Source organism: Poecilia mexicana, unplaced genomic scaffold, assembly GCF_051168715.1.
Source record: "Poecilia mexicana isolate PSO_F unplaced genomic scaffold, ASM5116871v1 scaffold_23, whole genome shotgun sequence".
Taxonomy (NCBI): Eukaryota; Metazoa; Chordata; class Actinopteri; order Cyprinodontiformes; family Poeciliidae; genus Poecilia; species Poecilia mexicana.
The window spans coordinates 16,207,854-16,279,942 of record NW_028263392.1 but is presented as its reverse complement, the minus strand read 5'-3'; the positions used below and the strand labels follow the sequence as shown (position 1 = coordinate 16,279,942).

The window sequence follows — 72,089 nt, the reverse complement described above, 5'->3', positions numbered from 1 at the left end:
ATTTCGGAGAAACAGTTTCCCTGTTTCTCCACTAATTGCATATTTATCAGCGCATACACAAGGATGATGGACAGCGCTAAGCCCCGCCTCCTGATTGGTTGTTTTTGGTTCATTTCTCAGCAGCTCAGAGAGAAACTGGAGGAGGAGGTTGAGTTTTTCACAGATTTTCTGTCTCAAACTTTAAGAACTTTTTAATAAATATTTAAGATATTCTTAATAAAAGTTGAATATTTCAGCTTTAAAGGATTTCTTGATCCAGGAATGGAGGGATGTGTTTCAGTTTTGGATCTGAGCGCCAGGTCCGGCTGCAGACAGAACCAACATCTCTGTTGTTTTCTGGCCTCAGAAATGAGTCAAACAAAATGGCTGCCGAGACGCAGTGAAGATAACGGAGATTAGTTAGGCAGCTTCAAGGGATCCCTGTCCGAACCGCCCGGGTTCTACTGCAGGTTCTGGTGACATCATCGTTTCAGCTGGCGTTTTGACCTGCATTCGGCCCGATAGTCACATTATGTCACCAGTTAGAAAGAATCAGAGAGATTCTGATCCACTTAGAGAGGTAACCCTGCTCATTATGAGGATGTCAGCGCCGGCCGGACCCGACCGGTTCTGTCCCTAGCAACACGTCTGAACACGGCAACCAAGGTCAGAGCGCCTGGAGACGGCCCGACCCGCTCCGCTCTCATCAGAACCGCTTCTGATGGAACAGAAACGCCTTTGTTCCCAGATCACAGATCCAACTCCGAGCCCGACAGAACCAGAACTACAAAGGAGAACCAGAGGAAAAACGCAGATAACGGAGTTTAAACCTGTAACAGTAAAATAACTGAGAAAAAAACTTTTCAAAATCAGAAAAATGTTGAAAATGTAAGATATTGGTGCTTAAACTCATAAAAATGATTTACTCCCTTACAGATTTCTTCTTCGTTTGTCAGTGAAATGTTTCAGTTCACAAAGTGTTCAAATAAATTTATAAAAAATAAAACACAAGCTCTCCAAACCTGCAGCTGAAACTGATCTGGAATATTTCTGTTTTTATCACCAATTTAAATCCTCCTGGCTCTTTAAAGGTGTACTTATTTATTTCAGTACTCATTAAAGGGACAATGCCTCATTATTTTCATTGTTTTTCACCCTGCCGTTAATCTGAGCTTTAAGTTTAAAAGCTGCTAATGAAACGAACCGTTTATTTCTCTGTGCAGCCCGTGGAGACGCGCTGCGTTCTTACTCTAAATTAAATATATTTCCGTCTCCAGATAAAAGCTCCTTTTGATTAAAAACGCGCTCAGCTGCGTCTTCCTTCAGAGACAGAAAGACGAGTTTGTCCCCGGAGGAAAACTGTTTTGGGATCAGATTTACACACACGCAGGCCGAAAGGCAAAACTTACAGTAACAAAATAAATCCACGCTGAGCTTCTTCTGCAGAAAAACTAACCGAGAAATTAAAGGAAAACTTTCACATGATTCCCTCTGGATCGCTGCTCATCTGTTTCTCCATAAGTTCAGACATGTTGATGGAAAACGGAATAAAATTTGGACAGCTGGTGAATTTTGGAGTCAAATTTTGACTCAAAAAAAAGTCAAAAAAGTTAGACTTCTGCAATTAAAGTCAAAATAATGTTTTTATTTTAGTGAATGTAATCCTCTACCATATATACCTTCTTATTTCAACAGTTCATTCACAGTCTTCCTGCTCTTGGCGGTTCAGTCAATCAGTGACAAGGAAAACGAATGGAGCTCCTGGATTGGCTGGTTTGCAGCCAGTAGAGCGTCAGCTAGCATTTCTCTGAAGGATTTTAGCTTCCAAAGCTGCATTTCCCCAAATATCTCAGATAAACTAAAAAACTACCTGGAACAGGAAACTTTTCCACAAATAAAGTTGTGTGTTTATAAAGAAACAAAAATGCAGCTAAACAGTTTTGCACGAACTAAAAATTTGTTTAAATTTGCACAAATGATCAGAAAAAACCCAGCGACTTCAATTTCTAATCTGACACTTAAAGTATCGATTAAATGCAGAATATTTCTAGCTGATCTTTAATAAATCCAGTTTTGCAGTGAAACGGGGCTAAATGACGGTGAACCTGGTGAATTCTGGCCGCAGCGTTTCGCCCTGCGCTCCTCGTTCGATCAGAGTCGCAGTTCTAATTTGTTTGTTTGTCCTCAGAGGAAGTGACTAATGAAGCGGCAGGCACCGGGTCGAGCTCAGAGTCTGGAAACATCAGCTGCTGAGGCTCCAAGGAGACGCATAATTGACCCCCATCATGATCATCATCAGAGTGTTGAGCTGCTTGCTAATCTGGTAACCTGGGGAAGCGTCTTCGCCACGCCTTGCCGTTCGGATCCGTCAGCAGTCGTTATGATTCTCCATGTGAAATGGGTTTGAAATGTTCACTTATTCACAGTCGGTGAAGAGGTTGGATCTGCATCCTGAGTGTTGTGGCTCTTCATGATTATGCTGTTCCCAGGTTCCAGCTGCATAATGGAACAGGAACACAAACCCACAATGATGGACAACATGTTTCTGCTTTTATCACAGAGAAAAAGCTTCTGAATAACAATCATTTTCCTTCGGTAAAACCGAGGCCACTTTTCCTTTGTACTGTGACCTCGCACATTTCTACACGGCTGATGGAAACGTATTACACCAGCCAGCAAAGGGAAATATAGAAAACACCCACCATAAGCTACAAAGTAACTATTTTAGAGCTTAATTCTGATATTTACATATTGAGGTCCTCTATGTTAGCATTGGCAAGGACAGTAATGTTAGCGTAGCATTATAGACGGCGCTAGAACGTTAGCTTACACCAACAAATTGTCTGCATATTTTACAATCTAGGTTCCCAGTGCAAAAAGGTCCAACTGAAGCATTTTAATGCATTTTTTAAATAATTAAACAGCCTAAAGAATGAATGTGCTTTGGTATTTCCGGAATAAGCTGAAAAAAATTAACGCGAGCTAGCGTTAGCATGCTATCCATCTATCCATCCATTTTCTTACACCCTTGTCCCTCGTGGGGCCAGGAGGTGCTGGTGCCTCTCCAGAGAATGTTTCAGCCGAGAGGCGGGGTCACCTGGTCAGGTCGCCTGGTCAGGTCACCTGGTCAGATCGCCTGGTCAGGTCACCTGGTCAGGTCACCTGGTCAGGTCGCCTGGTCAGGTCGCCTGGTCAGGTCGCCTGGTCAGGTCGCCTGGTCAGATCGCCTGGTCAGGTCACCTGGTCAGGTCACCTGGTCAGGTCACCTGGTCAGGTCACCTGGTCAGATCGCCTGGTCAGGTCGCCTGGTCAGGTCGCCTGGTCAGGTCGCCTGGTCAGATCGCCTGGTCAGGTCGCCTGGTCAGGTCGCCTGGTCAGATCGCCTGGTCAGGTCGCCTGGTCAGGTCGCCTGGTCAGGTCGCCTGGTCAGGTCGCCTGGTCAGGTCGCCTGGTCAGGTCGCATGGTCAGGTCGCCTGGTCAGGTCGCATGGTCAGGTCGCCTGGTCAGGTCGCCTGGTCAGATCGCCTGGTCAGGTCACCTGGTCAGGTCACCTGGTCAGGTCACCTGGTCAGGTCGCCAGTCCATTACAGGCCAGTGTAAACCTTCTTCACTATACTTTAACTGAACCAGACGCTACTATTTAACACAGTAGGAAGTATTTTGCTTGGGGAACTTCAGTGATTAGCTAGCTACCATGCTAACATTAGAACTAGCACGGATGCTAATCTAATGGACACCAACTTTAACATGCTACATGCATCTACGTGCAATAAGCTAGGCGAGACGTAGCTTCTGTTCAACTGTTAATCCAAAATGTCATTGAACGCAGCACTGAACATGAAACAGAGATTAATAACTACGAAAAGATGAACTCTTCAATAAAAAGGAATAAAACAGAAAATGTGTTCCAAATTTAGACAGTTCAGGAGGCCAGACAGCGAACCAGAGGCACAGAGGCGACTTCGTATTGTTTCCATACATGAGGATTAGTTTTATCTGCCAATAAAGGAAATCCAGCGAGGGAGAAATGCAGAGATGGATGGGCGTTACCATGGCAACAGATGTTGGGTCATAAAGTCAGCGAGAGGCCGGTGAACACTCACTCAGTTCCATTCAATGTGTGTGTGTGTGTGTGTGTGTGTGTGTGTGTGTGTGTGTGTGTGAGTACTGTATTTATATGCACAGGCAGAGAGGGGGGCACGCTGCAGAAAACGGCGGAGAGAGAGAGAGAAGTGTGTGATGACCTTGGTGTTGATGCCAGGGAGCATTTGAGTCAACAAACTGGCAACCAGCCACTTAACAAGGCAGCCAACGCACTGCACACACTGAAACACACCTGAGTGCACGCCCACACACACACACACACACACATCGCCTACAGATCTGGATGTCTCCGACTGAACTGTGAACCTCCATAGTTGTGATTCAGATGCCAGTTTAGCCACATGAACACCTCAACTCGCTCACCAACAACAAGCTCCGCCCACTTTCTGAAATCAATATGTCACACCGGTGGGTCGGGTCAGCGAATGATGTTCACAAAGCAGGAGGAGTAAAGATCAGCAGGTAAAAATAGTCCATTAAAATCCCATCCAGCAGCAGTGGAGCAGCGGCTAAGAGATTAAAGCAACGTTTAAAAGGTTTAATGGAAGTTAGCCATTTTATCCGTTTTCCTGCAATGTGGGATTTAAATCAGGAGTTTTTGTATGAGCTTCCAGTCTCCGGAGTTCGGCTACTAGCCAGAAAGCTAATCTTAAGAGACCAATACTTTTGAAATCAAAAATGAAGGCACATAAAGAAGTTTACAGTCACTTGCTAGCACCAAGCTAGGCCGTGTTTCTCCTGTAGAGGAAACGTGTCAGAGACATTCCTATGGTTGGTATCAGCTACGTTTTCATTTAAAATGATGCAAAAAAGTGAATGTTTTGAGTGGTTTTGAGCGAATCGACGAGGCTACTCATGGGCTAACTTCATCACATGGTGATGCTACGTAAACAGGAAGTAAAAGTTCCAGCCCAGCATGTGGACTTTGCTATTGTCTCAAGTTTCATGTCTATGATAACACACACCAGGATGTAAACGCTGAGTTTACACTCACTTATTTGAATAAGACCTAAAACAACTCAAAGTAGGCAGAACTCTCATTATCGCCGAATTATTTTGTGTGAACAAGTAGTGAACATGTTTCGTATGGGACATACGTACTCTAACCTGTTCAAGGAAACAGAATAAGTCAGAACTTTTCTGATCTGTTGGATCAGATCCAGCCCCGCTGCTGATCCTTCATGTTTTCTTGTGAAAAATAGAGATTATAGGTGATAAAGAGTCAGTTTCTCTGTTAAAGCATCTTAACACCTGATACATTCTGAATGTTTCCACTGAAACCAGTGAAAACGCTCCGTTTGGTCTCTGATGGTTCACTGGTTACTCCGCCTCCCTGCTGAGGAGGTGCTATTGAAAAGGTTCAAGGCTTTGGTTTTTAAACCCCATGAAGCCTCATTACTGCAGAGAGAGAAGGATCCACCCAGACCACTGATCAATACTCCGATCGATTGGCGTTTCCTCAGGTGGACTGCTGCCTGTATTATTCACAGTGTATCTTCTGGAAATCCATCCGAACTGCTTAGCGTCTCTCATCCTTCTGCCGTGTTCTGGAAAATCCATCCCCTTCATTTGTTTAGCCGCTTGTGTTTGGTTCTGACAGCGGGCCGAACCCGATCAGCGCCGTGTGAGGCTGTTACATAACGAGCAACTGACTCTGAGATTGCCGCTTCGCCTTTAAAAGCAGTAATTAGATCCATTTAATCACTGGATGTCCTGATGAGTCCGACTCGGTTTCGCTCTTCACTGCAGGAAAAAGCAGCAGAAACGTCCAGCCAGGATCTTCACAGAGCTCAGATCTTACATAAACGATGGTCAGGAAGTTTTCATCACTCTGGTTTAAACGTTACTTAAATCAGCAGGTAAGCTGCTGTCTAACTGGGATAGTTTTAGATTTTCAATGTCCAAAAAACAAAAAGTGCGTCTTCACCAAACTATGAGTTGAAGCATAAATGATATTAATAATAATAATGGGTATAATACGGTTTGGACCAGAACATAAACATCCATCAGTGACATTTCTGTGGCTCTCTTTCTGGACTGCAGTCACAATACAACTTTTATTTATTAAAAATATATATTTTTATTGGTTTTATCTCATATTTCAACCAAAATAAACACTTTAAATGCATCAAACTAGCTGCGATTCCATTACAAATGTGACAAAACCTTGTCAATATTCCACCAGTGTTGAATGTCTCTTAAAGAGAAATAAAGTTAAAGTCACACGTGAATAAGTTTGTTCATGCGATAAGACATTAAAAAACATGCCGAGTCATCATCCTCTAACTACTTCCTGTAGTCGTCTTTGTCGTTTCCAGCAGTAGAAACATCCTGTTGTTGATGATTCTTCTCATGTTTAAACGAATTTAGTTTTGTAATTCCAATTTGCACAATTTCAAGGTTAATGGAAATGTAGTTTGTAATTAGTTTCACTTTTCAGACCTGAAATAAAGGTTTTCATTATGTTCTATCTTAAGTCATATTTGGTTTGTTACAAAGCAGTTTGTCTTTTCATTTCTTCTGCTTTCTGTGGCTTTAAAACTGGTTTATTCAGAGAGAAATAAAAGCTTCTCTTTAAATTCACACTTTCTTTGCCATTAAAGAGAATTTCCAGGAGTAAAATGATCATTTCATTAACTGATTAAAAGATAACGGAGCAGAAATATCTCATTATGGAGCCGGTAATTAATTTCCTGTCAGATCAGGCAGATTTCAGAACATCCTCTGTGCTGCTCTTTGTTCAGCCGCACAAAACAGGAGCGAATAAAGATGTTATCGACGTTTCTTTCCCTCCAAAGTCTTTAAACAATCTCTCTCCACGACCTCGCCACCGAGAGGTAATTTAGCGTCTGCCGCGCGGTTGGGAGGACAGGATGGATGAGCACCGGGTCTGCTCGGGACGGCGTGTGGAAGCGGTTTGGGAAGCAGCCAGGAGCCGGGGATTTATCTCCAGCGGTGACCGGGCCAACCCGGACCTCTGAGGAAGAGTTTAACGGGATTATTCCCACCGCGAGATTCCGAGTCTCAGATCCCGCGCAGATACGGAGGTGAATCGATTTCACGGCGCCGAGGAGAAAACGTCAAGTTGGGGTTAACAAGCTCATTGCTGCAGTTCAGGCGGAGTAGAGAGGGTGGAGGCGATGCTGAGGGGGGTGGAGGCGATGCTGAGGGGATGGAGGCGATGCTGAGGGGTGGGTGGAGGCGATGCTGAGGGGTGGGTGGAGGCGATGCTGAGGGGGTGGAGGCGATGCTGAGGGGGTGGAGGCGATGCTGAGGGGGGTGGAGGCGATGCTGAGGGGATGGAGGCGATGCTGAGGGGTGGGTGGAGGCGATGCTGAGGGGTGGGTGGAGGCGATGCTGAGGGGATGGAGGCGATGCTGAGGGGTGGGTGGAGGCGATGCTGAGGGGTGGGTGGAGGCGATGCTGAGGGGGTGGAGGTGATGCTGAGGGGTGGGTGGAGGCGATGCTGAGGGGTGGGTGGAGGCGATGCTGAGGGGTGGGTGGAGGCGATGCTGAGGGGTGGGTGGAGGCGATGCTGAGGGGTGGGTGGAGGCGATGCTGAGGGGTGGGTGGAGGCGATGCTGAGGGGGTGGAGGTGATGCTGAGGGGGTGGAGGCGATGCTGAGGGGGTGGAGGCGATGCTGAGAGGTGGGTGGAGGCGATGCTGAGGGGTGGGTGGAGGCGATGCTGAGGGGTGGGTGGAGGCGATGCTGAGGGGGTGGAGGTGATGCTGAGGGGGGTGGAGGCGATGCTGAGGGGGTGGAGGCGATGCTGAGGGGATGGAGGCGATGCTGAGGGGTGGGTGGAGGCGATGCTGAGGGGTGGGTGGAGGCGATGCTGAGGGGGTGGAGGTGATGCTGAGGGGGTGGAGGCGATGCTGAGGGGTGGGTGGAGGCGATGCTGAGGGGTGGGTGGAGGCGATGCTGAGGGGGTGGAGGCGATGCTGAGGGGATGGAGGCGATGCTGAGAGGTGGGTGGAGGCGATGCTGAGGGGTGGGTGGAGGCGATGCTGAGGGGTGGGTGGAGGCGATGCTGAGGGGGTGGAGGTGATGCTGAGGGGGTGGAGGCGATGCTGAGGGGTGGGTGGAGGCGATGCTGAGGGGTGGGTGGAGGCGATGCTGAGGGGTGGGTGGAGGCGATGCTGAGGGGTGGGTGGAGGCGATGCTGAGGGGGTGGAGGTGATGCTGAGGGGGTGGAGGCGATGCTGAGGGGATGGAGGCGATGCTGAGAGGTGGGTGGAGGCGATGCTGAGGGGTGGGTGGAGGCGATGCTGAGGGGTGGGTGGAGGCGATGCTGAGGGGGTGGAGGTGATGCTGAGGGGGGTGGAGGCGATGCTGAGGGGGTGGAGGCGATGCTGAGGGGGTGGAGGCGATGCTGAGGGGGTGGAGGCGATGCTGAGGGGATGGAGGCGATGCTGAGTGGGTGGAGGCGATGCTGAGGGGGTGGAGGCGATGCTGAGTGGGTGGAGGCGATGCTGAGTGGGTGGAGGCGATGCTGAGTGGGTGGAGGCGATGCTGAGTGGGTGGAGGCGATGCTGAGGGGGTGGAGGTGATGCTGAGGGGTGGGTGGAGGCGATGCTGAGGGGTGGGTGGAGGCGATGCTGAGGGGGTGGAGGTGATGCTGAGGGGGTGGAGGCGATGCTGAGGGGTGGGTGGAGGCGATGCTGAGGGGTGGGTGGAGGCGATGCTGAGGGGGTGGAGGCGATGCTGAGGGGATGGAGGCGATGCTGAGAGGTGGGTGGAGGCGATGCTGAGGGGTGGGTGGAGGCGATGCTGAGGGGTGGGTGGAGGCGATGCTGAGGGGGTGGAGGTGATGCTGAGGGGGTGGAGGCGATGCTGAGGGGTGGGTGGAGGCGATGCTGAGGGGTGGGTGGAGGCGATGCTGAGGGGTGGGTGGAGGCGATGCTGAGGGGTGGGTGGAGGCGATGCTGAGGGGGTGGAGGTGATGCTGAGGGGGTGGAGGCGATGCTGAGGGGATGGAGGCGATGCTGAGAGGTGGGTGGAGGCGATGCTGAGGGGTGGGTGGAGGCGATGCTGAGGGGTGGGTGGAGGCGATGCTGAGGGGGTGGAGGTGATGCTGAGGGGGGTGGAGGCGATGCTGAGGGGGTGGAGGCGATGCTGAGGGGGTGGAGGCGATGCTGAGGGGATGGAGGCGATGCTGAGTGGGTGGAGGCGATGCTGAGGGGGTGGAGGCGATGCTGAGTGGGTGGAGGCGATGCTGAGTGGGTGGAGGCGATGCTGAGTGGGTGGAGGCGATGCTGAGTGGGTGGAGGCGATGCTGAGGGGGTGGAGGTGATGCTGAGGGGTGGGTGGAGGCGATGCTGAGTGGGTGGAGGCGATGCTGAGGGGTGGAGGCGATGCTGAGGGGTGGAGGCGATGCTGAGGGGTGGGTGGAGGCGATGCTGAGGGGTGGGTGGAGGCGATGCTGAGGGGTGGGTGGAGGCGATGCTGAGGGGTGGGTGGAGGCGATGCTGAGGGGGTGGAGGTGATGCTGAGGGGGTGGAGGCGATGCTGAGGGGGTGGAGGCGATGCTGAGAGGTGGGTGGAGGCGATGCTGAGGGGTGGGTGGAGGCGATGCTGAGGGGTGGGTGGAGGCGATGCTGAGGGGGTGGAGGTGATGCTGAGGGGGGTGGAGGCGATGCTGAGGGGGTGGAGGCGATGCTGAGGGGATGGAGGCGATGCTGAGGGGTGGGTGGAGGCGATGCTGAGGGGTGGGTGGAGGCGATGCTGAGGGGGTGGAGGTGATGCTGAGGGGGTGGAGGCGATGCTGAGGGGTGGGTGGAGGCGATGCTGAGGGGTGGGTGGAGGCGATGCTGAGGGGGTGGAGGCGATGCTGAGGGGATGGAGGCGATGCTGAGAGGTGGGTGGAGGCGATGCTGAGGGGTGGGTGGAGGCGATGCTGAGGGGTGGGTGGAGGCGATGCTGAGGGGGTGGAGGTGATGCTGAGGGGGTGGAGGCGATGCTGAGGGGTGGGTGGAGGCGATGCTGAGGGGTGGGTGGAGGCGATGCTGAGGGGTGGGTGGAGGCGATGCTGAGGGGTGGGTGGAGGCGATGCTGAGGGGGTGGAGGTGATGCTGAGGGGGTGGAGGCGATGCTGAGGGGATGGAGGCGATGCTGAGAGGTGGGTGGAGGCGATGCTGAGGGGTGGGTGGAGGCGATGCTGAGGGGTGGGTGGAGGCGATGCTGAGGGGGTGGAGGTGATGCTGAGGGGGGTGGAGGCGATGCTGAGGGGGTGGAGGCGATGCTGAGGGGGTGGAGGCGATGCTGAGGGGATGGAGGCGATGCTGAGTGGGTGGAGGCGATGCTGAGGGGGTGGAGGCGATGCTGAGTGGGTGGAGGCGATGCTGAGTGGGTGGAGGCGATGCTGAGTGGGTGGAGGCGATGCTGAGTGGGTGGAGGCGATGCTGAGGGGGTGGAGGTGATGCTGAGGGGTGGGTGGAGGCGATGCTGAGTGGGTGGAGGCGATGCTGAGGGGTGGAGGCGATGCTGAGGGGTGGAGGCGATGCTGAGGGGTGGGTGGAGGCGATGCTGAGGGGTGGGTGGAGGCGATGCTGAGGGGTGGGTGGAGGCGATGCTGAGGGGTGGGTGGAGGCGATGCTGAGGGGGTGGAGGTGATGCTGAGGGGGTGGAGGCGATGCTGAGGGGGTGGAGGCGATGCTGAGAGGTGGGTGGAGGCGATGCTGAGGGGTGGGTGGAGGCGATGCTGAGGGGTGGGTGGAGGCGATGCTGAGGGGGTGGAGGTGATGCTGAGGGGGGTGGAGGCGATGCTGAGGGGGTGGAGGCGATGCTGAGGGGATGGAGGCGATGCTGAGGGGTGGGTGGAGGCGATGCTGAGGGGTGGGTGGAGGCGATGCTGAGGGGGTGGAGGTGATGCTGAGGGGGTGGAGGCGATGCTGAGGGGTGGGTGGAGGCGATGCTGAGGGGTGGGTGGAGGCGATGCTGAGGGGGTGGAGGCGATGCTGAGGGGATGGAGGCGATGCTGAGAGGTGGGTGGAGGCGATGCTGAGGGGTGGGTGGAGGCGATGCTGAGGGGTGGGTGGAGGCGATGCTGAGGGGGTGGAGGTGATGCTGAGGGGGTGGAGGCGATGCTGAGGGGTGGGTGGAGGCGATGCTGAGGGGTGGGTGGAGGCGATGCTGAGGGGTGGGTGGAGGCGATGCTGAGGGGGTGGAGGTGATGCTGAGGGGGTGGAGGCGATGCTGAGGGGATGGAGGCGATGCTGAGAGGTGGGTGGAGGCGATGCTGAGGGGTGGGTGGAGGCGATGCTGAGGGGTGGGTGGAGGCGATGCTGAGGGGGTGGAGGTGATGCTGAGGGGGGTGGAGGCGATGCTGAGGGGGTGGAGGCGATGCTGAGGGGGTGGAGGCGATGCTGAGGGGATGGAGGCGATGCTGAGTGGGTGGAGGCGATGCTGAGGGGGTGGAGGCGATGCTGAGTGGGTGGAGGCGATGCTGAGTGGGTGGAGGCGATGCTGAGTGGGTGGAGGCGATGCTGAGTGGGTGGAGGCGATGCTGAGGGGGTGGAGGTGATGCTGAGGGGTGGGTGGAGGCGATGCTGAGTGGGTGGAGGCGATGCTGAGGGGTGGAGGCGATGCTGAGGGGTGGAGGCGATGCTGAGGGGTGGGTGGAGGCGATGCTGAGTGGGTGGAGGCGATGCTGAGGGGGTGGAGGTGATGCTGAGGGGTGGGTGGAGGCGATGCTGAGTGGGTGGAGGCGATGCTGAGGGGTGGAGGCGATGCTGAGGGGTGGAGGCGATGCTGAGGGGTGGAGGCGATGCTGAGGGGTGGGTGGAGGCGATGCTGAGTGGGTGGAGGCGATGCTGAGGGGGTGGAGGTGATGCTGAGGGGTGGGTGGAGGCGATGCTGAGTGGGTGGAGGCGATGCTGAGGGGTGGAGGCGATGCTGAGGGGTGGAGGCGATGCTGAGGGGGTTTTATTATTTTATTGTTAGAGGAAAAATCCCACTGTACAATTCAAGGTTAGTTTTCAAACTTTTCCAGCACCAAACCTGAGTTAAGATCTACATAAAACATGAGCTATTAACTATAATAAATCCTTTATTACTGTTAATATCTTGTAATAGTGGTGTAAGTAAGCTAAAATAACATTTTACGTTCAGAAACGTTTCCGACACCAGAGAATCGTCCTTGAAGTGTTTTGCTCTGAGAACAAAACACTAAATTAATCAGATTATAGCTAAACTTACCTGATTGTTAATTTAAAGAATATTTCAGTTTTCCTGTGATATTACATTGTAGGTACAGTAAAATTTAATATTTTAGAGAAACTAAATATTTTTTGTTTTGACCCTGACTGGTCTGAGAATAAAACACTAACCATAAACAAATCCCTCGATTTCAATAACTTTGTTTAAAGAAGATATTTTATACAAAAATTACTTTTTGCACATTTTTTATATTTTCATTTGGGTCTTAAATGCTTCCAAGATCTGACTGAATAATAACTACTTTTCCTAATCTCACCACCTAAATGAAGGATTAGTTTAGTTTTAATTACTTTTATGATAATTGTGTTGTAGTTTCCTTGTTTTATAAGTAATATTAGCAAAATCTGTGTAGTGAGTCATTATGACCTTGTTTTTAGAAAGTCAGATGAAAAATTCTGGTGCATTTACAGAAATGTTTATTAACGAGCCAATCAAACAAATCTAAATTAAAAACGACAAAGGGCTTAAACTATCCAGCTGTTATTGGCTTCATGCTTGCCAGCTGAGCTCCAGCACATTTGATCAGCTACTCTGTTGTTGGCTGTGCAGGAGGCTCCACTTCTGCTTTTAAAAGGCGTTTGTATAATTGTGCATCTGTTTGCAGCCATTTTCACAAATGAGTTTAAACGTTAATCTGGTCGTTCAGTTAGAGGCTGGAGTAGGGGATAATGACAGATGGTTTGAACTTCATCCTTTCATTTCCTCTGGGATTTGAGGTTATAGTATTATTTGGGCTTCTGGTTGTAAGAAACATACTTGTTGCCATGGTTACTCATCTTAATTGTTCGAAAGTATAAGAGCTTAGCTGCTGCACAGCATCAGAGTGTAACAGAACAGTTTGGTGTTTAAATTTTGTTATTTTCGTTTAAAGTGGAATATTTCTCAGCTTTGGTCAGGAATCGTTTCCTACATTTCTCAGGAGATCCGACTGATAAATTCACCATGTTTTCTGGATCTCGGGTGGGATTTTAGGACGGTTTTTTAAAAGCATTTTGATGTTTAACAGCATAAAAACCTCAGGAGTTATTCCTGCCTCTGCTGCTCCGAGCAGCAGCAAACTTTTTCAAGTTTCTTTGTTCTGGGAAAGACAGCCGTCATTGTTTTATGGAATATTTATGGCCGGAGCGTCTCCGGATCACCTCGGATGGCGGCGGCAGCCGGCCGACAGCTGAGTGGCCTGCAGCTCCGTGAGCATCCGTTTTTCATGAGCCGGCGCTTCGCTTTGGTCCATCTGCTGCCACGCTCGCCCCGGAGCCTCGGCTGGAGAGAGAGAGCAACGGCCAGGGCGGGAAAAAAAAGATGCAAGGAAGAGATGAAAAGACGCAGGAGTCAGGGAGAGGGAGAGTGTCTGTTTGAGAGAGCGCTGCGCCGCGGGCGCTGCTGCCCGCGCGTCTCTGTGGAGCCCAGATGGAGCCAGAACTCCACAGAACACATTAAGTCCACTTGGAGGGTTCCCACACACACAGAGGAATTCACCTGAGCCTGCCGCCGCAAGATTTCCACTCAGCTGGACGAGCCCAACGAGTTCCTACGGAGGCCCGGAGAGGCCAGTTAGTGCTCCGAACGAAGCGAGAAGCAAGTCCCCGGTCAGGACCGAGACAGAACTGGACTCTGTCCAAGTTCTGGTTCAGAGGCGGAGAGAAAGTGGAGCAGCAGAACTCTGAGACCCAAAAGGATTTCTGCTACACTCAACAGACTTGGGTTCTGTGTTTGGACTTTTGGCTTCACATCTGATGCTAAAGGTTCTGTTCAGTCTGCTTCAATCCAACTCCAGTCCGTTTGCCCAGAAAGTCCGGTTTGTTCTGGGAGCTGTGGACGCTAATCAAACTCTGGTCCTCCAAACCTCCGTCTGGGTTCAGCTGAAGTGAACTCTGGTGCAGTTCAAACGAATATGTGAACGCCAAGCGGACCGGAGCAGGAAGTGGACTATAGTGCAGAGCATTCTCGGTAAATGGAACCAGAACAAAAGCACTAGCTTAGCTGTAAAGGGAGAAATGGCTCACCCGTACAACACTCCTGTTTTCATGGATGTCCTCAAAAAAAAACAACCTTTAAATAAAGTTTTCTTCATCACCAATTATTAGAAGATGTCAATCGTTTTATTTCCATTCAACTGACGAGCAAATTTCAAGAGAATTTTTAAAATGTCGCAAAAAAGAACATCCAAACTGGGAGCGTTAAAATTCAGAGGTTTGGAGCGAATCAACGGGGCTATAGTGACGTTGATGCAACGTTACAGCCAAAAAGAACAAGATGTGGAGATTCATTCACAGAGTCTTCACTTTGAAATTCACAAGTTGGGGCCTCTGGTAAGGCATGGACTCACCAGTGGATGGGAAAGTTTGCTATGTCAACTTATTTGTGAAATTTAACTTTTTCAGAAAAGTCAATAAAAAAACACCTCAAATGAGCATAAAATCATCTTTGCGAAATTGAGGACATTATTTCAGATTTCACCTTTTCTAATGTGATAAATTAGAACATTTTACTCAAAAGTCTCCATGATTACTTTATTCTGTCACATTCAGAGTTAATTTTATCTCCTCTGTGCTTCAAATCATCTGCAGAAACGTTTCTGCTTAACTTAAGGTTTCCATCCTCACTTGATCAGTGATCCACCAGTCAGTCCTGATCTGACCCTGTCAGATATTTAACAGTGATAATCAGGAAGTCTTATTGTGGAGGAGTGCAGAAGATGTTTGGGGAGGCAGCTCGCTCCGTGCTGAACGACCGATCTGTCTTCAGCAGCCGTCGGTTCAGAGAACGCTCCGAACGCCACGAGGCGCCTGCAGGATTTACTGCAGATTTACTGCAGTTAGACGCGTTTCGCTCAGCTGAGGTCGGTGGGTTTCACTGCTTCACGCTCAGCAGACAGAAAATAACGCAACTTACAAGATCCCAGTAAAACGTTCGACGGGCAGATCCATGATTTCATGTTTAAATTCTAACCCAGAACCTGAATGTTGCACATGATCAAACTTTTTTCAATTAATTTGAAAAACTGTCAATTTTGTAACTAAGCGAGACGTTTTGATGTTGCTTTAAAAAAGTAATAAATAGTTCTTATTGTTACTTTATCACAAGAGAACAAAACTTTAAATCCATGTTGCTCTCTGATATTCAGAACAAGAACCAAACAGTTTTAGCAACTAAATGCCTGTTTTCTAATCCAGCGCAGATTACATTTGATTCATAACATAAATGTTATAAATTCAGTTTAAAGGAAGTAAAGTTTGAGCCGGACTTTGCTCCATTCCTGCTTTACTTGGTTCTAATCTGTGTGTGTTTGCAGAGCAGCTTCCCCGCTCTGCCCCTTTAAATTTGTAGCTCAGCTCATCATTTCTGCCTGCCGTTCTCAGGGGAGCTCGATGCCCTGCATGACAACAGATGGAGCCCTGAGGCTGTGGGACCGCACACAGACACAAAGAGGGGCGGGGGGAAGCTGGGCTAAAAACTGATGTCAACATCAGTACAACGGCACGGAGCAAAGCCAGGAATAAAAACAAGATGGACTGGATGAACACAATCCACAGCGGAAGACTGAACTCACCCAACGCTCGCACACTACTGGGTCAAACAACGTCTGACTGAATTTAGAGTCGAATTATTACGCTTAGGGTAGATTTATGGTCTATTCATTCATTTTTCTTTTTTTTTTTTTAGATAATCAGATTTAGTCTGGTTCTGTCAGAATGAGCCGTTTTAAGGCCTCTGTCGCTTTAAATCCAATTAAGCTGCTGCTCATCAACTCAGAATCACAATTCTACAGCCGTATATTCTAGAAAAGCAGAAGTGGAGCCTCCTGAAAAACTAACAAGAATGCAGCAAGTGGTTTCTGGATGGTAAGTCAATAACAAAACACTTGTATCTTCCAGTAGCCATTGTACAGCGGTAAACCCAGCTGACCAAACGTGCTGGAGCTCAGCCTGGGTTGCTAGGCAACGGTGCAATGTGACTTAATCAGAAGGTTTTTGAAACACCTCATTTTCCAAAACCAATAAACATTAAATGTTGGTGTTTGTTTTTAGAAGCAGTAGAAAACCAAATGGAATTCCAAAAATGTGCAAAATATGAATTTTGCACAAAAAGATCATCTTTGATACTTTAGTTTTCTTTAGGCTTTAGGAAGCTCTTAATAAAGGATCCAAAACAATCAAGATCAAGACCTTTAAACACTTTGATAGTTACACAATTATAAAACAATTCCTCATTCAGAATCCAAACAAATAGGCAAAACACAGCTGTATCTTTAAGAACTGCGCTCCATTTCGTATTAAGTTCTGGTTTCCTTCCTGTGGTCCAACAGGAACAGAAGGAGAAGTGGAACGTTCTGCTCTGAACGTTTTTGTTTCTGCTCTGAAATAAGCTAACAAGCTAACCTGCTCAGGTTTCATGACAGCGGTGGGAGATGCTTTAAAAGTTTAGAGGAAAAATTAAAGCTCATTTCATCTATCTGGCAAAATGATGCTAGTAATTATGCTAATGGTTCCAAAATATTTCTACAAGTTCATCTGTTCAACAGACAGCAACAGCTTGTGTTGTCTGGATTACTGATTGTGTCGTCAGTTCGGCAAAAAGCCGAGCTGCTGAATGCTTGTGGACACTTAGTGAGAATTTGGTAGAGCAGAAAATGCTAATTTTGGTTTTATGGCAACCCTATGCTAACATGGAGAAATGCTAACAAACATGTCAATACAGCTGTAATGTTTGGGGTCTTTATACTAAAATTCATAATGCTAGAAGCTAGTGCTAACAGCACAAATGCTAATATCTTTAACCCTAACAGCACTAACATTAAGTGTAGTTATGCTCCAATAGTTCCAATGCCTTTCATGCTAAAAGGTCCCAATGCTAATGCTAATAAGGGTTGGGTTAACAATCAATGTAAAAAAAATTATATTTTAAAACATTTACAAAAATATTTACAATATTTTATAATCATCCAAAGGATAGAAATAAATTCTACCGCCACAAAATCTGGATCCATTTTTAAAAAATAACTTTTTATGTCAAACAAAACTGAAAAAGAGCAGCACTCAGATACTAAATCTGTTGCTTTGCTTCATTAATTTATATTTACTTTTACAGATAAAGAGATGAGTAAATGAACTGGATGAACATTTATCTGTGACATCACAGCCTGTAAGTTTATGTTTGATGTTTAGTTCAAGTTAAAGTCTGTTGAAAGTTTTTAATGCAGTTAAATACTATGAGCATCAATGTCTAGTCAGTGGGTTAAAGAAAATCTTCTCGGCTTTCCTGACCAGTTGGTGAAAAGGTTTTGACCTTTCTGTGACCTGATCTGCAGCACATCATCTCAGTTTGGTTCAACCTGTTAATGCAGCTAATATCAGAGCAAAGGTCAAGAGAGAAAAAATAAATGTCAGACCTATTCCAGGCTCGCACCAACAAACAGGAAGTCGGACTGAAAGAGAATTCCTAATGTGACGAATGAATGTGGACAGGGACAAAGTGTCTGACTTATCCAATATGGAGGCGCAGTGATCACGCTAGCTAGCTCGTCTGGGTGAGGAGATGAAACGAGGAAATGCTCCACTTTAACGTGGCTAATTGGCTCTGGCAGCACAGGAGCATAAAACACAAACAGGAAAACAAAGCAAGGACAGGAAATTTAAAGAGATGGATTCTGACTGTTTGGATTCGATTTATTAACTCCGACAGGACAGAGGAGGATGTAAACATACGGCGCTTCTCACATGAGAAAACGCTGCAAGTTTAAAAACCCAAACAGCTGCTGAATACAGCTGATTAGTGTTCCCATGACAACCTAAAACCGACTTTCCCTTTTAAAGTTTTGTGGTCATTAATCGTCCTTTTAAAGTTTTTCAGCAGCTTTTATGACTCAGATGTTACTCCCATAAGAAAAGCTATTTGAATTCCTCTGAATGTGCTAAAATATCTTTCATATTAATTTACAAATTCAGAAATATTTGAACAATCATACATATCTAAATATTATCCTTTAGATTTAAACCTGAAACATCGAGTGTGAAACCATAAACATTTATTTGATCTACAGACAGGTTATTACACTCTCAGAATGCAACTGGAAAAAATTAAAATGCATATTTTTATTTTAAACTACTTGTTTCCTAAAGCAGGCTTCTGATTGGCTGAGAGGTCCTGGTGACGACTCCTTCTCTACGGGCCAGAGTTAGAATAGTTTTAGGGTTTTTATTATAGTTTAGTTTTAATTAGTTTCTAGAGTGTATTTGCTAGTTTTTATTAAATATTGTTTTTTTGTTTAGTTTGTATTAGTTACAGTAGTAGTTTTAGTTTTTTTCATGTTTTGGTTAGTTTTTAGTTAACCAAAGCATCAAAGTATTGTGATTATGTAAACATTGATTGGGTGATGAAGACTCAACAGAAGATACTATTTTCCAAAAATATATTCAGTTATTGTGAAACGACCAAATGACTCTGGTGTTTTCTCAACTTTTGCTGGGACCATTTTGTGGATTAGCATAAATTTGCTGACTGGACATTTATTAAAGTGAAACCTTTAATCAGTTTAAGTAATATTGAACTTTTTCTCCTTGCAAATCTTTGCTTTTATCTTCTTTAGTTTACTTTTTACAAAATATATGTTATGATAATTACTAATAAACATCTAAAAAAACAAATAAAATCTTGTTGCTCAAACGTTACTGATTTTGTTTAGCTGACTGTTGAATAATTATGTTTATGGATAAAGATTAACGAAGCTCTTCAGCTGTTAGTGTCCGTCTGATTTTATTTTTTACTGATATTTAATAAATGGGTAATAAAATGTGTGATCCATCACAGAAATAAAGCAAAGTGGTTTTTAATGCCTTGTTTCTTTAGATAATTATGAGCGGATCCTCTGAAACAGAAAAAGTGCATCACTGTGAGCTGAAGAGACTTTGACCTCATTGTAAATTTACTTCCCGTGTCGCCCTTTTATATCTATTAAAATTAATGGCCTCTATTTTTTAACATCGACTTCAGCTGAAGGTTTTTCTTTTTTCTTTTTTTAACAGAACTAACATTGAAGTCGTTTTCTTCTGGAGTTTAAATGTTTAATGGAGCCGGAACCTCATGAGTCCAAATACAGAAAGTTAGAAATAAATCTGGTGGAAGCCCAAGGCCACAGAGAAAACAGGAAACGCTTCTGGTTTTTACTCAGTTTACTTCAGATTTAGCAAAAGCAGCCGGTGGCAGGGCCGGAGCCAAAAGGGGACCAGGCGGTGCCACCGGCCCACTAATGGTCAATACCAACGAAATATTTAATCTAAAAACTGTTTAGCAATTTAAATTATATGAAAAAAGTTGATTTAAAGAAGGTAAATTATTCTGGGGTTTTCAAAAAATACGATAAAATTAATTGTTTTTATATAAAAATATATCAAAATAAAACTGAATATGGACAGATTGTAAAGAGATTTAACTGCTTAACTCTGCATTAAAATCAAATCCATAATGTATTGAATTGATAATATCATTAATTGATTCTTGAAATAACTGTCAACTAATTAGTAATCGATTAATCATTAACTGGAAAATACATAAAAAGCCAATTTCCTGAAAGGAAAACATATTCAGAGCAGTAATTAAACCAAAACTGTACAAGAAGTAAAAACTTGTTGAAATTAAGAAAAAAATATGTCTGGTTCAAATTCTGTAAGAAAAATCCATTAAGCACCCTTTACATCCAATTATTAATCGATTAATCCACTAAACTGATGTCAAGTCAAGCAGTAAAAAGTTCATTTTTCTTATTCAAAAAAATTGTTTTAATCATACTGAAAACACTGCAGTATAATTATGCTAATTTCTTAATCCAATTAATCAGAATGGATAAAATAAACTATCACTAAAACATTGATCACTATAATAGTCAATGTTATATTCCAAGTATTTCTCTGTTTAAAAAAAGTTTAAGTTACACCATCGCAGACTGAAATAAGGCCCAACTTTAGTGCTGACTGAATAAAACAAACTAATTTAAGCAGAGAGCAGAGAACCAGGTTCTGAAGGAACGCATGGAGCTGGTGTCCATCTGAATGGCAGTCACGCCTCCGAATGGAAATCAACATGACCAAAACATGAACTACGCTCCCTTTAACCCCGCGAGCGCTCTGCAGAGAAAACAACGACGCATCGTCTTTCAGAGTCGCTCCAATGACAGCTGTTATTTCAACCCGACACTGAAAAACTTATCTGGTTCAAACAGGAAAGTTTACGGGGAGCAGAAAAACTGATTTTACAGAGATAATGCATCAAATACAGTAAATTAGAAAAATAAACTCTGCAATTCAGTTCAAAAACTTAAATATTCAACATTAATGTTGATGAAATTTAAAGTGACACTCAGTTGGTTTTTAATTAGCAGAATTAGAAACTGATTTTTTTTAAGTTAACAGAGAATCAAGGCATTTAAAACGTAGAAAAATTAAACTATAATATAAAGGAAACTAGAACAGTAGCAGCTCATAAAAATGTTTGAATTTAGCAGGTAAAAATAAAAACAATAGTTTTCTGTGATTATAACAAAAAATAAAATACTAAAAGTTTAGTTTATATTTTTGGCTCATGTAGCAAAAGGTTTGGATGTTGCTGGAGCCAGAAATCCTCTGGTAAACCTCTGAACCTGAAGAAAACCAAAACGGACTGTCTGTCTGACCTTTGACACAGAGGGCAAAAGGCCAGACAGGGATCTGGTCTGACCTTTGCCCGGATCCGCTTTGGGCCTGATCCCAAACCGGATCAGAGCTAACAGAACTCTAACAGAACCACCCTCTGTTTCAGAAATGAAGACAAACTGAACGGAAAACATGAACATCTCCTGAACACGTCACAAGAATCAGACACAAAGTTCACAGCTGAACAGAACCAGAACCAGGACATCCGCAGCCTTACCTAGCTTCGGCAGGGAGTACTGCACTTTGAAGTAGTCCTCATAAAATCCCAGCAGCCTCTTGGTGATGTGCAGAGCGTAGTCGCCTGCGCCGCTGGAGACGGCGTCCGGCCGGGCGTACAGACGGATCTGAGGACGGACAGAGAGACGAGTGAGACGGATCCGAGGACGGACAGAGAGACAAGTGAGACGGATCTGAGGACGGACAGAGAGACGAGTGAGACGGATCTGAGGACGGACAGAGAGACGAGTGAGACGGATCCAAGGACGGACAGAGAGACAAGTGAGACGGATCCGAGGACGGACAGAGAGACGAGTGAGACGGATCTGAGGACGGACAGAGAGACGAGTGAGAGGGATCTGAGGACGGACAGAGAGACGAGTGAGACGGATCTGAGGACGGACAGAGAGACGAGTGAGACGGATCTGAGAACAGACAGAGACGAGTGAGACGGATCCGAGGACGGACAGAGAGACGAGTGAGATGGATCTGAGGACGGACAGAGAGACGAGTGAGACGGATCCGAGGACGGACAGAGAGACGAGTGAGACGGATCTGAGGACGGACAGAGAGACGAGTGAGACGGATCTGAGAACAGACAGAGACGAGTGAGATGGATCTGAGGACGGACAGAGAGACGAGTGAGATGGATCTGAGGACAGACAGAGACGAGTGAGACAGATCTGAGGACGGACAGAGAGACGAGAGACTGATCCGAGGACGGACAGAGAGACGAGTGAGATGGATCTGAGGACAGACAGAGACGAGTGAGACAGATCTGAGGACGGACAGAGAGACGAGTGAGACGGATCTGAGAACAGACAGAGACGAGTGAGACGGATCCGAGGACGGACAGAGAGACGAGTGAGATGGATCTGAGGACGGACAGAGAGACGAGTGAGATGGATCTGAGGACAGACAGAGACGAGTGAGACGGATCTGAGGACGGACAGAGAGACGAGTGAGACAGATCTGAGGACGGACAGAGAGACGAGTAAGATGGATCTGAGGACGGACAGAGAGACGAGTGAGATGGATCTGAGGACAGACAGAGAGACGAGTGAGACTGATCCGAGGACGGACAGAGAGACAAGTGAGACGGATCTGAGGACGGAAAGAGAGACGAGTGAGACGGATCTGAGAACAGACAGAGACGAGTGAGACAGATCTGAGGACGGACAGAGAGACGAGTAAGATGGATCTGAGGACGGACAGAGAGACGAGTGAGATGGATCTGAGGACGGACAGAGAGACGAGTGAGACGGATCTGAGGACGGACAGAGAGACGAGTGAGACGGATCTGAGGACGGACACGTGAGCAGGAAATCAGAGTTTGCGCCTCTTCATTTCCACGAGTGGTTGCCGTCCGAGTCAAACAGGAAATGAAACTCGGCTCAGACAGTTTGAATAAAACTGGATTTACAGCAGCAGGAAAAAGTTTTAAAGGTTTAAACCCCAACAAACACAGAACTAATTCGATCAATTACAGATACTGCCTGGTCACATGACGCTCCACTGATGAGCCAGTTTATGAGAAGCTCCTGAGTGACATCATCAGGTCTGTCATGATAATATTCAGCTGGACGATAAAATGCTATACGATTAATTGATTTATTGATTTTTGCGACAAGCTTTGACATCAGACATTTTATTTCTGTTGGGATGCATCAATCCGATACCAATATCTGTATCGGTCCTGATATTGAACAAAATCTAGATAAGGTATTGGTGACAGAGGGCAGATCTATCCAGTCTGATTCTATGCTTTACTTATTTTACATGACATTTAGGATTACTAATTGAACTTTCTGACCCATTTGAAATAAGGTTTGTTAGTTTATTTGTACAGGAAGTCAACATGTTTCTGTCAGTTTCGTATTTATTTATATTGGTTGTTCCACTTCTGACTGAATGTTGAAATTCTAACTTTTCAACTTTGTGGTAACTGGGACTCAGCATTCGTTCTCCAACCTCCCAAACTGCATTTTCTTTAAGTAGTTCAGATCTGCTCTACAGACACCAAGGGAAAAGGTGAATTTTCAGCAAATAATCTGGAGGTAGGTTCCCTGCTAAAATCTGGGAACCCCTGGTGGTTCGGTGTAGATCCCAGAACTGAGCTGATTGTTTTTCAGTAAATCAGTTCAACTGAAGGCCGTCAGTTTCAGAGTCTCTTCTGTATTCTGCTCACAGCGTCCGATGATTCCCTCTCTCACGCACCGAAGGCGTGTTCCAGCATGTTTATTAGCAGGCGAGCCAGACGGCTTCCTGTCGGCTCCCCGCACGCACGGACAGAAACAGAAATTAAATTAAAGGGCCGGTCTAGACGCTCTGAATACGGCGGGATGAGATGGATCAAACCCCGACACAAAAAGGCCATTCCACTGGATTTATGCTGGGAGAAATCGATCCAGCACTTTTATGACCACTCTCCAAGTGTCTGTGTGTGGAGGCGCTTTCAAGGGTCAGAGAACATCATGTGACCAACGCAGAGTTTATGCCAACAGTAAAAATCTGCTTCACGGCTCAAATACTAATTTAGCACAAACCGTCTGTATGGAGGGGCAGAATGAGCTTTTATTCTAGTAACGCTGCTTTAGACTTTACTTACGCATCAGGTGGGATAAATTATGATTTTACTGAAAACATACGTCTGCTGCATCTCTGGCTGAACTATTTTGTGAGAAATTTGCATTTCTCAGCTGAGACAAAACTACAAACCCCATCAGCTTCTTCTGCAGCCCGTGACGGATTCTGCTCCGGAAATGGATTCATAACATTTCTACAGAATTAAAATTATCCTCCACAAACTCCTTCATTTTGTTAAAATCACTGATTTGGTCTGAATTTAGTGTTTTCGTCCAATCAGGGGACAGATGAGAAGCTTCTAATGTATTTTTGCAACATGCATCGACAGGTTTTAGTGGGATAAACGCTCCATCTTGACTGGAATGAGGTCTGAAGTGGTTTGAGGCAAATTCTCGACAATAGTCCACAAGCAGATGATTTTTCAATGCAGTTGCACTGGATTTTATTACAGAGCATGGGATTAAAAGGAAATGTATTTTAAGTTTCAAAGATGGTTTTCTGTTTAAATCTAGCAATCCTGTTTTTTAAAACAATGAAATATCTTCTTCCACTTAACTTTCCTCAACTTTTGCTGATAAATCCCAAAATATCCCAATGAAAACAAAATAAAACAGAAGTGTGGGATGTAAAATATGAATGGTATGAATCTCTGGTTATACAGTCGCCATATTTTCACTCATGACTCACAGATTTGCTGAATATTTTAGGTTTTCATTAAAAGAATAAACATGAAGCAGAGAGGTGCCACAGAACCAGAGTCCCGGCCCGGTTGGATCCAGCTCTGGGGTGATTGCTGAATAAAAATGCAGCTCCCGTCTCCTCATCCGGCTGCAGCCAGCTGACTGAATATCGGCTCAGAGTGAGAGGATTTATTGAAATGTGGGCCGGCCGCCGGGGAGCTGCTGAATTCAGAAGAGTCTCCTGAGGATTCCTTAAACGCCCGCGGTCGTGTTCTCCCCGCTGAGATCCCGAATGCGTCGCATTTTCCAGCAGGCTTCAGAGTTTTGCTCCCTTCAGGCTGAAATTCGCTGAAACTGAAGCGGTGGTGGAGACAGGCAGCCATTTCTCCGTGGATTCCCCCAGAAAGACAAAAACACGCAGCTCTGCTGGAGCTGAAACTTTAAATTACCTCCAGGTGAGCAGCAGGAAGACCCGTCAGTCACAGCCGTCAGCTGTGAGGAGGAGCTTCCCGACTGAAACACGGCGTCCGCTCATCCGGAAAAAAAACTAAAAACTCTGAAATTCGGGTATCTAAAATGAAGGCCTTGTGTGTTTTACAGAACAATCAAGTGTCAATGTTACCTTCAGGCGTCATAAAATGCTGTTTGTATCACATATGACTGAAAAAGAATTTAACTATTTTAACGCCTTGAAATTGGGCCTATGTCTCTTTAAAAACTCCTGCTCTTCCTGAAGCTCCGCCTCCAGGAAGTCATCACAACATGGCTCCTCTATTAACCCTTTAACAACGTTTTTACCCCTGAGCAGCAGCTCCTATAACGAGCTCAAGTTCCACCAGGTGTTGCTAATTGCTGCTGGCTAGTCTGGAGGAGCTGAGAGGGGAGGAGCTACAGCTAGAAGGCAGGGCTAGGCCCACCCAGGCATTTGCACAGTAGTGTGGTTGCCCTGGAGATTAAAGGATTTCTTAAACAGGCATTAAAAAATAAATGCATGATGAGGGAAAAACAAAACAGTTTAAATATCAAAAAAGTAGATTTTATATGATACTGCCCTTTTAATTTAATTCAAAGAAAGTAGTGCTTTTAATCTATTAATCACAGTTCATCAATTTTGACAGAAATTTAATCTCATACTAAGATATCGGTGTTGGAAGTGAAACAGGTGGATCTATAATCCAAGCCAGGACAATTGATTGACATCATATTTCATTTGATTTTGTAGTGACCTTCAGAAACTTATTTTTAAAATGATAGTGGCACAAATAAAAATGTTTGCAATACAAACTTTTTCCACCAATTTTGTTTAATTTGAACGAAGGACAGAAACAGGAAGCTGCTCTTCCTGCATCATGTGCAAACAGACAGATGAAAAACGGTCGATAAAAGCTCGGTTCTGTTTGTTTTTTTAGAAAATTAACCCGACCTCCTGCACAGCAATAAGCTCCTCTCAGCAGCAGAGAAAGGAAAACCTTCACGCTCCCTCCTGGACATCCAAACGGTTTCTGTGGCAACTGGCGAAGTTGACAAAACTCTCAAACTGCACCTTAACCTTCTCCAAATCGACACGGCGGATTGTGAAGCGAAGGATCCAGAACCGTCCGGGTTTCTGAGGAGAACTAGAGCTGTGGACCAATCAGAAGCTGCTCTCTATAACTTATGGCGCCAGCATCACAGTTAAAGTCGGATTCACTCGCTTGGCGTTTGAAAAGTCTGAAGCATCAGTCAGGATTCTCTCCTCCAATCAGACGGCGGATCCTCTCTCTCCTCTCCTTGTTATCTCTTCGCTCGTCCGTGACTTCCCTCCCGGCGCTCCGGCTGTTGCCCTTGGATGATGGATGGGGTGATGGACGCTCGGTTGCCACGGTAATTTGATGGATGGTTTAACAACCGGTAGCGATGCTGACGGCGCCTCGGCCGGTTCTGGTCCTTGACTCCGGGATCAACGGGCCTCAGACGGCCAATGGAACCAGCGGCGCCGCTGACCCGTCACCGCCGCGCCAGATAGGTCCAATCAGACGACAGGACAGCGGGCGGGCGGCGCCGCATGGGTCGCGACCCCAGGAAGACAAATAAAGACAAAACATCGGTGTCCACTTCAGAGGGAGCAGAACCAGAAAAGTTCTGGCTGGTTTCAGTCCAACAAACAGACAAAACTGACGTTTCATCAAGACTTCAGTTCGTTTCTTAGTGGAGACAGATGAAAGGCAGTTATTTTAGTAATCGACTAATCGGAGGTCTTAAAAATCCTGTTTTACGTTAAGAATAAAGTCAAAGGTGCAAATAAACGATTAGATTCCATTTTTAAAATCATAAAATGCAACAGCAGCATTCCTTTAGTGAACGCTTCTTCGTTTGTAGTAAATGCAGCTAAAAAATATTTATAACATCCACATCAGAAAAGTTCAGCTCTTTCTGCTCGATTTGTCATTTCAGTAAGGCTGATCTGGTCATCATCTTTCAGATTAACTGATTAGCAACTGATAGAAAAAGCAGCTTAAATGACGACTTGTTGCAGAAATTGAATCAGGTGAATCTAAAACTGACGCTAAAGGAGTTCTGGGTTTAACACTTTTACAGATAAATGGATCTTTTTTTATCTTAAAGGAAAAGTTTGTGGTTTATAACTTTATGTTCGACTAACTCAGTTTCTGTCATTTAAAACAGAAACATTGTGTTTCTGTATGACTGTGTTCTGCAAACTGATCACAGTGAACATCTAGGAGATGTTTTCCATCTTGGTCACTGACAGGAAGTAGCGTTCCAGGCAACTGACACTAAAACCCAACGAAGCATCTTTATCCCGATGATCCGACACATTCCCGACGGACAGCTGTTTGGAAGGGAGTCTGGACAGGAAGGCGACCACTAGTCTGCAGGGGTAGCTACTTAACGAGCGTCGCTACGTTGTTAGCATCAGCAGCTGAACGATCTGACAACGTTTAATTATGACAAGGTTATGAGATCCAAAGTAAATAATACAAACCACTCCTGTTTAATTAATGCCATTTACGGTGATAATGTCGGCTTTTTTTCATACTTTTGAGGTTTAAACATGAAAGTTTTTAAACTCTGGATCATTAAAAACATTTTTCATTATCATAAAATCTCCTTAATGTCTGATTAAAGCAACAGAAGCAGCAGTTTTTATATTAAACACTGACCTTACCTGCAGTTTATGGTCCATTAATGTGACCTTTATTGTCATTACTGAATGTTAATGTGACATTTTCTGTCATTATGGGATTTTATGGGAACTCAGGGGAATACGTCAAAGGGGAGGATATTTATTAATCTACGGTTTAATAAACCCTCATGGTTTTTTTGAAAATAAAACCGAAAATCAATAAATCAAAGACACTAGAAACAGAGAAAAAAACATAACACTTTTAAACAGAAAGAAAACCTGCATTTACAGAGGGTCCATTAATATAAAATATAAAATTCATAATTTGATTACGATACGTGTTCCACAGAATCAAACCTCCTCAGAGAAACAGCCTGACTTCATATCTCAAACTACGATTTTATATCACATAATTGTTATTTAAAAGTCAACATTATGACTAACTCATTTATAATCTTAAAATTTTTAAGTATGACTTCCTGTTGGGCTTTTATTTTTTTCCTTTTATGGCAGAAATGGGCTTCCATAAAAAGCAGAGGAAGACGAGGTTAAAGTATTTCTGCAGGAACTAAACTGAGTCAGACGGATGAGATTCAGATCAGATTAATCAAAAAAAGCAGCCAAGAGCCCCCTGGTAACACTGGAACGGCCTAGTCAAAGTCTAGATGTCAAACCAACTGAGAATCTGATGTTCTCCATCCAATCTGTTGGCTGTTTTCAAAAACATAAAAGAGAGATTCAATTACAAACGCACAGCACAAATCCAGAGTTTTATTTGTAAAACTCTTCAAATTAAATAATTCGTAATTATGTTCCGCTTTACGTCGACATTTCCCATAAACCCGACATATCAGGTTTTTCCCTCCAGTGTTGCAGGTTTCATGTATTTTCCAGCAGAGAGCCAACATGATCCAGGTGTTTCTGGTTTGAACCTGGACAAAGTTCACCTGTCGCTCTGTGAAAATGTTAAAACGATGTCGTTCCCATGGCGATCAGCTGATAAACACGCAGCTGGTTGGTGGGAATAATGAATGCTAAAGACGGGGTTTAGTGAAGCAAGGCCAGCGCAGTGGGTCACTCCTCCGTTTGTTTGGATTCTTTAATCCTCGCTGAAGGAGAAGCTCCTCATTACAGGAACAGGGATTCTCACTGAGACGCGTCACAATAAAGGAAGCAGACAAGCAGCTGTTTATGAGGCGGCAGAACAATGGAGAGCTGATGATGAAAGCTGGAAGAGTTCCAGTCCGAGTCGCTGCGCCGCAGATGGAAACGATTCCTGTTGCTGCCTGATGAAGTTTTATTCTCACCATAAAGACTTTATTACCAGCCTACATGTGCTGAGAGCGCCATCATCGTTTTCTGTCTCGTTAGCACAACGGTTCAGGTGTGTAGAGGAGCTTCAGCCACCTCACAGGAGATCCAGTTTAACCTTTGACCTCAGAGTTCAAATTCCTGACCTGATGCTCTGCAGGTCATCGCCAACAGAGGCTTTTTAGTAGCAATAAAAACACAAATTGCACAGGATTCAGACCGGGCTGAACAATAATATACATGATGATAGAAATGATTAATATCAATAGATATTACATCTGATAAAATATTTAATATTCAATATATACAATAGTCATTGAACTGCACAGCATTCTGGGAAATGTAGGTTAAAGGGTTTAGCTGCTCAACCTCTAACGGCTAGCTAAGCTAAGTTTGTGGAATCAGCTAACTCATTCACTTTCTGGTTGCCTAGCAACAACCTGTTCAGTAACTGACAGCAGCAGTTTAAGGTTTCGCCTCAAATGCTAAAAAAAAAAAAAAAACAGCAGCGTGACGTGAAAACTGGATAAAACAGGAAAAGGTCAGACCACCAGTTTGGTAACATTTAAAATAAACTAATCAATAATGAGCGCTTATATTGAGATAAGGTTTTCAGCTGCATCGTCCATCCCTACATTCAGCCAAGTCCTTCACAATAAGAAATACTTTCACCAACTCAAATTTGAGATGAAAGAAAGTTAAGACAGTTATCACAAAATAAATCTACAAAAGAAAACTGAAATAAATACATTTTATGGGTTGGTAGCAGAAGTGAGTCGGTGGTGAAGATACTTATAAAACAGCTAGCTAGCGTTACCATTGGAGCTAGCTACCTAGCATGTGAGCTAAGCAGCTAGCTGTAAATTAACTAAAAATAAAAACTGAAACTGAGAAAACATTTCCTTTAACTGAAATAAATGAATACAGTAATAAATGGGGGAAATCTATTAACTTGTGTGTTTATAAAACCAACTAAAACAATGAAATTACAGATATAATATCCTCCGTTTTTGTATTTGGTTGGTCAACAATAACTTAATACATTTTTTGAAAATATTATCAGTTGAGTATTTATCACCCAGTAAATGTAAACATAATCATAGTAATTCAATTCCTAAAAATTAACCGAAGTATAAACAAACTAAAACTACTAGTATAACCAATAAAAATGAAATATTTAACTAATAAAAACTAGCAAACATTCCAAAAACTAATAAAAAAGTCAATTAAATAAAGACTTTATTCCTGGGAAAAGACAAAGTTGGTTTTTGAATGAAAACCACGATAACACCTTGTCCCAGATGTTATTGCAATAAACGATAATATTGATGTTTTGATACCAATAATGGAAATGGTATGCTAATGCAGGAACACATTATAAAGACCAATAAACTTTAAATTCTAGTGAACATTTAACACTGGAACTGGAGACATTTTAAAAATGCAACAATAAAAACAAATAAAACAGATTATGAAATATCTGTAAACAAAATGTCACTTAAAAAATCTAGCTGAGATGAAAACAGCAGACTGAAGATTTTAATCATCTGGTTTTTGGTAGAAAGAGGAAAAAAGAGACCAACAATAAATCGTGTAAATGGAAGTTATTGACTTTGTTTCCATTCATCATGTGATTAACTGATTTACTGCTGGCCTGTTTGGAGCCTGACGTCCCTCAGAGCCTCGTATTAAAACCAGGCTGAGTGTTTCTGAGCGCGACGCGCCGACTGGAGCGTTTATTAACGCCGGACAGAGTGTTTGTGACAGACGGAGCCGTTTGATTGGTCAGGATGGGGACGGCTGACGTTTTATTTGTCCTCCTCTCAGAGCGTGGCAGGAGGAAGAGGAGGAAGAGGAGGCACGGCAGGATTAACGTTCCTGTCAGAGGAAGCCGCTCCGCAAACAGACAGCAGCGTCCCGGCTGCCTCCGGGCCAAAACAGCGATCTTAATATGAGACACACAGAGCCCATCCAGCAGATGTTTGTAGACACAACAATCTGCATCTGCTGCTTTCTGGATGCTTTTCAGCTCCTGACAAAATGAACACATCCTGGGTTTTTAAATGGAACCCGGCTTCCTGCTAATCTCCCATCAGGCCTTGCGTCCTGCTGACGGGACCATGTCTTCACGGATTACCACAGGCAAACAGCAGGAAGAGGCTGAGAGAATCCGTTCTCTCAACACTCTGCTGGAAAATCGGAGCTTTTTGATCGTTTTGACTGGCGAACCGTTCGACGTGTTCACAGTTCTCTGTGTGAAGAATGAGATCTGATGTGCTGCTCAACACCAAGCGGAAAGGTTCTCACTGCTGCAGCGTTTAAAATGAGTTCATCAGGACTCGGCTGATGACGATGATGATCCAAAACTCTGCTCACATGAAGGTTTCTACCATTTGTATGGCCATTTGTCCAGGTTGGAAGAGGAGGTCATTAGAAATAAAAGTTTAAAAGAAGAAATCTAACATTCTGGTGACAAAGTCTCTAAAACTCACGGTAAGCTAATGCTACGTTTGTGGATGAAAGACATTAAATTAGTCATTTCCAGACACAAACAAATAAATGTAGCTAATTATTGCTGGTAACCTGCAGAAAGTGCTTCCTGATGTCACTTATAAAACAATCTAAATGTCCACAGACATTTTCTTAACTGAAAAACTTTATGCTCACAAACAACAGAGCGATGGATGTCCTGTGTTGTGTTCTAGTTCCAGATTCAAAGATCCAAGGTTTTTCAGCCAAAAGGTTTTAAATAACAGAGAGTGTGTTTACTGTGGATGTGGAAAAAAATATAAAAATCAGCCAATCATCTGTGGATCGACACAACGGAAAAAGGATCTGTGGAAGAAAGAGGTTTTTCCTCATCGTTTGGTTTTGCCGTACAGGTTTGCTGTAAAATTCTGTTTTCATGAACTGCAGTTCCACATCGTCGTCATCTGCCGGGTTTCCAGAAGACTAACAGTTTTAGTAACCTTTAGTAAGTGAATAAATCAATCAGCCGGCAGCCTGTGAGCGTTTTTGGCTGATATTTTCTCTTCAGTTGGACTCGGTTTCAGTTTTCATGTCGTGTGTTGGATTTTTTCCGGGCCGACTGGATTGTGTTTCAGATTCCCTGGAGTGTCTTTCAGGCCGCGGTTGTTCGTTTGGCCTCACCGTTATGGAGCCGTTACCGACCGAATGGAGGGATGTGTTTTTTCTCTCTCAAGTGGAAAATGTCTAAAAAAAAATAAAAAACAGCCTCAGGCTTAAAAGGGGTAAAAAGCGAAAATGGGAAGGGAAGCTAGCGGAGCGCTGAACAAACTCCCAGAGGATGTTTTGGTGTCATCAGAGGCGTGTTGGGCCCGCAGCGCAGCCAGACACCGCAGGAACAAAGAGGCCGGGGTTCCGGGATGCTCTGCCCTCAACCCACAGATCTCCACTGGAAACACGGGGGTCGTCTGGGAAGCATGTTTTCCCATCAGCCGACGTTTCCCCAGTTTGGTATAAAAATAGAAAAAGGGCAAAAATAAAGATGGATCTGTTGGCGTTTTCCTCCGTCTCAGAGCGCTGGAGGCTGCTGATGGTTATAAACGACCCAGATACGAGGCGCCATTAAAGCCAGATTCCTCCTAAATTATAATTCTGTAACAAGGAGACAAAGGCTGCGCGTGTCGGATCGTCGTCCTTGAGTTCCTGGCAGACGAGATGGATGAGCTGTAATTACACTGATAGAGATGATGGGGCGAACAAGGTCGCGCCTGCTTTGTGTCCTTGTGTTGGAAGTCCGACGTGTCGACGTGCATGTTTGCGTTCGAAGCGTTTGGAAACGGATGAGGAGAAAATCAGGTGAACGATTTGACTTTCAAATCAGAGGCGATAAAAACAGGAGCAGAAACAAAAACAAACCGAGACCAAAGTTCAGCTTATCTGGATCAGATCCGTCCAACGCTGCTCCCGTTATTATTTACCTAAAATATCCCAATAGTTGATGGGAATTTTCTGCAGCTTTGTTTCTGAGCTGACTGTTGCATCGTTTGTTGATTTAAAACAAAATCCTCTATCAGCTCAAACAGTCGACTTAAAGCTCCGACTGCAAAAACACAAAATCCTACCAAGTATTTCTGTCTGGTTTCAAGTGCAAATTTCTCACTATACTTCAGATAAGACAAAACTAAGTAACTTTTCAACAAGCTTGGAGCTTGTTTTGAGTAAATAATCCATTAATATTGCTGAAAATACTAATTTCATTGGCAGATTATTTCATTTACAACATGAGAAAAATGTCTTGTTATAAGGACAGAAAGATTCGTCCGCCTGGTTTATTCCTGCGGCTCCCAGCTGGACGCTGATGCAGCGTTTTTAAAATTCTGCTCTACATTCACCTGAGAAAGGAGAAGAAATCCATTCTGGTCACATTTAAAATGACAACAGAAGTAAAGGTGGATGGGAGACCCAGCAGCCTAATGGAGCCAGAGCAGCAGCAAGGCAGGAAGCTTCTGATCAGGAGATTATCGCCGGTTCACATCTTAATTACCGTCTTCAGCCTCAGATAACGAGCAGCTGCTGATTTTATTGGATCATCTGCAGACGATCCACTGATATCTGCAGCTGATAATCCGTCGTTTCAACGTCTCATTTCATCCCAACGGACCAGCAGCATCAAAACCACCGTTCAGAAATTCACGCCGCTTCAACTTTTCCACATTTCATCATTTTACAACACAAGTTCACTTTATGATTTTCAGCCTTTAGGGAACTAAAAAGTCTCACATTTTACTGACCAGTGAACGCACCATATGGAAGACCTAATGAGTTACTTGGCCACGCCCCCAGCTATATTGGCTCCGCCCACGTTAGTGTCATTTTTCTAAATTTGCGGGGGGAGTTGAGCTTTGTCATTTTAAAGTTTATTTTGTACAAACTTTTAGCTGAAATGATGGAAAAACGACAAGTTTCATTTTACGCTGCTGCTGTACAAACAGATGCTGTCCGCACCATTCAGCTCAAACTGGACAAGCTTGGTGGTTTTTCTTTTTTGTGACTTAAATATGAAAAATATTCAGTCAAAACAAGTTGAAAAATAAACGTATATGAGATTATTTAAGATGATTTGCTCCATAAACACTCGGAGGTCGGCGTTATTTAAATTAAATCCCAGAGATGTTCGTTTTTGAAGCACAAATCCAACATCTAAAAGCTTTAAAGAGCTGAATCTGCGCCGTCACTCACTCGTCCTCGCTTGTTTTCTCCTGCTGGCTGCTGATATAAAGCCATTATTCCCCCAATCAGAGCTTAATTATGTCAGTTATTGTGTGATGGTAATGACTGCAGCTCTTATCTCCTGTTTCAATCCCAGAGATCAGGACTGATGGATGCGAGAGAAAACAGGCTGGAGTCGTTCTCGAGCCACTTTCACCGGGCATTTTTTCCACTTCCAACAAACAAACAAACAAACAAACAAACAAACGAACGAACGGCGTTCCCAGAACAGGCTGAGACTCACCGCCACGCCGCTGCTGGTCTGCGTCTCCCTGTAGGTGAAGTTGCAGACGGCCCAGGCCAGGTAGTAGGTGGACATGCGGGGCGTCCGGGCGAAGCGGTTGGTCACCCAGCCGTCCTCGTCCGGCCAGCTGCTGTCCACCGGCATGTTGGACAGAGACGTGTACTGCGGGTCGTGGCGGAGGCTCAGGGAGAAGGTGGCCTTGTAGACGGGCTCGTCGAAGCAGGGGAAGGCCTTCCGGGCGTGGATCGGGCTGAACTGGGTCACCGCCAGGTACCTGGACAGGAGACAGAACATCAGCACCAGAAGGTCCAACTCATCCTGGACGTTCTCCAGAATCTACAGATTCAGCTGTAGAAGCGGAGCGGTTCTGATCCAAACGAGCCTCAGGTTGGTTCCACTGCTCTGGACTTTATTAATGTCAGCAGCAGTAAAAACATTTTCCTGTGATTCTGATGAGAAAAATCCGTCAACACAAACCCACAGAGACTCAACCCGGAGTTCCTTTAATAAAACTCAGACCTTCACTGGAAATTACAGAACTTCACACTCCGTCTGCCAGATTTCACCTTTTTTCCTTATTTTATCTCCTCTGCTTTCATTCAGTCGCCTCTCTGACCTCCTCTGTTAGAGACGGAGGTCTGTGTCAACATGGCCGCCGCCGCCGGGTCCAGCAGCAATCATCTCCACAATAAAAACGTTTTGCCTTTTTCCGCCAAACACAGAGGAAAAACACAGAGCAGCTCCTCCATCTGCAGCGGTTTTCTGCATCACATCTACATCCAAACAGATTTCATTCCGTCAACCTGACCGTGACCTTTGACCCCAGCAGGGAGAAACAACATCTTATAGAAAACCTGAGCAAACAGAAGCAACAAAACACTGTCAGGATGTCTGACAGTGTTTTGTCACCATTACAGAAAAACAAGATCATGAATATCTCAGCAGTCTTCATAACCGAGCCCACCGCTTTCTCCTACTACTCTCCAATTTTACATTATTTGCTGCCATTTTGACTTTTTACTCTATGCTTTCATAAAGTGCCTTCACTGTAAAAACACAAAATCTTACCAAGTACTTTTGGTCTAGTTTCCAGGTACACTTGAAAGAAGACGAAGCTAAACAAAAAGTTTGTTTTAGGTCAATAATTCTTTAAAGTTGATTAAAATTATTAGTTTTATCAACTGAAAAGAAAAAAAATTGACCGAAAAGCTGCTGACATTTTATTACCATCAAGGTTTCTCCTGTTAACCGTTTAATTACAAATAAAAACCAAAGTATTGAAGGTAAAAGTTGTCATCCATCAGTAAAAACTAAACTCACCAAAATGTTTAATAAACTTGTGTTTCGGTTCGTTAGCTGACTAATCGTAAATTGGGAGTAATCCGGTTTAAACTGGAGCAGAACCAAACCTTCATCCTCACTCTGCTAGTCGTGACATTTAATGTTCAAACAAATCTGAGCCACAGCTCATGAAATCAAATAAAGCCTGGAATTAACCAATCAAAGGTGATTTTACTGCTTAGTTCAGTTTCCTCATGCTGGATTAGCTGCTTTTCATGAATGAGCCTGATGAGTTTAAAGCCAGGTGACCAGCAGCTCCGTCCAGTCGGACTCAGCGGGACGCATCGTGTTGGCGATGCATGGTGTGCATGACCTCTGCATGACCTCTGCAGAGCAGCAGCAGTCCAGCCCGACGGCCCACTGTGGATCTGCTGTGTGACATTTACATCACATCCAGAAAGACTTTCAACCTGATAATGCAGCAAAGATGGAGATTCAATCAACAGAAGCCAACAAAACGCTGGAGAAGTTGAATGATTTCAACTCTAATGTGACAAAAAGTAATAATACAAGATGTGAGAGCAAAGTAAGATCAGCTGTAAATAATAAATTAATTCATCACATGATGAATTAAAATAAGACCAATAATTTATCGTTTTTCTTTTCTACATGATAAAAGTTTTAGTCTGGTGTTTTGGTCTCATCTAGCCCTTTTTTCATTTTATATATTATTTATTTTGATATTTAAAATGTCTTCCAGTTCAAGTATTAAATGTTTGTTGGAATTTAAACTTCATCGATCTTTGAGAATGTGTTAACATGCCATTACCGTTATATTGCTAGAAAATTGTTTCAAAACTACGATATTATTGTGTATGGCGATGACCTTTGGGACAGTTTACCGTCCAGCTGAATGTTAGGAACGTGTTGGGAGGACGGATCGGACTTCATGATGAACGAGACGCTTTATGAGGAGACCAGAGATGAATGGAGCTGATCGGTCAAAGAGATCTACCTCAGCTGCTGCTGCAGCAGCTGCAGCAGCAGCTGTGTTCCTCTGTGACTCTCCCCCCAGCTGAAGCAGTAATCCAGAGCTGGATGAGTTGATGTGGATCAATACTGACCTCTCCACTCTGCAGCGCGGCTGTCAGAGAGCAGTCAACCCAACATGGCCGCCAGCTGAGGCTGCTTCTCAACACTAACCGTCCCTGAGTGTCTGTGGAGCCACACACTGCAGGGCGGTCCACAGGTCCCCACAGTCCCACTGCAGGGCGGTCCACAGGTCCCCACAGTCCCACTGCAGGACGGTCCACAGGTCCCCACAGTCCCACTGCAGGACGGTCCACAGGTCCACACTGCAGGGCGGTCCACAGGTCCCCACAGTCCCACTGCAGGACGGTCCACAGGTCCCCACAGTCCCACTGCAGGGCGGTCCACAGGTCCCCACAGTCCCACTGCAGGACGGTCCACAGGTCCCCACAGTCCCACTGCAGGACGGTCCACAGGTCCCCACTGCAGGATGGTCCACAGGTCCCCACAGTCCCACTGCAGGACGGTCCACAGGTCCCCACAGTCCCACTGCAGGACGGTCCACAGGTCCCCACAGTCCCACTGCAGGGCGGTCCACAGGTCCCCACAGTCCCACTGCAGGACGGTCCACAGGTCCCCACAGTCCCACTGCAGGACGGTCCACAGGTCCCCACAGTCCCACTGCAGGACGGTCCACAGGTCCCCACTGCAGGATGGTCCACAGGTCCCCACAGTCCCACTGCAGGACGGTCCACAGGTCCCCACAGTCCCACTGCAGGACGGTCCACAGGTCCCCACAGTCCCACTGCAGGACGGTCCACAGGTCCCCACAGTCCCACTGCAGGACGGTCCACAGGTCCCCACAGTCCCACTGCAGGACGGTCCACAGGTCCCCACAGTCCCACTGCAGGACGGTCCACAGGTCCCCACAGTCCCACTGCAGGACGGTCCACAGGTCCCCACAGTCCCACTGCAGGACGGTCCACAGGTCCCCACAGTCCCACTGCAGGGCTCCCTCTGAGTGGGAGCCACTCTGCAGAATCACTTCACAACTCAGGAATATCCCGACTATAAGAACTAAAAAACACAAAGCAGGACATTTGATTTGTGGAGATGATTTGGTGAGAACACGGAGGAACAAGGATGTTTCAGTAGTTCGTTAAACGAGTTGTAAGGTCCGAACTGATGATGGGAGTTTTCTCTACTGAACTTTGAATCTTCGGTCATCAGTTTGGTTTCCACGGTGATCAGGGATTTAAATAAAGGTTAATAATAAAATCAAATTCAAAAATACTTTATCCCAAAAGGACATTAAATGGTATAACTCATAGCATCTAGTATCTTCAGTCATTGGACGACATCATCAGTTGTTAGCTAGCACTGCTAACCCACCTCCTTTGCTTTTGCCGCTGCTCTTTAATCTCTGCTATTGGGTGGAGTTGTTGGAGTAGGGGATCAGTCTTTATTATGGATGGAAGAGCTGGACCATCTTCCTTCTTCTCAACTCCTCTGGGGTCAAAGGTCAGGTATTATATGGGCTTTTGAGATGCCAATTAGCTGCTCTGAGTTAGAAAAACACCTTGTTGCCATGGATACGCATCATAGCTCCTTCAATGAACCAATGGCCCAACCAGTTCTGTTCCTCCAGCAGTTGATGATGTTGGGTGTATCATGACTTCGTTTGTTTGTTCATTTCTGATTTGACAGTTTGCTCGAGTTTTTCCAGAAAGTTTTTTTTCTGTGGTGTTGAAGCAGAAACTCCTCAAAAAATCAGCGATTGAAAATGTTCACCTTCACATGCTCCTTCCAGGCCTTTATGTTCTCCAGGAGGAGTCAAGCAGCAACAATCCAGCTGAAGTACACTTATGGTAAATATTTGCCTGTAAGAGAAAATGGCTGCTATTACAGCAGCTTTAAAGTGCAGCTCACGGTGAAGAGAGCGGCGATACGGAGCCTCATTCTGCGATTCCAACGACCAAACCAGGAGATCCGGCAGAAAGACGAGCGACTCACCAGCTTTCTGTGCTTTTTGCTTTTTTAAAGTTATAATTAAGCATCTGTGTTGATAAATTAGAAGCCATCAATCCATCACCAATTTCAGAAAATAAAAGCCACTGTGTAAATCCATCACACAGTGAAATGTTTCAACTTTCATTTCAGGTAACCAGAGTTCTGGCTCACAGAATGAAAACACAAAATTCAACATCTTAGATAATCAGAATATTATGAAAACGTTAAATATTAGAAAGTCATGATGCCACGCCCTAATCAGCTGATTAAAACACCTGGAAAGGTTTCCTGAGTGACCGTCTCTGTCTGGGTCAGAGGTCATGGACAGCCTGACCCGGTCATAAAACGTCCTAAAGAGTCTGGCTGTTCACAAAGTGATGCATCAAAGATATTCATAGAAAGTTGAGTGGAAGGAAACAGTGGAGTCTTCCAGTGTAACACGAGCGTTCAAAACGTTCACATTTTTACTGATCTGATGTAAAGTTCTGACATGTCTTCCTTCTGAGAATCAACAGAATTAAAGCCTGAAATATTTCACTCTACCTGTCATAGATCTATAGCATTGAGCTTAATGTTCTGAAATGTTGCACTTTTTCATGATATCCAGATTTTTGGAGCTGCCTCGTAGTGAAACGGGGAAGGTGACCTCCTGACCCCTGGACTCGGTGCTCTTCATCATTCAGGTTGCATGGTGCTGCTCGTCTTCATCTTCAGCAGTCGGTTTGCTGGTTTCATCCCAGCAGGACGCCGCTCTGCCGCTGCAGCTAAACTCCAACATGCGGCATTATGATGCAGATTCCTGCTGCAGTTTCACACTGCAGTTAAAGTTCAGTCAGATCTTCATTTCCTTCCACAAAGAAACTCAGATGCATTAATTAGTTTTTGCACCTCGTGGGTAATTTTCCTCAGAATAAATGGGCGCTAATTTGGAAGATTATTCTGTTGTCTCCTGGTACAACATTAATTATAGTTCCAGGGATGGAAATCTGCTCTCTCTCAAAACCACTCGGATGAATCTGGCAGTTCGCCATGCACCGGCACGCTGACAGTTTCTAGTCATCCTCGCTTTAATTGGTCCCTCCTTTGACCATCTTCATCTCGTTCGCCGCCTTTCGATCGGGGCTCTGCTGCCAGAACGCCCATTTTAAAGCTAAAGCCTGTTAGAAATACCAGTTATTTATTCTTACATGTTTTTAAAGTCTCAGCTTAGCAGAACGTTCAGCCTGCCTCCCGAATAAATCAGTGAAAGTTGTTGCTCTAAATGCTGACAGAACTTTTAATTGGTAAACAGCAAATGCTGCAGATTTTTAGAGAACTATAAGATTTAATATCAGTTAATTATCCTGGTTTATTGTTCCAGTAACTTACTGCTGTTGCTTTACAATCCCCTCTGGTTAAAACTCAATTTATGTTCCATTAAAGACGTTTAGCAGAGGAACCAAGCCATGAAATATGGAATAAAGGTTTATTTCTGAACGTCTAATAAATAGAGTCAGAGTATGTTTTAGTTTGAAGATGAAACTGGTCTGGTGTTTGCGTCCATCCACCTAAAGTCAGCAGCTAGCCTCAACACCTGCAGGTTAGCAGGCGATCGTTTCATTGGGTTCTCAAGGTTTTGGAGATGAACTACTGGATCCTGTTAATGTGTAAACTCTTCATGTGTCCAGGAGTCTTTAACCTTCCTGTGGTCTTAGGGCAACGCTCAGGAGAAGAGCAGCAGATGTAACTGGTTGAACAGTGGGGAAGCAATGGGGTTGTTCCGTCAGACTGTCAGTGCCCGTAACAGCACACACAAACTTACAAAATTGCATCTGGGTCGATGCTGCTGGACTGAACACTGGGTAAAAAGCTTGTTGGGTCCAAATGAGCCCGTCTCTAAAGACAACGGGAGCAGAACACAGAAAACCAAACAACAATGTACGATGCAAAGTTGTGTTAATCTATTTATATTTTATCTAGAGAGGGCAGCATTTCCTGTTGAGAAAAGTAAACAATCTGCAGATGTTCATTAGACTGTAACGAGCGCAGAGCAACCAGATCAACTACCAGTTTTAATCCAAATCCTTCACAGAGAAACAGGAAGGTTGAAACAGGAAGGTGTAAAGTATCTGCCAAGTCTGTGCGCATGCAGCTGATGTGCAGAAAGCAGGATTAGCTGGATAAGTTGCCTCTCTACCAGGGCCACAGTGATTCACAAGATCTCTGATCTGATGTTGGTCCCAAAATGACTGGTTGGTTCATCTCCAGTTAGAACAGGTTTAAACTGGTTTCCAGTTCAGAGCCAATCTCTCTGATGGTTCCAGTTTAGAACAGCTGAATGACGGAGCGTTGTGTCCTTCAGTGAATCAAACAGAATCTGACTGAACTCCTGATCCAGTCCCAGATTCCTGTGAAGCTGATGAATCAGCAGCAGCGCCGCATCGCGCTGCGCCGCCGCGGTCGTTTCAATGCAGCTCCCAATCGCAATTTGATATGTTGCTTAAAGCGATCAGTGTGTCCACTGTGTGTGTGTGTGTGTGTGTGTGTGAGATAATAACAGCGCTGACTCAGCAGTTTCTTCACATCTCTGATTGTGAACAATTCATTCGATCTCGGCAGGAAGTGATGTCATATCCACTTCTCCACTCGCGTTCAGATTAAGCAGAGTATCACTTCATGAATGTGTGTGTGTTTGCCAGTCAATCAGGATTATTGTTAGAACAGGCGTTACCGTGGCAGCAGGATGTCACATCGTGTGTGTGTGTGTGTGTGTGTGTGTGTGTGTGTGTGTGTGACAGGCTCATCCTCCTCCTCTCTAATAGATCCTCTCTTTATCTCGTCCCTCTCAGGCTCCCTCCATTATTCTCTCCCTCCGCCTGCCTCTCTCTGTTTATTATTCGTCTCTTCCTCCTCCTCCTCCTCTTCCTCACCTCTCCACAGCTCCTTTCAATTTGCTTCTCTGCATCCGTTTATCCTTCCCTCCTCCCTCATCCTTCCTTCTCATTTTCAGATTTCCTTCCCTTCTTCATGCACTCCATCGTCTGAGCGTAATCCCTCCTCTTCATCACTTTGACTCCTCTTATGTTTTTTCTTCTTCACCTCCGTTGAGGATTTACTTCTTTTTTCACCTTCGCCTGGCTTCACTCGTTCCCTCCTCCTCCTCCTCCTCCTCTTCCCTTTGACAATCCATCCATTTTTATTTATTTTACACATTTTCTTCCCAGTCCTCCTCATCCTTGTCTCTCGTTTCCACTCATCTTTTTTACTCCTTTTCTTCTCTGGAACGTTTTTCTTCCACAAGTTTGTTAGAAAAGACGAACATGAAGAACTTTTTCCCGTTTCAGTTCCACTTCTTTCCGTTTCTGGTCCCTGCCACAGATTCTCTGTAAAGCTTGGGTACGGACTTTGACTAGACCTTTGTTTTTACTAGTGTTTGAACATACAGTTAGAGACATTCATGTCAGAATGGCCTAGTTAAAGTCCAGACTTAAATTCAACTGAGAATCTCTGAGATTAGACGAGTCTCTAATGAAAATGTTCATCCTGTAGTCAGTCGGAGCTGAAACAACCCAAAAATGCAGGCCACACTTTTCAGATTTCACTTCAGGAAAATCCATTTAAACAGAAAAACCTGCAGCGGATCTGGAGAGAAAGCTGGAAGTGGATTTAAACACAGATCAAATTGTGTAAAGACGTTTGTTCTCTTCCTCCTCTCAGCCCGGCGGAGCAGAAAGAACAAACTTTAGAGGATTTCTCCCTGAGGCGCCGACTGACGGCGAACGGGAAGAACTCGATTTAAACAGGAAGTTGTTGGGAAGAGGAACTGCGGCTGCAGGGGGCGGAGCCACCGCCACTTCCTGCTCTGATCCCTTCCTCTCAGGCCGGAGGATGAAGGTGAGGATGAGGATGCTGTGAGGAATTGAATTAAGTTTCATTTCATGGCCAATTTCAGGCAGGATCAATTCTGCCTAACCAAGCGAAGTTATGGACATCGTTTAGCGTGTGGGAGAAATTTCTGGGAAATTAGTCTGACGATCCGGCCAGGAAGACTCCGGGACCATCCTGTTCTTCCTGCCAACGTAGCGCTGCTGCTGCTGGGCAAAAGTTTTAAACTGCTCTTCATCCCTGGAGTTCCTCCAGTCTGGAGGAGAACATGAACTTTGACCTGTCCTAAAATCATCACCATCCACTGTGTGTTCAAAGTAGGAGTTTTGTCAAATTTAAATCAGATTTATCGTCTCTGATCATCTCTGGTTCTCCAGCTTGATGCCTACAAATGAGAAACCAGGAAGCACTGAGGAGTTTAACGGAGAAACTGATGGGAGTATTTTTATCTGGAACAAAATCCCCAGAGAGTCAGTAAATATTTCACAAACCTTTTTGAGCAGTGAGTAAACGGTTCTGCATTTCTCCTCCATGGACCAAATCGACAGTCCGTCTCATGTACATCAGTTTTATGGACAGAAACACAACAAGGTTCCCCTTCGGGACTTTTGTGTGTAAAAACTAAAAATGTGATTGAGTTCATTTTTAATACCTTAATCTATGTAATTAATCAAAATGAATGCATTAGAATCCCAGCCATTAACTTGTTGCTTTAATTATGAATTATTCTCATTTCTTCTGGCAGGCAGACAACCACAGCCTTTAATCTGTGATGCAGTTTATTCCTGATGTAACTGAGGTTTTTCTCCTTACTGTCACCAAGTGCTGCTTAAAAGCAACTGTTGGCTTTTTAAATGTCTTCAGAGGAGTATTTTCTTTAAATCGCTCAATTCAAAACCACCTGGAGCCAGAATACTACAAAGTGAATTAAAGGAAAGGTTCCTCGTCCAGCTGATGGTTCCTGTTCAGCTCAGACAGAAGAACTGAGCAGAACTAAACTGGTTTAACTGGACTAATTCATTCTCCTCCATCAGCCTCACAAGTATTTAAGCTAATCTCACAGAGGGTTAGCGTTAGCTGGATGGCTGCATCAAGCTAATCCTGAAGCTAACACACCCCTCAGCACTGCACAGTCCCAGAACACACAGGAAGTTCTCCAGGAAAATTAGATTTAAAACTGGATTTTCCAACAGTTCCAGTAAAATACAGAAGAATCCGGTTTCTATAACAAATCAATAAATGTTTTCTGTTTTAAGAACTGGAATAACTTTAATGGCCAAGATTATGAACAAATGATGAATTTCACAGGTTTGCAAATGGAAAAGCTTAGAGGAAATAAGATATTTCAGCCAAATTTATTTTCTTCTAGATAAAGAAAATAGAATTTTGTTGAGGCTGCAAAGTGTGTGATCATGAACCATCCAATCAATGATCAGATTCTTAGAACTAATTAATGCCTCGGGTGCCATTACCGTATTTTCTGCACTATAAGGCGCACCTAAAACCTTCAATTTCCTCAAAAGCCGACGGTGCGCCTTATAATCCGGTGAGCCTTATATATGGACCAATATTGAGCCACAACAGGTCTAGCATCTACGGTAAGCAGCCACCGACTTCATTTTCATCCGTAGAAGAAGAAGCACGCAGTGCATGCTGGGATAGTTGTCAGAACGCTGGTTTGTTAATAAAGTTTGACTGACCTATCTATCTACCGACCATCTGATCCAATAGATGGAAGTAGTGCAACATTCATGGATGCAAGCTGCCGTTAAAACCTAAAGAAGAAGAAGAAGTACCGACCGTCTAGAATCAGGTCGTCTGCAGGACATTTAGCACCACGTTCTCCACCAACATGCTGTACGCGAACGGACTGGGTCACACCCGGCCCAGTCCGGAAGGCTCTCCTCACTGACCGGAGTCGGACTGTTTTGTTCACATTCTTTATGTCAACAAAGTGGCTTTAGACATTCATCGGGGTGCTTCGACTAGGGTTACCATGAGACCAGCCCCTATACATTTAAAGCCAGGGGGGGAGAGACAGGGACTGTGGCGGCAGCGTGTCGGTTGGTCTGTGTTACCCAGAAAGCAGGTGGGCACAATATCGCAACACCAACACCGTGAGTGAAACAACGACTGGGGCAGACTACTATATAAAGTACTCGGGGACCAGTTCTTTATTATTACACATCCACATTTGTAGAGTATGGAACAAATCGCGTCCCATTTAGGTTCAATATGGGATGGGTGGGAACCCCAACTGTAGCGTCTATTCTATGCGCCTTATAGTGCAGAAAATACGGAACTTTCTCCTTCTGAACAGAAAATGAAGTTACAATCCAGAATCAGCAGAGCTTCAGGTTTAACAGCTGGAAACCAAAGATCAGGTCTGAACCTGAACCTTCAGAGCCACATAAAGACGTTACAAATTCGGCCTTCTATCAGCTCACAAACATTTTCACCATTAGGGACTAACGTCGCAGAAAGATCTAGAGAAACTCATCCATGTTTTTATCTTTAGTTGCATTGATTTCTGCAGCAGCGTCTTCACAGGTCTGACTAAAAAGTCAGAGAATACACTATAAAATATTTCTGTTAGAACCAAACAGAGAAACAGCATTCAGCTTCTATGCTCCACATATCTGGAGCAAACTTCCAGAAAACTGAAAAACAGCTGAAACACTGAGTTCCTGGAAATCAAGTCGCCTTTGACTCATAACCAATAAATCAACACGTTTCCTGTACTTAGCCACAGAAATGTTACGTCTTATTTTACTTCTAACCATGTAAAACATTTTTAACTATCTTGTTGCTGAAAATGTGCCACATAAGTAAAATTGCCTTTTTTTCTATCTATATTTTTAATAACTGCAGAGCACTGGAGCCACTGGGAACAAAAATTATCTCAAAATTTAAAATGTTTTCCTCAGAATTTCAACTTTTATATCATAAGTTGGGGGAATGATAGTCTGCATTCTTTCTCTTTTTCCCAGTGGCACTAATCGCCTTCTGTAACAAATACACCAATGATCAGTTGCAATTTATTTTTAATAACTATACAGCATCATTTTCATATGCTGTAAATTTGACTTTAGTGTACAAACTTATTTTTAATTTGTGTTTTTACATTTTTACCTTGGTGTGAACATGCATGCAACAGAAAGTTATTCACCAGATAATAAATCAGAAAATCCTTTTCCTGTTTCTGGTCAGTTATCAGAAATGTTTTGATTGTTTCAAGATGGCGGCTAGAAAACAGCAGCATGAACCAGGGAGCCTCAGAGCGCATTAATCATCAGCTTTCCTCTGATAAATTAGGATTCTGGCTTCCCATATTTTCCCAGATTATCTCCAACAAATCCGTCCAACTGCTGCTCTCTCAGCATCGCCGTGTGTTAGAAAAATCTTTATTCTGCTGGTGTAAACACGCACTGCGCAGCTCAGAAAAGGCCGTTTGTCTTTCATACGACATTAAACCAATCAGGTCGTGCACGGAGCGGACAGTGGGCAGGTTTCCCCTCAGAAGCTGCGTTTAACTTTAACTCGCAGCTCGTTGTGTGGTGATCGAGCCGCGCTGGTGCAGCAGCTGCCACATCGATCCCACATCGATCCCAACACATGCTGCCGGGGAACATGGGAAAAGTAAACACACACACACACAGGAGGGATCTGATTGGTGCAGTTTCAGTTCAGTGTGTGCCAGAACGACTAGCAGAAAGGAAATCAGGCCTGATTTAATTTTTCTAACAAACTGCTGGTTAAAAAAAAAAAAAAAAAAACCATGGCAACCGGGACACGAACTAAGATAAAACCAGTTTTTACATCGGTTTTATATCGCCTCATTATATCCTCCCTCCTCTTTTTTCACATCATCGCCTGCAGGCGACAGAAATATGATAAAGAAAAAACACGTTAGACCGTTCCCGTCATCCTGACCTGCAGATCAGGTCAATCATCAGAGCAGCAGAAATTAAATTCATCTGTTCAGCAGCAAAACATTTTTATACTCCTGGATGTTTTCACACCGACTGAAAAGCATCAGTGGTTTAAACCGCAGCCGGTTTCCTTCATTTACTCTGCAGTGTAGAAGAGGAACGGAAGACCAACAGACACAACAGTCACGATGAGAACGCTGCCGATTCCTAACGTAAAAAATGAAGGATAAATAAACACAGAGACTCTTAATTTTAAATCAGTTAGACACAAACTCACCTGGATAAACTTTGTTTATATACGAACAAAACATTAACAGATGGAAATGAAAAGCAAAACAACAACTGCAGATTATTTGGTAGTTTGTAATCCAACAGAAAAAATTTAAATTACATTATTCTAATCTTTGGATCAAAGAATACGGAGATAATTTCCTGCCAAAATGTTGTAAACAAATAAAACTGTACGGAGTTTAAACTGATCTCCAATCACATACGGAACAATCTGAAACTACGGAAAGTTTCTGCCAAAAGTCAATGAAGTATTTACTCCACTATGAAAACAGGGGGCGCCACCGAGACAACTGCCAATAACATCTATAGGAGAATTTCCAAAAGTTACAGTAAAATCTGGTTCTAGTTCATGTATGCGAGAGCAGAGCGGTTCATATGAAGGAGCGACACTTTGTTTGTAAAATAAGTTTTATCTGTGTAGAACATTATGGCAGGAAATTAACTCCATACAAACTATCAGACTTTTATCAAACTTAAGGAAAATGCATCAAATATGTTGAGTGATGCATTTAGAGAGTAACAAATGTGTTAGTTTTTTAGTTTAAAAAGGATTTAATATACAGAATTTATTTTTGTTTATTTGGTTTTTGTATTTTTTGACATTTCAAGTCATAAGTTAGTTGGCAAAAAAACAAAAATTAAAACTTTACCTTGCACTCTAAAGTCAAGGTAACAAGTCTATTACTGGTTTATAACGACCTGTTCAAGCTTCACTAAACGTCTTTTGATAAGCTGTGAGGATATTTCAGGTTCTTCCAAAATAAAAGCACTTCCTGTTTGATTATTCTTGTATTTTTCAATATAATTTTTTTTTAGATTATGGAGATTCTTATGAGATGAAACATTTGTTGAAATGTAGTTTGTTTTATTCAATTGTGACAGAATGAGAAAACGTTGCTCATGTTTTATTTGGGATGTAAACATTAATAGCAGCTGATTTAATGAAGGAATAAAGATTTTTACTGCAACGTCTTTCTACTTGATCTTTTTAAGTTCCATTCATTACATGTCAATAAAGTAAACTAATGGGATAAATATTGTGTTTTATAAGTCGGACCGTATTCCCTGGAGGTTTGTAACACATTGACTGAAATGTTCTGACTGTTGATGATAATGGTTTTAAAATGATAACCTACAGCGCTGCAGCGGCTCAGGCAGGCGACGCAGCACGAAGCTGAAGTGGGAGCGATAATTTCACCTATTAGAGGGAAAACACAACCTGTGGAGACAGCATGTTCCTCTGAAGCTTCCTTAAGCGTTAATAACTGTCTGCTGCTGATGTTTGCTGTTATTTCTATCAGATCGGTTCTGATTGCTGTGATCGCCCAGTCGGACCGGGTCAGCCTGCTGCCTGTTTAATGTCCGATCACGTTACTGTAGAGACGGATCAGAACGACGACGGTTAACGTTGGACGGTCCTGCTTCGGTTCTGATCCGGTCCCGTTCTTCCTCTCTGCTGAACAGAACCCCATCAGCTGCTGTCTGACTGGAGCAAACAAGCAGCAGCTTCTTGGCAGGTACAGGACTCCGACTCATTAGCACTAATTAACACATTACTGAGCTAAAAAAACATGGCTGCTCCAGCACCGTAAATCCAACTTACAATGAATGTTTTCATCACTTTCAGCTGGAAACTAAACTTGGACGGCTGGTCATTTGTGTTTTTACAGCTTTCCATAAAGCTAGCAGGAAACCAGTTACATCCATGATAAAAACTGAGAAAGTATTTTTTTAAAAAGAACCTAACTTAACCGAACTTATTTTGAATTTTGCGATCCTTCAAAATGTACCTACAGTAAAAATAAGTTGATGGAAACACAGCGAGTGGATGTTTGCAGGCCTCAGGCTTCTGGCTGTACGTCAGTAAACTATGAACTGAGACAAACTCCAGAGTTAGCAGCTGCTTACAGGAAAGCGGCTGGCAGGTTTGTGTTGCATTGTGGGATGCGGTAGAGTAAACTAACTAAAATAAGGCTCCTCTTCCAGCCTGACTGTCAGGTGAGGTTTAGTTTTTAAAACCTCACCTGAGAGGACTGAGCACCAAACTCATCATCTTTATCTGCAGATTACAGTAAAACAGTCAGTAAATAATCTCAGTCTGCTGCCGAGTCACAGCCCAGCTACGAGCAGCAGATGATTCAGTGATCCGTCTGAGGCGTCAGCTGCAGAATCCTCACAAAACAAACACATTTTAGATCAGAAACACAAAGCAACAGCCAATCAGGAGCCTGGAAACTGGATTCAAGCCAATTAGCTGTTTGGGTACAGAGCGCAAACACACACACACACACACACACACACACACACACTCACACACACGCGCATCAGCTCAAAGCCGGTTTCCCATCAGCCCCTTGGGGACCAGATCTGACTTAGAAACAACACAAGGGCTTCTGGGAATTTCATAAAGAGGGAGTGAGAGAGTGTGTGTGGTCTGACAGCTGCAACACACACATTATGGTGTGTGAGAGTTAATCAATGTCGTGGGTGTGAGGCTGTGACCTTTTCTAGTTGAACCACCTGCTGCTCTGTGTGTGTGTGTGTGTGTGTGTGTGTGTGTGTGTGTACCGTTTCTCTCGCTGCAGGGTGTAGGAGCTCCTGAAGAATCCCAGCAGCTCGTCCTCAATGGCGGCGTCGAAGCTGACGTTGAGCCGGTACAGCCTGCCGGGCTTCAGCTCACGGTGCAGAACCACCACGTACATCTGATTGGCCGGGAAGGGGAAGTGGCGGTGGACGCGCATGACTCCGCCCCCCGGTCTGTTGGCAGGCCGGCCGCCGGCGCCGCTCTCGGCTGCCACGGAAACCCGGTCCACCTGAACAGAGGAGGAGGTTTGGAGTTCATCGTCTGTCAAACATCCTTCATGTGTGACTTTTCTAACTCTTCACTGACGCAGGAGAGTTAGCAAACATCTTAAAGAACAAAACTAAACTTTAAAAATCATCAATGGTTCATGTTCTGAAATAAAACGCTCAAGGAATAAAATGTTTAATTTCCTCAGATTCAAACATTTCAACCTGTGATATTTCAGATCAACTCACTGACATGAAACCTGCTGAACGCAACCAAACATGGCATTTTACCCCAAAACTAAATAAAATGGTTTAAATTCCCCTTTTAAAACAGAAAACTGCATTTAATTTCATTTTAAAACTTAAGTTTCTGTCTGATTTGTCCCGACTGCAGCACGACAAACTACATGTTGTTGGTTTTCAAGTTGAAAATAATGATAAAAGCAACAGTTTGCTCCATGCTTAGATACATATCATGAATGCATTATATTTTAAATATCTATAATAAAATAGAAATAATGTGCAATATTTTTGTTCTTCATCTGAATTAAAATAAACAACAGGTCTGTGTTTGGTGATTCCCAGAACAGCGCCCTCTGTTGTTTGGATAAACTACGACAAACTGCAACATTACTAACCATTTAATCTCCCAGCTGTTCCTCTGACTGGCGGACATGTTGCTGAATCCAGTGACAGATTTACACAAATAGCAGCAGAAGGGAAAAGTTGTGCCTTTGTGAGCTCAAACTGACCATAAGATGAAGAAACAGAAGCAGTGAGAGCGAGCAGAGAATCATGTGACAGCAGCGCAGCGCCGCCTCATTACGGGCCCAAAGCCTCACAGGTGCTCTCACCTGCCCCGGCTGATTAGACCGCAGCTCAGGTTCAAGCTGACTGGGGATTGGATGGTAATTAAATGAAATGTCACCAAACTCGGAGCACGAAGGAGAAAAAAAATCATCAAAGCAAGCAGGTGCAAAGTAACTAACAAGATGGAGGAGAGAAGCGGCTCTCCCACTCAGTCCTGAGCGGTTTAATCAGCGGCTGAGAGTGAACCGGGCTCCGCGGGTCAGCTGGGTGGGCGGAGCAGGACCCAACACTTCACACAAAAAAAATCTAAACTGCTTCTTTTCAAGTGTGAGACGATGCAACAAGAACAAGGAGCTGCTTTCTAAAATTAATCAGCTTCTGAGTTTAAAGTCTGTCCCTCACTGAAGCGTTTTCTGCCTTCATCAGCTTCTCTTCCTCTTCAGCCACTTACCGAATCTAGCTAACAGTAGAAGGAGCCGCCGTCGGGTTAAAAACCCAAAAAGTATTCATTTTAAACATATCGGTTTACATAATATTGATTCTCATTTACTTATCGATTGAAATTTTTTGCTAAATCAATGTTAAAAAGTAAAAAAATCTGATGTCCGTCGGCGTCTATTTTGAAACTACGCCGAACGCCATGACGTCGCCACGCAGACGCTACTGCAGCGTACGCATGCGCGGAAAGCACCACAACAAAGAGGAAACTACAAAAATGAAAGAGATAAAGTCAACCGCCCCGTCCTCGTTGAAGGCAAATATTCAGTCAAATTTTGTGTTTTACTTAAGGCTAAGCTTAGCATGAGGTTTACAGTATGGAAGGTTCGCTAAATGAAGACTGAAAATTTCGGGAATACCGCAAATATGCTGAGTCAAGATGCGCCGTGATTGGTCAGAAGTTTGTTGCCATACTTTACGTAGAAATGAGCTCAGACAGCGATGTTAACATTTCCGGTTTAATCTGTTTTTTATATAACTACTCTACAATCATGTCCACATACATGACTGTAGAGCATTTATCCACAACGGCATAGTAGGTCCATTGTACATAGGAAAAAGGAAATTTTCATCATTTCCATCAAAAAACCCAGAAATTGTGTGACCAATTTACAATTTTCTTTTAGAAAAAACATTAACATTTCTGGGTTTCAAAAGGTAAACATTTTATATTAAAAGATGCAAATAAAACAAATATTTTTTTAAAATAAGAAAATAAAAATTTTATTGCCTACAATGCAATAACAGCATTCCTTTTGTGAATGCTTGAATCTTTGTAGCAAAGGATTCATCTGCAGCTAAAATATATTTACAAAACAATTCCACGTTTTTATTCAAAATGTAAAATGTACATATTTTTGTACAGTTTTGGCTTAATTACTGCTCTAAATGTTATTAACAAAAAGAAGCAGCACACAGTTAATGATAAATCAGTTACTATTTACTGCTACTATAACCGATTACTAAATTAGTTTAATTATTTCAATAATTGATTCATTACAACTAAGCCCTACAAGGTACTAAAAGACGCACACCACACTTTTCAGAGTCAGTAAAAGGAATGTGCTTCCTGATTCTGCTCCACTTTGAATTCGATCCTTTCCTGCATTTCCTCCTGAAATCTGCAGCTGGTTCACACCGAGCCCGCACCGCAGCTCTGAACGCAAACAGAGAAACAAAGCCGAGCCTGGTTTTACTCGCTGTGTACTCTCTGTCTGACCTTCTTACCGAAATACTCCTGCACTGCTAATATTTACTTAAGACTGGCCCAGTTACGGCGCTCCCTGGAGCCCAAACAGAACATAAAACGACGCAGATGTGGTTCTGAAAGCCGGCAGAAGGAAGGATCAAACCTCAACCACTTATCAGCCAGTAATGAAGCCCACATTAACTAACTGGTGTTACTGGGACGGGCTCTTCCCAACCTCTGCATCCAATTAGAGGCAGAGTGCTGCTTGGTCCCGCAGCACGGTGCGTTCAGGAATGGGTCGATGAGGACAGAGGCGCTGCTGACACGGAGAGGAAACGTTGGGATTAAACGGATTTGTTTCAGGCTTTTCTGCTGAGTCAGCAGCTCCGAGGCGCCTTCAAACGCCTCAAATTGCTTTTTAATTTGGCCGGACTGTCAGAGACGCTCCCCGCTGGAAACATGGTCACGTTTCTGGACACAACTCTTTATTATCCCGGCTGTAAAAACCTGGAGCTGCTGGTAAAGAGCCACTGAGGACGGCTTGGTGTGATTCAGTCAGGATGGGAGACGCCGTGGGGAGCCAGGTGCTTCAAAACTGTCAAAAATATTCAATAAGTTACAAACAGAGACTGTGGTTTAAAACCAGTCATCACTTCTTTAGTTCTTGCTTTTAATCAGGAAGACTTAAACGCTTTTGACAGATTTCTATTTCAATTTCAGTTTGATCCTCGTCCCTGCATGTTGACGTATTGAAACAACTTGAAAGTGAAGGACGCAGGAAGGGTCACTGCAAAAAAAAAATCTGACGTTTTTTTCTCAGAATTCAGTTTTTTTTGTTTTGTTTTTTTCCATCAAAGTTCAGAATTTAATCACAAAATTCTGAGATTCAAGCCTGGATTTGGAGAAAAAAACTCTGAGAAAAAGTCAAAATTCTTAGAGAAGCCAGAATTCCGAGAAAAATTATTTTACATTTTCGAAATACTGCCTGTTTTATCCACAGTTTTTCTCTTCACGTCATTGTTGTTTTGTTTTTTTTCATTTGTAAGCAGTTATGAGGCAAAACCTTAAACTGCTGCTGCGCCAGTTACTGAACAAGTTATTGCTAGGTAACCAAAGTTGGGGGGAACTTGAAGCTGCTTGTTACCCAGCAGGTTGTTGCTAGGCAACCAAAGAATGAGTGAGTTGGTTGATTCCACCAACCTTGCTTAGCTAAGGTTGAGCGACTTAAGCCTTCCCTCTGGCTACATCTCCCAGAATGCTGTGCGGTTCTGGATTGGAATTCAATAAATATTCTATATTTTGAATATTCTATTAGGCATATCAATCATTGATATTGATGAAATGTCTACCGATATTGTTTCTGATTTGTTGTCCAGCCCTATGTCGCCTGTTATGAACGCAGCCTAAGCTAACAGATTTGCTAACGGATCCCTGAAATTTAGCTGGTTGGTTCAGAATAAACTGCTGTAGAAAAGAAAAAAAAGGATCTGACAGAAAATATGAATTGGGTTTCTCTATTTGGATGTCACTTCAGCCAGAAGTATTATAGGATGACTTGGATCAAGGTTGATTCGTGGCCCAAGTTCAACTGAGAATCTGTGAAAACATCAATCAACCGAGAGCAGAAGAAGAAGAAAAGCAGCGCTGGCTGTCAGATTGTCGTGCTCCAGCAGCCTTTGGTTTCAGACTCCTGTCACTGAAAACTCTCCATCCTAAATAGATTTGGTTTGCGATCACAGGAGAGCGTACGCTGACATTCCTGTCGGCCTCCGTTTGAATAATAATAAATCTGACGGCTCCGTCTGACCCGGTAATGAACCGCGGCCCGGCTGTAATGGAAAAACGATAAAAACGCTGCTTTAGGAATCAGCCAAGGTTAGAGCGGTGAAGTTGCTTCCCAGCAGCCTCTCTGCACTTTCACCGTCCTGTCAGATCAGCTGACCAATCAATACGCACGTTAAGACGGGCCGGGTGTTAAAACACCAGCACCGGGGATCCGTGATTTAAAGGGCCGGAGCGTCCCAGCCGGAGGACGGCAGGAACGCGACCGGAGGAAGCAGAAATGAGAGCGGAAAGAGGCGCCGCTTGTTCATTATCATTGACATGAGCTGCACCACCGGCTGCCTGCAGGGCTTTCCTTTCATTTTAAAAAGGTCAGCAGAAACTTCTCCGCTTTTTTCCCTGGAATCGCTCGAAAATCCAAAGATTTCAACATTTTTCTCCTCCTCCCCCACCAGCTGCTGCTATATTTACACTTTTTTTTTTTTTGCTTTCTGGGTTTATACATGGCGGCCATTTACCTTTTCAGACTGCATTAAGTGTGAGGCCACCTTAGGAGGGCTGCCTGGTTCCCAGCAACAGCCATTAATTCACCTGCAGCCGGACACAAACACCAGGCAGGCCGCAGGGCTCCTAATTGGCCCTGGCCCAAATTAGACACATTTATCCATCTCTCACATTAGCCCAGATGAGCGCTGTGAAAAATCACGTTGCCGCGGCGTTTCTCCCAGGCGCTCTCCTGCCATCCCACTTCAGGCTGAAGCAGCAACTTTGGCAGCTAATTAGCCTCGTTAGAGGAATCTGGGAGGCCGAAAGTGGGAATAGGGTTTCTTTGTTTGGGGTTTTCTTCCAGACGCAGACATCTGGCTGAAAACACACTCTTGTTTGGGAAAGCATCTTAAGGAAATGCTTATGAAGGCTTCTGCTGCTGTTTTAGCTCAGCTTCATTTAAAATGCATGAATACACACTCAGAAGTCGCAGCATTTTATGATGCAAATCTGTAACTAAAGTAAGGTTTAAGTTTGGCTTTAACTGACAAATACCAGCGTTTTGTTCACGTTTGGTTGATTCAGGTCACCGATGATGACGATCCGTCTTTGCACATCCTTCCTGGTGGTCCAAATGGGTCAGGACAATGTCCTCGTATTGCCACAAAAATTCAACTTCATTAGGTAGACCTTGCTAGTAGTAGCAGCTATCAAAAAACGGGGACAATGTGATCATTAAAGAGAATCTATTGTGCTTTCTTTTAAAACAAGCTAGAATAGCTGAAATCCTTACCCGTTTTGCTCAAAATGGTTCTCAGATAATGAGGTTTTAATCTCCTCACTTCTGCTTTTTCTGCTCTCCTTTCAGAATGAAATATTTTAGGGTTCTGTCACTTTTATGCAAATAAGCTCTTGCTGGCCACACCCCCTACCTAAATGTTTACTCACACTTTATACACATGAAAATGGATGCAGAAAGCAATTTCTGGATAGCACTTTGAGCTGCTTTTAGTATGAAGGGTGCTTTATAATTTTGATTGACTGATTGATTGATTATCAAACTATCCAGTTTTTTTATAAATACTCTTCTATGTGTGGACAAAGTCTAATAATGATGTGGGCGGAGCTATGCTTGGGTTGCTAGGTAACAGCGCAGTGTTACAGCACAGTGTTACCTAACAACACTGCGCTAGGTGCAACAAGCCTCCAGATTCATGATGTTTTCTACATGACAAACCTGAACAGTTTATTCAACTATCCAACTTTTAGGCAAGTAGCAGAAATAACAGCGTAGATGTGGATTTGGTCAGGACATAATTAAACAGAGATAAATGAGGTGGCAAGGGACTAAATGATGATATAATTGAATTGATATGCTAACTGTTGAATGAAGTAAAATATGATAAATGAAGAACAAGTTCATGTTTGAGACGTGAACTTCAGCATGATTTGGTAGTGAACCATAAACACGAATTCCTTGTTTTTTTAACCTGAATGAACTAAACTTAATGTTGGTCCCATTGTAACCTAAACAAGAATCAGTTCTGACTGGAAAGGTTTTTACAGAATGGGGTCACTGGTCTGGTTCAGAAATGTCACCAACATGATTCCCACTGAATATTTCACAGAAGACCTGATCACTTAGACGAAACGACCCATTCAGGGGATTATAGAAAGATATATAAAGGGTTAAAATGTGTTTTTTTTACTGTAAATGTTGAATTATATCTCAATACAGTCAATAAAATACGGCTAAAATATCAAAAATGGTGTCAGTCAAAACCAAAACTTTCTCAGGATGGATGAACAATTCAAAATTAGCTCCAAATACAGTGGTTTAAAATACATAAACGAGGTTTGTTGTGATTGACTTTAACTTTCCCTTTTCATTCAAAATAATTTACAGTTTTGTTTGAATTTCTGAGGCAAATTTTTAACTCGCCATGTAATGGAAGTGTGTCTCCAGCCTCTGGACACTGTTTGCTTTGGAAAATAAATACAGTTCTGAATCAGTTCATGCCGTCATAAATGCTGCAACCTGCTGCTGTAAACAGGAGCGTAGGAGACGGATGAACAGATCCAATGAATATTTATTCTGCTGGGGAGTTCAGCATCAAAAAAGGGAAGACATAAAAACTATTTCCAAGTATAAGAATTATAAAGTTTTCATAAACAAATGTACAATTAGAATTTCAAGATTTATTGCGAAAGATTGCCTGCGGGATGTGAAGTTTATTTCAAGACAAGTTACCAAAGTCGTAACAGCTCCAAATTTTACTCAGTAAAGTCAGGATTTATTGAACCATTATGGTTCTCGGTCTACTTAAGTTTACCGTCTCTGTGCAAAGTCACATCTGGACATTTGAGGCGTTGAGCCTTGTGACGTCATGCTCTTCAGAAAGCAACCCACTCCGCCATGACGGACGTTAAAACAAACTAGATGCACAGTAACAGCTAAAGCTAGTCAAAAACAGACAGTACGTGGCCTAATGTTTCACTGTAAAATAATCTAAAGTTTCTGCGCGGTCTGCTGCACAAACCAGGCAGGTCAGTTTCTAAGCCATTTCCAAATTTTCTAAAAACTGCTGTCTCTGACCGAAATGCATATTGGAAAAAATCAGTCACTTTGTTCAATGTAAACTAAACGTTTTATGGAAAACATTTTAATAAGGAGGCTTCAATCGTAAGAACTGGTATTCGTATTTTTGGAGCGAACATCATAAGATTAACATTTATACTTCTTTTGTAAGATTAGTAACATGAAATCAAATGTTGCATTATGGAGATGGTTAATCGTTGGTAACATGGAGAAAATGTCACACCATCATGTAGCCTACCGTGTATGAAAAAAACGGGTTAGCATCTAGACTTTTGGATGCTTAACTTTGCGCCAGACGTAAGAGAAACAGCATTTATGAATCAGTGGTATAAATCATGTGGCGTGAATTAAGACAAAATCGCCAATTTTATCAAATCAACAAACATGTCAGAAGGGAGAAGTTATGGCTAATTTTCCAAGCTAGTTATTCTAAACTTTTGTAAAAACAAATTAGCTTAACTGCAACAAGTTGAAGCCAAGGCTATAATGGGAAAAATAATCAGTCGCTGCCTTCAATACTCTGTCATCATGGCGCCTCACCGTCATTTGGTGATAGTTGCAAATGGTCAATAAAACCACATTTTTAAGCTTTAAAAGACTGAATGTAAGGTTCTAGCACAGAATCCATCAGGTTAAAAGTGCTCTGGAACAATTGGTCGCCTTAAATCTACCTGGATTGGGTTTGAGGAAGCTCAAGATGTTTTCAGGAGTTTACTCTGCACCAGACGTCCTCCCATAAGCTGAGTTGTTGCAGACACAAAGTTTGCTAACCTCCCTTGAGATTAGAGGAAATTCAGGCCAACGTACCTCGAGGCGGTCGGCGTGCAGCACGATGAACCTGGTGGCGTTGACACACTCCAGCTCGATGCTGACCTCTCCAGAGAAGGTGAAGTTGTCCATGTAGACGGCGAGGCGCAGGTCGTAGTGCCGCGGCCTCACTGACCCCGGAAGCCGGGAGTTTTTCCACGGCTGGACCACCTCTTCATCCCCTCTGTCTCCCATCCTCTCCCCTCTGCTCCCGTTGAGTCTTCCCGACCCTCCGGACCCTCTGGAACCCGTCTCCCCTCTGCCTCCACCGCGATCCCGTCCACCGCAGTCATCGAAGCGGACGCTGAGCGCCACGGCCACCGCCGTCACGATTATGAGGGTGATGATGGACAGGGCGAAGCCCAGAACCAGACGCTTGTGCACCGTGATGTGGCGCTCTGTGGTTCGGGGCCGGACCACCACCGACTCCGCCCACTGGTCGGAGAGGCCGCGGCCGTTCCGCATGGCGCCGGGGCTGCTGTCGTTGAGTCCCATTGAGCATTAAACGTTCCTATGGAAACCAGTTCAGAAAATCATTCATCTACGCTCCGATCAGACTGGTGATGGGTGATTGAGCTGCTTGCTTGTTGGTACGACCTCTGACCTAACTGTCGGACAGTGATGAACGTCCTTCAGTACTGACCCCTTCTTACATTTCAGAAAACAAACCTGACAAGCCAGGATGGATGAGATGGTCGTGTGCGTTTTGGTTTTGCGGCGAGAAGAAAATCAATGCCTCATGGCTCGATTTCTCCTGTACAGGACACTGAGAGGGAGAAAGACGATGAGGAGGAGGAAGAGGAGGAGGTATGCTGTTGAGAATGTGGATATCCAGCGAGAACACCATCCATAGAGTCTCACAGGAAACCAGCTGCCGAAGCTAAATTAGAAACCTCCACCGGAAAAATACTCAGTTTTCCTGAGTTTCTTTTTTGCAGAAGTTGCATCAAAACAACAGAAAGGATAAAAGAGTTCAGCTGAGTTTTACACGTCCAACATGAGAGACCATCAACCAAAGCTTCATCAAACGCAGGAGACCCAAAGCTTCGGCTTATTGTCCGCAGGTGGCTGTAAAGTTAATTTGCTCAGAGTTAAAGCTCCTCCAGACCTGCAGTAAAGCATAAATAAAGCCCATTCGGACCCTCTTGGGTTTAAAACGATGACACAGCTGGAGATTAAAATGCCTTCCTGAACATTAAGGTCAGCGTGGAGCTGTTGAGTCAGGACTTTTAAATTAGATCAAAATCTCATTTACCAACAGTTTGCGTCATAAATTCATTCTAATAGAGACAAAAGCTACATTTCTTCAGGCTTTCAGTTAAATTTTTTAGTTGGAAAAATTTTAAAACTACCCAGATGAGTACTTTAGCATTGTCTGCCCTTATTAGAAATAATCACAGCATTTAGTGCCAATATGTGGCGCTTAATAAACCTCACTGCAGGCTCTGGTTCACAGTTTCTTCTCTGGAGAGGTTTAAGTGGATAATTTACAGCCAGCATGTGGGTTTATTTCAGAGGAGGAGACCGTTCACTCCTCCCGCCTCGTGTGGCAGATGGATTGAAATGGGATTAGAATCGATTGATAATCAGGATTAAAACTAACTGAAATGGGCTTAGAACTGATTGATAAGCGGGATTAAAACCCACTGATGAATGGGATTAAAACTGACTGATAACCAGGATTGAAAGGGTTGGACAGCAGGGGTTGATTTTGATTAAAATGGGATTAGAACTGAAGTTAAGAGACTCGGAATGTATCAATAACTGGGATTGACATTTATTGAAATTGGATTAGGGTTTATTGATAACAGATTAGATTTTAATAGGAATTTATTGAGAAAAACTGATTCAAACTGTTTGGTTTGTTGGATTTAAATCCAGAAATAGGATTTATATTCACGATTATTAGACAATTTGAGCTAAGAATAACAGGTAAAAATTTTGAAAATTTATTCTACAACTATTTTGAGAATGATTAGATCGTTACTGAGCAATAGAATAGACTGATCTGCTCAATAAAAATTTGCTAATTTTAAAGAAACAATAAAATCCTCGGAGAACTTCTCCCGTTTTCCCGCCGTTGGGTTCGTTCGGAAGCGTTCGGTAATTTTCGGTCCCTCCGGGGCAGCAGACCTGTCCAGTCCCGGGAACATTCCCTCCCTGACACCTGCTGTGCTGCCTGCGGTTCGCCCCCTCCTCAGTCCCCGGGGGGCGGCGGAGGCCAGACGCCGGTCACCGAGGAGCCGTCCCGGGATCCGCTGGACCCGGCACAGCTCGGTGAAAGTCGTTCGGGAAAGCCGCCGGACCGGACTCACGTCTGAAAATCCGTTATTGATCCGTTAAGATCACCGTAAATCCTCCAGGGAACAGTCACCAACCCGCCGAACCGTTAAAACACCGGAACATAATTAAGAACAAAGTATTTATTTATCCGTCACAGCACCGGACATCAGGTTCTGGGTGATGAACAAAAAAAAGCAGGTCCGTTATTGACCCGGAATCCAGAACGAATCCATCCAGAACCACGGCGGGTGGGTTTCCCGGTGAATCCAGAGACACCGCGTCCGTGTCAGCGGGGTGGGGGAAGGATACGGTCCGAGCCCCCTCCGGTGCTCCGGTAATAAACCGGATCCTCCTCAACTTTTTAAGCCCACAGAGAGCGGCTGCTCCGCCCTCGCTGCCTCCCTCTCTCTCCGCTCCGCTCCCGGTGCTGATGATGATGATGGTGATGGCGGTGCTGACAGTAATGACGGTGATGATGAAGCGGCTCCTGATCAGCACCCCTCCATCCCGCCAGGAGGAGGAGGAGGAGGAAGAGTTGTCATTGCTCCTGTTCAGCCGTTAGTGAGTGAGTGAGTGCGCGCGAGCTGCTGCTCCATCCGAGAGGCACGCGCTGACCGAGAGAGAGGAAGAGGAGGGAAGAGAGGGGAGTGATGCAGAGCTGCACCCACCAAACCCCGCTTAGGTGTTCCTCTGATGAAGGCAACTGAAGTCTTCACACTCACGCGCGCAAACAAAGGTACAAATACACGTCACATGATGGCGGAAGGGGATGTACTTTACCTGGGGACATGACGTCCATAAAATTAAAGTTTTTGTTTTCTTTTTATGTGGCGTTCTGTTGAGCTGTCACCCATTTACGGAAACAAACGTGGCTCAAGATGCTGTTTTTCCTCCCCCGGTCCTATAAGAGGCGCTAAACCCGGAGAACAGGACATAAAGTCTCCACACGAGTTCAGCGGTAAACACGAGAACAAGAACGGTGAACAACACCGCTGTTGCGCTGCACCTAGAAACACGGACGGTACAACACAAAACCTCTGAAGACACTGATCGTAAATTCCTTCTTCATAAAAAGTAAACAAAAATGGTGGGGAGGTTGTAGGATTTCTCTTTAGTCTTTTGCAAAAGATAACGAGTCATTTATGCCGTTAGCGCTAGGCTAGTGCATTTGGTTTGGTTGTATTTACCCAGAATACCCTGCACTGTAGTTTTCTGAAGTGGTCTCCGGTCCACTTAGTGTTCACATATGCATTAAACCGCACTAGAGTTCACTTCCACCAAATCAAGACCGCAATGAAGAAAATTTCATCAGGGTTGACCTGTCTCTGATTCTGTGACCTGTATATGTTTTCAGAGACTATCATCATCCGGGTCAGAAGGTGGCGCCAAAGATAACAGGTTGGATGACGAGCAGAAGAACAACAACAAAGTTCATCTTAAGGAAATACAGATAGATCTGGTGTTTTCAAGAGACAACAAAAATTGCAACTCTACTGTAAGGAATGACAATTTTCCACTTGCTCTTCTTCTTTGATCGGACAATATACAAACCAGCACTTATCGCCCCCAAGAGGCTGAAATAAAAACTACATCTCAAAGTAGAGGTAAAAATTATAGAGCTGACCTAACTAATGGAGACAAGCAGGTATGACATAACGTAATGTCCCTAATGAAAATAAACAGACCCATAGCATAATGCTACCACCACTATGTTTCACAATGGGGAAGAGTTAGATCACTTCTACACATTTCACATCAATTTATCTCATAATGTGGACCACAAAGCGTTTTTATATAACTGCTGTTATTCACTAAACATTTCAAACATTACAGCATCTTGGTGTACCTCAGGGGTTGGAATCAAACCCACAACTTTCTCCTCCTCTCCATCTGCACCAGGGATTATTCTGAAATGAAATGACACAGTGGACTCTGTTCACCAAATCTACTGAAAGAAGTTGGATTTTATTTACTTGTATAGACAGAGAATATAACAAATATTTAGAAAACCAGTTACTTTAACTTCCACTTCACAGTTTGTGTTGCTGTCACATGAAAGGCTCAAAACACAGTGAAGTGTGTGTTTGTACTGTAATAATATGACTATGAACCTCATCTGAATTTAATTGGAGCCAACATTATCATCACTTCCTGTTATTTTTAACCATAATCTGCAACCTTAAGCTCCTTTTATTAAGCCAATTAGCTGTGAAACGCTACCTGGCCCTGCGCTGGAGCTCAGGCGTTCCTCTCGTTACCACGGCGACCTCATCAGCATCCAAACGTCCAACTGTTTGGCTGTTTACACAGGCCGCTGAGCGCCTCATTGAGCTTCACATGACCCGGTAATTTTACAGTGATTGGTGCGTTTCTGCACATTTTTCAGAGCTTAAAGCAGGAAATGCCTCGTGTACACTAATACGGGTCTAGAGCCTGTAGCTCTGCTTCCCTCTTTAAGCCAGTTATTTACTGCATTTCGCATTTATACTTTCCTGATTTCAGTTAAATTTACACCGTTGGTGTAAATCCTCATAGCCGGTCGGGTGTAGTTTGGTGGTAATCAATTCATTCAAAAGCTACATGAATTACCTTTCAACAAAGCTGGTTTTATTGAATAAAGTCTTTTAAAGACACAAAAGGCAGCACTAATAAATATTTGTCAGTGCCTTCTAATAGTATCTGTCCATGTTGTAATTTGTGCCTAAAGTAACACAAGTCAGCGGAAGCAATAAGTCCAAAATGCTTGAACTCAGGCGAAGACAAATGAGTGGTGGCAACAAATACAGTATTTTCTCCTGCACTGTCCCCAAGATTAAATAGACACCAACAAAGATCAATGGCTGTCTGGCAGAGTCTTGTACACAATCCCAGAATTGGATTGCTGTTTGTGCACAACCTTTGCTAAAGACCAAAAGACTGTTGCCAACAACAATGTCTGATTTGAATGGAAAAAGTACTTTACTTATCCTAGAGGGACATTTGACTTCAATGGATCCACACCGGCACTTTTGGAAAAGGTTAGCGTCAAACTGCGCACACATCCTTCAAACACCTGCACTCCAAACTGAGAGCTCTGCTGAGTAACTTTCTGCTCTGAATAAAGATTCAAAGGCCAAACGATGTTATACACCGTCGCTTGAATCACAACCCGACAGCTTTACGGAGGAGATCAGACCTACCCCTTGTTAAGAAGAGAAGGTATCAAATTTTTTTATCCCACAGTGTGGAGCATGATGACATGTTTGCATTCAGTACGTGGGTGTTAGCAGACAGAACAAGCTTGGCAGGAGACAGAGGCCTGCACCTCGGAGGAGTCAGAGAAAGCATTAATTCAGTATTCTGTTGTTTGAAGACGGTTGCGCTTCAGCACAAAGGATTTGAATCCAACAAACAATTCTTTCAGCATGGGATCTGAACACAAAAATACAACTGCATGTGAAAAACAAAAGCTGGAACTAATATGGTCAAAAATGCCTGAAAAACCCAGCAACACCAGCCTGTTTCGACTTTGAACAGCTAGAAAAATCCATGCCAGGAACTGACACTTTTCTCCTAGTTTTCTACCAGTTTAAATTTAATGAGGCATGTATTTGCAACATGGATATCAGAATAAATTTAGTATCTGCTGTGCTTTATTTGTGCTGGAACAACTTTTGTACAACCTGTAGTTATTTATATAAAGGGAATAATTATGAATGATTAAATTCTGTTAATATGAAATCAAAGTAATTATAATTTTTTGTGTTCACCAACAGAAGACAGAGGAAGCCACAGAGTCCTTCCATTACCATAATTAGCTAGCTAACATGTACATGTGTAGGTAACAATAGCATAGCGATGCTAACCTTAATGTGCTGAGCATTAGCATGATGCTAATCCTTAAAAATGAAGCATGCTGTCATGATTACAAATAATTAATTTCTGTCTTTTTGCTGTACATTACCAAAAATACATTTCTTGACCTCAAGCTCACCTGCTAACATTTCCAAACGCTAGTTTTTTAAAAACCTGCACCCCTCCTTGCCTGTGGGGGCGCTGCAGCCTGAACCACTGACAGAAATGGTTTTAGTGCCTCTTCAGAGAAGTCACTGAGCATAACCTCCATTTTAGCTAAATGAAAATGAAAATGGAGTGACGTCAGATTTTATCAGTTGCAGGATTTCTCTTTTGCCTTTGGTAAAAGACCAATAGCCATTTCTCCCACTAGCGCTAGGCTAGCGCGTTTGTTTTGATTGCATTTACCCAGAACGCCCTGCTACTTCCTTTTTTTTGAGTGGTCTCCGGTCCAATTGGTGAATTTGAACCACACCAGAGTTCACCTCAACCGAACTCAGACTGAGGTTTGCAGACAGATCAGAGTTAGTATCTCATGCCTCCCCAAACAAACCAGACTAAACGGGGCTGGTGTGAGCGCACCGTTGAGACCACATTAAAAAAATGGCATTCTGGAGTGTTTAATAAAACAAATTTAATTTAAAGCCATTAACCCACTGATAACTAATGGCCTGTTGCTTCCACATGCTGCTTGTGCTCATCTTTATCAAGATATCCCAGGGTTTCATCATCCTTTGACCTTTTCACAAACATGAGGTGTTCTAAATGTTTTGGCTCTGCCAAGGTCTTGAAGTAACCCTATTCAACGAGGTTACCGACAACACCTGCTGCTAACACTGCCAGCGGACACCAACTGCTGAAGAATCCATCTAGAAATGCAGGCAGCTACTTTATCCATTTATACCAAAAAGGACATGAACAAAGCAAACTGAGGACAATCTAAAGCCTCAGTGTCTCAACGCTGATCAAGTGAATGTCAACTTCACAGACTGTAACGTGTGTAAAACAGGGGTATCCAACGCATTTACAAAAGTCTTCGAACAAATTCTGTTTTAAGATGAAGCCCACATCCATCTCATTTATAAATATACCTAAGAATCAATCCTGCCAACTCGTAGGGCGTTACTTGACAGACCAGGCAAATGTGAATGGGATTTATCCATCATTACCGACACACCAGAGCATAACTGGAAAATCAAAGCCAGGCTCTAGGCTGGTGTTGTTCATTAATGTTGCATTTCTCATGTAGCTAAGAGTGGCAGATGAAGAGAAAAGCTGATGTGCTGGCTTGTGGGCATCCCAGTGCCATTACCTCATTTACTTCCAAACCGGCTACCTGTCTGAACATGTAACAGTCTCCAAACTTACAACTCACTTGTTAAGCAGTGAATGGAGAAAGATTCGGCTGGAGGCGAGCTGCAGAGACTGAGGCAAGGAGCGATTTGCATATTCATAGATCCACATCCAATACAAGACAAAAGGTGTAGATTTACATCTGAGGCACTTCACAGAATGAGAGGATTATTCTCTTGCAAATATATGTCTTAATATCTAATGTTGATGAAGAGACACTTTTCATGGGGGTTTATTCAATGTCAGGACGGTAGCTTTTATGGTCAGTGCATACACCCTGACGAACACACAGACTCTGACATTGCACGGTCAATTAGAGTCGTATTTCAGCCAACTGGATCAAGGTGGAAGACAGCCGCAAAGAGAAAGACTGAGCGAACGAGAAAAGGATAGAGAGAGCTCTAAGTGGGCGGCACACTCTTCTGCCTCAGGGAAGATTGGTGTCAAGAGCAGAGAACACACACAGTGGGTAGAAAATGTAATGAATGTGTATCACTTGTTAGGAAAGATAGTGAGAATGTGTGTGTGTGTGTGTGTGTGTGCGCGGTCTCTGCACTTGACACCAATCTAACGGTAGCAGTTGAGAAATTTAAAAAAAGAAAGGAGCGATGTTGTTGGAAGCAGAGCCAAGCAGGATCTAAACATCAATATTTTTAAAATTCCTTGAAAGAACAAATCCATCCATGATTCATCATCTCTGAACATGAAAGCGGGAGCCATGCAGATGCAGCCTGACGGAGCATCCTGTGGTCAGCTCGCTCTGCACAGATCCTTGCTGTTTCTGGGTGAGATTAATAACTGATGATGTTTGATGTCTGATGATGGAGGGAAATAAAGCAGAGTTCACTTTAATGTCGGTTTCACAGACTCTTAACTCCTGTCATGTCTGGACTTGTCATTTAAGAAGTCTCCTGGGCTTCGTTGGCGAAGAAACCAGTGATCAGCATCAGCACCATCTCGTCCCATCAAGTCCCAACAGCTGGTCAAACACCCCACCACAAGCCAACACTACATAACTCGGCTTCTAAGGGTCCTCAACCGGAAAATGGTGGCTTGTTTCGATATGGATTGGACCAAAAGATGGATTAGGTACTGCAGGCGTTCTCCTGTCTGAAAGAGCCAAACCAGAAAGCATGACTCTTGATTTACCAAACCCTGAATAGCTGAGTAGCTAAGAAACCGACTGGATTGAATCATCACACACGATGCCAGTTGATCTGATGGACAAATTAAATCCAATCCTCGGAGGCTCGACGTTAATCCATTGTAGACTATTGTCGAAAATTTGCCTCATACCACGTCCAACCGTCATTCAGTCAGGTTGTGTGGTTATTTCACTAACATACCAAGAATCACACTGCACTTTACTGCCCCCTAGTGGCCGGAGTTGTACCAGATTAAGCCTTATTTAGCCATTCTGCAGACTAAATACCTGTTTTAATCTGTCTGCTACATTTAAATTCAGTTAACCAGTTAATGTAAACAGTCTCCCAGTTTCCTTCCAGCGTTTTGTAAATGACAGATTCTTGATCAGTTAGTTTTTGATCACCTGGGATTAAAAACTGATCCTAGTCCTGATTTTGGGTTTCTGGGTGTTTAAAGTCCCACAACGTTACAGGAGCCAATATTTTAATGCTGGTTGAGGTGATGAATCTGGAGTTTTCCGGTTATTTCATTCACTTAATAAACAGACTATAGAATATCTGGATTAAAGTTACCATTTGTATCATATTAATCTAGCTGTGTGTATTCTGGAGGGAAATGGGCCGTCTGGGCGTTTATCTTTGCTCCACATTGTCTCAGATTTTCCTTTTTTTAAGCATTTGATGCCTTTCCTCTCCTCTGACGTCCACCATCAGTCCGGCTTCACTTCAGAGACCAAAGCAGACACAGGAATTGCAGCAGCAGAGTGTGTGTTTGACAGCTCCCTGTACAAATATGATCCAGATTGGTTTTCTTTGATAGCTACCTGTCTGCGCTGTCATTCCTCCCCGTTTCGTCTGCACAGCTGCGTGGGTGTGGAAGCGTACGAGGCCCTACTGTAAATTCACCGCAGTGTTTGTCACAGTGCGTTACTCACTCACATGCAGCCTCTGACAGCCATTATATTTTTTAATTTGTCATTTTGTGTGCGTGTCTCACCGTGCTGGAGTTGTCAGGCTGGTTTCAAACAAACCGTTCGTGTGAGCGCGAGCTCCTCTGTGTGACGCTGATTAAAAGTGAGAGCTTTTTGATTGCCTCGACCCTCCATGGGATTATTAGCATATAACACACAAGTGTGCACGAGCACGCACGGCGGAGTAATTGAGGATTTCTCTTCCACATTACATGTAACAGGATCCAACCCAGGAGCTCGGTGCTGAGCTAACAAACTAACACTTCACCTTGGTATTTAAATGAATGCAGATGAGGCAGAATGGAGGATGAATGAGCTGGTTTGTGCTTGGAGGCTGCTCTCTGCAATCCCCCAGTAAAACCTGCACCTAACTGGGATTTTAAACAGCCTCAGTTTGTTTCATTTGATCGTTTTCAAGCAGAAAGAAAGATCAGATATCGCAGAAAAAACAGCCAGTTCTCGTCGTTTTTTCCAAAGGGACTGGGAGCCGATCCATCCTCGTCTCTGGGCGGATCGGTTGGCTCGCCGCTCGCCGCTTTTCTGATCTGATGGCAGAACGTTTAGACAGACGCACAAAGGCAGAGATGTTATCTAACACTGAGTGTGATAGTTTTGTTTGGAGCTTTTCACCATCCCTCTCTAAATCACACCAAGGAGAGGACAGAGAGACAAAGGAAGTTAAATATATCGAAGGAAGAACTCAGAGCACTTTGTAAATTACGAGGAAGGTCGAGTTGACATATTACATTCTAACTAAAAGGTATAAGAGTAATTTTCACATCTTCCAAAGCTGCTTCCTCTTTCTCAAGGTTTCTGGCAACAGTCAGTGGTTTCCAAAGTTGTCTATTTCTCAGCAGCTGAATCTGCTGAATGGTCCAGTACTGAGTCTCAATCTGCAGAATTTGAAGACAACTCCTCAAAATGGTTAAACTCCAGGGTGTTTTTACAACTGAGAGTCCAGGAGATTCGGTTTGACTGGAGAATCTACCGGATTCTCTCTGCTGAGTCAAACCAACCAAACCCTAACCTGTTCCCCTCCTGGCCTGTGGGGGCGCTGCACCAAGAACCGCTACAGGAAATGACACAAAAACCTCTGAAGACACTGAGCTTAACCACCAGTCTTCCAATGGAGGAAGTTTGGGTAAACTTAAACCAATAAAGAAGGAGTGATGCTAGAGAAAGGAGTCAGAGCCTCTTACTGCAGCATGAAAAAGATTAAATTTGTGTCTCAACTAAAACAAGATTTATCCACAACACAGCAACACGATGGAGGCAACCAAACCCAACCAACTGTTAAACAGGTGGAGTCTGTGTGTCAAAGCACTGCAGGAAATTTGAGTTCATCTGACAGCTGAAGATCGTCTCAAACAACAGCAATTCTACAAAGGAATGGCCTAATCAAAGTCCAGATAAGAATCTGATTTAAATGTTGAGGAATCATAAATCCAGGAGAGTTAATGCTGCTGATGTTGAACCAAGAGTTCCTGAGCCGTTTCCTCTGAGATGAGGTTTCTTCCTGCTAACCGGAGGCGATTATTGAAGCTTTTCTCAGGCAGCGTTTCTGCTACAGGTTTCCTGTCTCTGCTGCTCCCAGTGAAGGAGACAGGCAGTTTGTTCATTATTCTAATGTCCTCCTAATGGCTGCATGGTTAATGCATCACCATCTGGCACCAGAACACACTCACTGCTGTGATAATGCAGAATGTACCGACAACACACCGCTTGTTGTAATGAGACGACACAAAACCCAGGGCAAAGCATGATGGGTAAATTGGCGAGCTGGCTTTAATTGGGCTTCTTGTCGCTGTGGAAACGGCTCGGCTCAAGTGTTTGTCCTGACACGTAGCTTTTAGCTGGGAGGATGGATGCTCAGGGGGGAACGGCCCACGTGCGTCGGAGGAAATGTGATGTTGTGTTGCCAGATAGTAAATAAAAAAGCGGCGGGTTGCCAGGTCATCAGTAAAACTCTTCCCTGCAAATTGGGTTGTAAGTCAGCGCAGTGAATCATGTCAGGCTCGTGTGAGTGTATCTGAGTGTGTCGTGCTCAGACAGCGGCACTTGAACCAAATTGTCCCCTCGGTACCCACAATGCATCTGGAGCTTGGCAGGAGTGTCTGAGTGGCTGTCTGTGTGATTAAACCTTACGATGCCTCCGTGTAACACACAGCTGCCTTGCTGTGACCCCGGTGTCGTTCCTATGGCAACCAGCAGAGGAAGAGGACTGAGGAGCTACAGCACTTCAGATGAAGCAGCGAACTCGTCAGACTCGGCCGAAGCGGCGCAGGAAACTCCTTGGAAACACGATGCTCAGAAAGTTCCTGGAGAGGAGCTGGTAAACTCCAGCAGAACCAAACCAACACCAGAACTCTAAAACATTGACTAGAAGGCATCAGGTCATAAATGCACCATTAATTTAAATAAAACCGTTTAGCTTTAGCGTCACCATGGCCTGAGACGGCGGCAACCAAGAAAACAGGGCAGCTCCAGATTTAACTGCACGTTGCAGCTCCAAACATGGACAAATCAAAAGTGGGTTTGAACGACTCAACATGAGACCTTAAAATCTACAGGAGCCCAGTTCAGTCCGCTTCAATCCAACTCCAGTTCGTTTGGTGAGGTGTGAACTCTGACCTGCCCACAAGCTGGTTCGGTCTCGGTTCGGTCGAAGTGAACTGTGGTTCGGTTTGAATCCATATGTGAACACCAAGTGGACCAGAGACCGCTCCAAAAGCAGGAAGTGGATGCAGAGCATTCTGGGTAAATTCAGCCAAAACAAACATGCTAGCGCTAGCAGCAGAAATGGTTCCTAGTCTTTTACCAAAGACTAAAGAGAAATCCTCCAACTGCTAAAATCTGATGCCTCCATTTTTGTTTCCATCTGGTGAAGAAGGAAGTTGCTCTCAGTGTCTTCAGAGGTTTTTGTTTAGTTTCCTTCAGTGGTTCTTGGTGCAGCGCCCCCACAGGCCAGGAGGGGAACAGGTTGGTTTGACTCAAAGCAGAGAGAAACAGAACCACAGCAGCTGGAGGAACAAAAGTTGCCATTTTGGTTCCCAATCAAACAGAATCTGATGGACTAAAACGCTCCAACTGCTACAGTTACCCAGTTTTTCCTTACTGACGGCAAAGAGTTTCAGACGTGAATATTTTTACATATCAATGTTTAATTGTAACTGAAACAAACTGCATTATTTTGTCATATAAAAGTTTTCCAACGTGTCACCAGAACTGGTCTTGGGCCTCATAAAGCAAGTCAATAATGAGGATCTGGAACGTTTTCCATTCTGAGTATAAAACCCAGACGACAAGACTGATGAGAAAAACTGTCACATTTCCAAACAGTTTGTAAACTAAACACATAAAGTTGAGGCTCCAACTTGCTGCAAGACATTTAACTAAATAAAATCCAAACCCAAAAGCTCACCAGTCAACTTCTCTGCATTTCAGAAGAAAACTGTTTGATGTGGCTACGCTGGCTTTTAAGGGAAACCTTCCTGAAGGGAAAAAAAATCTGGCGTAACTTTGGAGCGGTTTATTATCCGGCATCGATTTGTGAACCAGTGGAAGTGACTCTGAGCTTCCTGCGGCTGCTTTCTGCTGCTTTCTTAAATCCCTGCAGCGATCTGAAGGCTGTGGGAGTCGTGCATTAATAAATCTGCACAATCTGATTTAGAAGATGGAGTCGGATTGCAGAGAGATTATGCACAACTGTCCTTGTTTTAATTAAATTACAGCAAATGAGAGCAAGCTGCTCCTCATGCAGCAGTTTGTTCGGCGCTGATGCAGCAGACTAATTACCAGACCACCTGACCGCTGACACACTCCCACCGCCAAACCTTTAAAATACGCCGTTAAACTTCTGTTTCCTGTCACAACAGCAGACATTTTTATTTTATTCCACCTTTTAAATTCAAGAGTTTCCACAGTACTTGGTAGAATAAACAGATCTTCAGAAATTTTACTTTGTTGTTCTTAAAAGCAGTTTAACTTTGAGGTGGATGACGGTTGAAAAACTTAGATTATAACCGTTTCAGTCAATATTGATCATTATTGATGAGTTTTTTTGTTTTAAATATCTGAAATGGTGCCACACTGTCGTGATTTTTCCTCTTATGTACAGTTTTTTTCCTGTCGTCTCTTTTTTATCTTGAAGCAGATAGGAGGCAAAACCTTAAACTGCTGCTGCGCCGGTTCTGGATTGAAGTTCAGTGAATATTAAATATTGAATGCTAATCCAACTGTGATGCAGCCCAGTTCTGTTGAAATTAATTCTGGTTCGGTTTGGATGCAACGCCAAGCGGACCGGAGATCGCCCCAAAAGCAGGACCAGGATACAGTGCAAGGCTCAAATGTTCAGCTTTAGTTCCACCAGACTGCAGATCGTTGTTAAAGATCTTTGTCAAGCTGACATTTTATTTTGCTCTTTAAATAATGACTTCTTCTCCTCTGAGTGTCTTTAAACTGTATTTTGGTGCAGAATATGTTTCACGTCGTTTTCTTTCATTCTAAGGTGAATTCACATCATCATGATGTTCAGATTTCAAACTAAATGTTTAAACAGATTTTCCTTCATATTGTTTTATTTTTCTATGATGTCACATGAAGCAGTGACATCATAGATGATGTGAGGATGATGCTCCATTTACATCCTCCTCACATGTAGCTGACCGGTGGCCTCATGTTGAAGCCTCGACTCAAACATGTCTGATGGTTAACTCCTCTTCCCCGAGGCCGGACCCTCTGCTCTAACGGAGC

At 44.1% G+C, this 72,089-nt stretch overlaps 1 protein-coding gene across 1 annotated transcript; it reads right to left on the bottom strand.

Moving 5' to 3' along the window:
* Positions 1–13,438: 13,438 nt before the first annotated feature.
* On the bottom strand, positions 13,439–58,943 carry LOC148152539 (thyrotropin-releasing hormone-degrading ectoenzyme-like). Its single transcript, XM_088003543.1, has 5 exons — positions 57,752–58,943; positions 49,359–49,603; positions 34,384–34,657; positions 21,205–21,331; positions 13,439–13,563 (listed from the first exon to the last, which is right to left on the bottom strand). The coding sequence occupies exons 1-5, from the start codon at positions 58,244–58,246 to the stop codon at positions 13,439–13,441; spliced, it is 1,266 nt and encodes a 421-aa protein (XP_087859669.1). The 5' UTR covers positions 58,247–58,943.
* Between the last annotated feature and the right edge of the window lie 13,146 nt (positions 58,944–72,089).

Bases quoted from the DNA above. Each gene is read 5' to 3' on its own strand.
- LOC148152539 (XM_088003543.1), bottom strand. From the start codon at position 58,246: ATGGGACTCAACGACAGCAGCCCCGGCGCCATGCGGAACGGCCGCGGC. The intron at 34,658-49,358 runs GTACACACACAC...TCTCCTGTCCAG, and splicing joins ACCCTGCAGCGAGAGAAACG to GTACCTGGCGGTGACCCAGT. The intron at 21,332-34,383 runs GTGAGTCTCAGC...GTCCGTCCTCAG, and splicing joins AGACCAGCAGCGGCGTGGCG to ATCCGTCTGTACGCCCGGCC.